This window comes from Microcaecilia unicolor, chromosome 4, assembly GCF_901765095.1.
Source record: "Microcaecilia unicolor chromosome 4, aMicUni1.1, whole genome shotgun sequence".
NCBI lineage: Eukaryota > Metazoa > Chordata > Amphibia > Gymnophiona > Siphonopidae > Microcaecilia > Microcaecilia unicolor.
This window is the reverse complement of record NC_044034.1, coordinates 276,440,329-276,501,276: the sequence shown is the minus strand read 5'-3', so window position 1 is coordinate 276,501,276 and position 60,948 is coordinate 276,440,329. Positions and strand designations below refer to the sequence as shown.

At 42.4% G+C, this 60,948-nt stretch overlaps 1 protein-coding gene across 1 annotated transcript; it reads left to right on the top strand.

The window, feature by feature from the left end:
* The first annotated feature begins 8,606 nt into the window (after positions 1-8,606).
* On the top strand, positions 8,607-35,837 carry TLR7 (toll like receptor 7). Its single transcript, XM_030201593.1, has 2 exons — positions 8,607-8,683; positions 31,549-35,837. The coding sequence occupies exon 2, from the start codon at positions 31,611-31,613 to the stop codon at positions 34,695-34,697; it is 3,087 nt and encodes a 1,028-aa protein (XP_030057453.1). The 5' UTR covers positions 8,607-8,683; positions 31,549-31,610; the 3' UTR covers positions 34,698-35,837.
* The last annotated feature ends 25,111 nt before the right edge of the window (positions 35,838-60,948 follow it).

The window sequence follows — 60,948 nt, the reverse complement described above, 5'->3', positions numbered from 1 at the left end:
TTAAAAATCAGTTTCAGGAGTTTGTTGCTTCTAAAACCATGCTTAAATGGATGCTACTTTTTGACATCAGACCCAAACAATTACAGTATACAAACTTTTTAAAGTCAAACTTGAAATGTGGTTTTTAGCTTGATTTTAATTTGAAATTTTTGCTTCTCCCTGAGATATGCAACAAATATATTGTTTTTCCACCTTAAATCTTGGCAGTATCCCTGATGTACCTGTAAAAATTCAAATACATCCTTGAAAATCTGCATAAGTTCTTCTGAGCAGCCCCTGATTTTATGTGACAGGAGCTCATTTTCAAAGCACTTAAACTTACAAAGTTCCATAGGTTACTATGAGGCATATTTTCAAAGCACTTTGCCTTCCAAAGTTCCATAGAAGCCTATGGCTTGCCAGATGTTCACTTAAACTCAATTTGAAAAGGTTTGCTTATCCTTGATCACATTATTTTTATTTATTAGAATTTGTTTACCACCTTTTTTGAAGGAATTCACTCAAAGTGGTGTACAGTAAGAATAGAATCTACTATAGAATGCACAGTCTAGCTTACAGGAATTGCTAAATGAATTTCTGTAATCAGGTACCTATAGTAATTGCTTTGGTTTATATTGATAGGATCACTTCAAAACTCAAAGAACACTCCACTACCTTATGTGAAAATCATTTCATATTAACAAATATTGTGGGTTAAATGAACACTATATGTTACAAACATGAAAAAATGGAGGCTAAAGGCCTTATAAACTGCCAGTGGTGCTTCAGTGCTTTTACACATAAACTTAGTCACAACCAAGACTTGCAATCATCAATAGCCAAAAATCCTCCTTTTATACACAGTCACTTTATTATATTTAACACCTGCCTTGTTAGTAAATTTTCTTATGAATAAAAAGCACTTTTATAGTGCATGCAGCATAGTTTATATGATCACAACTTCAAGCACACATGTAAGATGTGAAACCTCTACAATGACAATAATCCTGAAAATAAATTTAGTCTTTGTTGTTGGAGCATAAGGAGCCTGCTTGTCTTCTGTGAACAATGTGATCTTGTGGCTTTGAATGTCAAGGGCTCAAATCCTCACTGTGTCAGGTCCATGTTTTCTCTTAGAATGGCTCGCTCTTCAGGTCCAAAGCTTCAGGAGAGTGGACCTGTATTTTGTAGCTTGGGCTCAGACCCAAATGTGTCTCTCTAAGTTCAGACACCTTTCAAGGTGACCTCTATTAGCCCAGTGTCACAATGCTACTTTCTCTTAAGGGCAAGTGACTTTTCAGTTTTCTGTGGCTGGGAATCTCCTTCATGGTTATTTTAGAACTTATACAGAACCTGATAGTCTTGGAGAGGAGTTGTGGTCTGGGGCATCTGAAGCAGTGACAATGGTTATGGGAAGTCTAGGCTGAGGGCCAGAGTCAGCTATGTAGCACTCCAGCAATCCTGGCCTCTGCCTTGGGAGAAGAAAGTCTAGATGGCAGGCAAGACAACACTATTTGCTGATGGAAGCAAGCTGAGGTGAGCTAGTGTTTGATCTGAGATGGAGTTGCAGGACCTGGCTGCAGTATACATTACCAACACCATTATTCAGTAGGGATGGGTACCCAAAAAATTTTTGTTTTATTCATTTTGACCATGTCAGGTTGACTATAGTATGCTTGCTTTGGAAAATGGGCACACTATTTCTCCAAAGTTTGCACATGCACTTGCACAATGGATCACGCATGCATGGGTGGTTCCACTATCACAGGGGTTGGGAAGCCACGGTGCACAACCCAGTCAGGTTCTCAGGATTTACCTAGTCACTATGCATGAGATCTATTTACATACAGTACAATAGAGACTATATGCAAATAGAACTCATGTATTCATTGGGGAAATCTTGAAAACCCTACTGGATTGTGGCCCTTGAGGACTAAGGTTGCCCACCCCTGCACTATCAGGAAATAGAACACATTTTCACATAATGTGCACTATTATCAGTGAACAAAACAACACAAAATGAGGGGAGGGGGGTGCATGCTTCTTTTTGGTTGTTAATCACATAAAACAGAATAGGGCTATGCTACCACCATTTCCTGTTTTATTGCAAATGACAGCTCCTCCCTGTTATTTAGATGAATTTTCTGAACAAATTCCTTTTGGGGCCCTGAAGTACAAGGACTGGAAGAAGTGGTTGTGACTCTGCAAGGGATTAGGTTGGGCATATCCATAAGTGGACCTCACATCAGTTTCGTGAAACTCCAAGCACGTCCTTCAGCCAAAGGCAGAAAAGCAGGATCTAGGGAGCTGGATACTGTTGTTGAATCAGGACAGATCCAGTTTCCTGCATGTTCTCATTTGTTGTTGTTTGTTACATTTGTACCCCGTGCTTTCCCACTCATGGCAGGCTCAATGTGGCTTACATGGGGCAATGGAGGGTTAAGTGACTTGCCCAGAGTCACAAGGAGCTGCCTGTGCCTGAAGTGGGAATCGAACTCAGTTCCTCAGTATCAGAGTCCACCATCCTAACCACTAGGCCACTCCTCCACTGTTATTGGGAGTCTAGACATTCTCTTGTCCAGTCTATGAAGGGATCAATGAGTGATATTTCATTTTTTACCCCAGTAAGATGATTCCTTCCTGGCAGATCCTTCATTCTTTTTACAGACTTGGCTGTTGAAAGAATAAGGCAAATAGCAATGATACTTAGGGCCAGATTCAGTAAATGATGCCCAGAGTTAAGTGCCATTTAAGATCTATTATAAGCACCAATTCTCTAAAGAAGTCTTATTGCTAAACAACTTTCTATAAGTTTTGCACTTTACCTTGGGCATGAGGACTTTCACGTGCTGGAAAAAATGCTGGCGCGCAACTAAGGGCAGTTGGCTGTATAAATGACCCTATTCTATAACACTGCATCTAAACTTTGGGAATGCCCCCGACCCACCCATGCTTCTCCCCTGGCCATGTCCCTTTGAGTTGCATGCGAGACAATTTAGCCACACAGTGTTATAGAATAGTGCGTAGGCAAATCTGCATGTAAGTCCTAATTAGTGCTAATTAATAATTGATGGCTCATTAATTTGCAGATCTAGGATCTGTGCCCAAATTTGGACAACCTTTATAGAATCTGAAGGACAGTGTCAAGTGATACCTTTAATTCTAGCATGTAAAGTCATAAGAGGCATCAAGCTAGAGTATTTCTTGGGCCAAGTTGATTGGTATCTCCTAGCATGGCCAATAATGTTTTAATGTGAAGAAACTAAGACTGGTAAGATTTAGAGATCTTTGACAAGTCAGATCTACTGCACTGGAATTCAATGATTTTGCAGTTACTAGACTTTTTTTTCATAGAAGTTTAGAGACCTACTGTTATTGCCCAGATTCCAAGAATGAATTCAAAGGGTAGAATTGCTGACTTTAAGGTTTAGTATTGATCCTATTAGGGCCTTATATTCAATACAGAGCAAGATTCTCAACCATGAACATAAGTATTGCCATACTGGGACAGACCCATCTAGCCCAGTATCCTGTTTCTAACAGTGGCCAATCCATGTCACAAGTGCCTGGCAAGTTCCCAAAAGCGTAAAACAGATTTTATGCTGCTTAGCCTAGGAATAAGCAGTGGATTTTCCCAAGTTCATCTTAGTAATGGCTTATAGGTTTCTTTTAGGAACTTGTCCAAACCTTTTTTTTTTAACTCTGCTAAGCTAACTGCTTTTGCCACATTCTCTGGCAAAATTCCAGAGTTTAATTACATATTGAGTGAAGAAATATTTTCTCCAATTTGTTTTAAATTTACTGCTTTGTACCTTCATTATGTGCCCCCTGTCCCTGGAATTTGGAATGTGGTCAGACCAACAGGAAGTAAATTGGAGGACCATCTAGGTTCCTGTGGCACATGGTTCTCGTCCACTTACCTGCTCCCCTGAAGGAGTGTCTCTTTTTGTGAAGCGGCTGTTTAAGGCAGCGTATGTATAAGACTAAAGTACTGACAGAATCAGGAATCAAAGTCCCAATATCTATGTTTAATATGAACTGTAATGATAGCATATCTGTCAATAACTTGTCAGGCTAACAGAGTGATGACTTGAAGTCCCAATTTTTATGCTTTACATAAATGCTTATGATATCCTAAGTTAACAGTGAATAAGACAAAGAGCAGACTATTTAAACCATTCCCTTCTAATTTAGCATGTACTGTATTTATACTGTCCTTTCTATTTAATTCTGATTCTGGTATGGCCTGCCCTCATTCCTTATCCACCATGCAAGACAAACACTCGCACCATGCACAAAACAAACCATAGGCCTATCTATCACATTCAAAACACACACATACACACACACACCACACACCCACCCCCACCTAAATACTTATACCTACACACATATACACACCCAAAGGAAATAAAACCAGGGTGCTAGGAACACGTAACCTCCCCCATACCCCAAAGAGGAAAAAAATGTTCTTCATAAGAATATAGGGCTATCAGCCCTAATGACAATAACATCCAGGAAGCCCTAACTCAAAGTGAGAATAACAACATACCAGTACTCTGCAACCAGCACCATCCAGCACGAAAAGCCACCCACATCCCAGGGAGAGCCCGAACAGCTGGACGAGGCACTCCAAAAGACTGTAATCACTCACTGAGTTCGATTCCCACTTCAGGCACAGGCAGCTCCTTGTGACTCTGGGCAAGTCACTTAACCCTCCATTGCCCCATGTAAGCCACATTGAGCCTGCCGTGAGTGGGAAAGCGTGGGGTACAAATGTAACAAAAATAAAAAAAATGTCCAACCAAAACAGAAGGCAAGAAAGGAGAACAAGAAACCCAAACAAACATCAACTAATGAAAATTAACTCAGTTGCGATAACAGAAGACAAACATTTACCAATACCAGTAGGATATATCAGAGTGGTAAATAAAACAGAAACAATAAAGGACTGGATAACTGACAAAGACCTAGGTATGCTCTTTCTTAACGAGACATGGATCCATGATTTTTTTTTTTTTTAAAGGCCTATTCTGGATCTATGCCCACCAGGCTACAAAATCCTTCACTGGACCAGAAAAGGGAAAAGAGGCAGAGGAATCACATTGATCTATAGAGCCTTCCTAGCAGTAGAAGCCATAGTGGACTCTATAACACCACAACTGGAAATTGCCTCCCTTATAATCAAGGACCAGACTCTACATAAGCAATTGTGTTGCATCCTATTCTACAGCCCCCAAGAAACCTGGAAAGTGTTCCAAACAAACTTCATGGATTTTATCTTCACTACATGTGTTGCCAACCCCAATACCTTGCTAATAGGAGATATTAATCTACATCTAGATGACCAGAAGTTAGAAAGCACCAAAACATGCGACTATTTCTTCCAACTATGGGACTTCCAATGACCACCAGTGACCACAACCCATTCAAGAGACCATGCCATAGACCTACTAGCCTACAGCATCACAAATAACAGCAACTTCAACATACAAAACCCTAGTTGGACAGCATCCCACTAGTCTGATTACTTTAAATATGATCCTCTACTGGAAAGAACACAGAACCCACCCAACAAAAACACATTCCATACAAATCACAAGGAAAAATTGATTCAACTAAATTTTGGACGGCCATATACGAAGACCAGTGGAGTGGAGGAGTAGCCTGGTGGTTAGTGCAGCAGACCTTGATCCTAGGGAACTGGGTTTGATTCCCACTGCAGCTCCTTGTGACTCTGGGCAAGTCACTTAATCCTCCATTGCCTCAGGTACAAATCAGTACCTGTATATACTATGTAAACTGCTTTGAATGTAGTTGCAAAAAACACAGCAAGGCGGTATATCAAGTCCCCCCCCCCCTCCAAAAAAACTATGACCAACACAGACGGATTCCTGTCAGAATGGGACGAAAGTGGCACCGACATACTAGACATAATAGCTCCTCCGAAAGCAAAGACCAGACAGAGATGCAAACCAAGTCCCATGGTTCGATGAGGAACTAAAAGCAGCCAAAACCCTCTGCAGAAGACTAGAACGAGCATGGGGGAAAAACAAAACAAAATCACATGGAGAGAAGCATGGAACAGGTACAAGATCAAAATCAGACAGGCTACAACAAAAAGTAGGCCCAGACTACAAAGCCACTCAGAAATGTATACAAAATCATTAACAACCTAATAAACACCAAACCCCTGATGACGGCCAATGAAAATGCCCCATCAGCTAATGATCTCGCCAGATTAGTTAAAGATAAGATCCTCAACCTAAGAAGGAACCTTAAACAAAACAATGCAAACCTCGAATCCCTAATAGATGAACTCGATCACCCATTAGAAGAAGCCCCAGTAGACAGAACATGGACCACCTTTACACAACCCACAAAGGAGATAGTAGCACAAACGTTAAGGAAATTGTCGCTTACTGTATGTTCAATACATGTCCCAATTACATACTAAAAGCTGCACCGTACTGATTTATAGACTAACTCACCTCCCACCTGAACTTTGTTTCAGGAAGGCCATTTCCCAAAGAAAAAAAGGCAATATACTGCTCACACCAATCCCAATAGACACCAAGAAAAGCATCAATGACACCTTGAACTACAGTCCATACCTTTAACGACTAAAATAATGGAAAGAATACTGGCCAACCAATTAACCGACTATATTAACAAATTCTCCATACTACTTGACTCCCAATCAGGCATCAGATCCCATCACAGCACCAAAACAGTGTTGATCACACTACTGGCCAACTTCAAAAAGGAAATCTCAAAGGAAAAAACGTACTCCTACTACAATTTGACATGTCAAACACATTTGACATGGTCGACTATCAAATCCTCAAAAGAATCCTTGATAAAATTGGCATTAGAGGGAAGGTGCTCATTTGGCTCCTAGGCTTCCTGACTACATGATCTTATCAGGTCAAGACAACCTCCTCTCCCCCTCTTGGAAAGCGGAATGTGGGGTCCCCCAGAAATCTCCATTCTCACCAGATGCTATTCAACCTACTGATGACCCCCCCCCCCCCCACAGCCCGAACACTATTCAAACAAGACTTTAACCCCCTGATGTACGCCGACAACATGTCCATCCACAAGAATCTGCACAAAATTGCATCTAGAATTGAGGATTAAACATTATGGAATCCTGGGCTTCATCGTTCAAGCTCAAACTGAACAAAGAAAAAATACACTGCCTGATTATCACATCACCACACAACAACAAACACTACCCAAATATTGACACCATGGGCACATCCCTCCCAAAATCTGACATTTAAAAATCCTAGGCGTTTCCATCGACCTCAATTTATCCTTTGACAAGCAAATCTCAAACACAACAAAGAAAATGTTCCATACCATACTACTTCCCGAGAGATGAATTCCACGCACTAGTCCAATCCATGGTCTTTACCCATGCAGACTATTGCAATGGAATTTATGCCAGATGCAAGGAACAATTATAAGGACACTGCAAACAGCACAAAATACAGCTGCTAGACTAATATTTGAAACAGATTTGAAAGCACAAGACCATTGCTCCTCAAACTTCACTTGCTACCCATCAAAGCACACATATCCTTCAAGATTTGCTCTGTGGCCCATAGGATAATTGTTGGCCTTGTACCTGAATACATGACACGACACACCTAATAGAATAACCCACACGAAACACAATCGAAGGTGTAAGAACCTACCTCACACTACACTTCTCCAGCTGTCAAGGCCTGAAATACAAATCTGCATACTCAAACAGTTTCATATACATATGTCCCAAAATCTTGAACCCAATACTGAAAATCCTAAAATGCACAACCAATTACATAACTTTCCGAAAACACCGGAAAGCCCACTTCTTCAGACAATCTTTCTTCAAACATCCCGCACAGACTAAATAATCAACAATGTAACACATCATGGAACCTGACCACAAACAGAAAAACAAATAATGATATGCGCCATCCTACTAACAATAATACTACATGTCTAACTGTACTAAACTATAGGCCATATTGAACCAACAACCTGATTGGAAAACTAGGGGGTACAAATGCAGAAATAAAATATCAAGACTTCTATAGTCTTCTTTGTAAGGTACAGTGGATATTTGGATTTGCTCTTGTATATGTCATTTTTAATGGTCATGATTAGTTACTTAGGGCTAAGGTGCGCTAGCATTTTTAGCACGCGCTACTCATGTAGACGCCCATAGGAATATTATGGGCATCTACATGGTTAGCATGTGCTAATGCTTAGCACGCACTAAAAATGCTAGCGCACCTCTAGTGCAGCTTAGTAAATGGGGCCCTTAATCTTAGACTTTTGAACCCTTTCAATATATTATGTTTTCTTTATTCTAATCTTATTATATAGGTTTTCAATCCTCAGGTGGACAAAATTTCAAAGTCACTCATTTGAAAGCTTTTTGTTTGTTGTACAGAGACAAAAAGCGGTAGACTGCTGAAACTTTCTATTTTTATCTGAGGTTAGTAATTGGACGTATCAAGGCTGAGTACAAAAGCAAAACACATTGTCTTTGAGGAAGTAAGTAGAAGAGGGAACTATTTCAGTTCTTTGCATACTATTTCATTTTAGCTGTGAATTTTGCTGCCTGGAAGGTGAAAGACTTCTTCCTATCTATATTTCTCCTTCCTGCATAACAGCTCTCTGTAACCAGAAGTTTTCAACCAGTCTCATGGTATGTTTTAACATTTACTTTCACTAAATGGGAAGACTTGAACAGAAATGTTAGGTCATGCCTTTTCAGTCATAGAGCTGAATAGAGCTTAATTGGTAACAAACAGCCATAGAATTTAGTATTTTATAGCTTAGTGCATTTCTGTTCCCTTAATTTCGCTGCACATTGATTCTGGTACTCTATTGCTTTTAATATAATTGTTGTAGCTTTCAAATCAATTTTTATTTATTTTATTTATTTATTTATTGCATTTGTATCCCACATTTTCCCACCTATTTGCGGGCTCAGTGTGGCTTACAATACATTGTGAATGATGGAAATACAGTTTGTTACAGTGCGATTATAGGTTACATTGTGAAGAGTTATGGAAGACAAAGTTACATTGTGAAGAGTTATGGAAGACAAAGTCAAGTCAAAACATCTTTGGGGCATAGAAACTATGGAATGTGACATTGGGGAAATGATAGGATGATCGAATAATAGTAAGAGAGCGTTAGGGTATGACAACTTTATCTGTGGGTAGATTTTAGGTGTGGAGAGAATACAGGGGAAGAGAATTCAGAAGAGAGTGAATTGCGTGCTCATATAAGAGAAGGTTGATGCATGTAGTACTTTGTACTTTATGCCTTTGCACTTAGGGAAGTGGAGATTGAGGAAAGTTCGAGATGATCTTTTGGCATTTCTGGGTGGCAGGTCTATTAAGTCTGACATGTATGCAGGGGCTTCACCGTGAATGATTTTGTGAACTAACGTGCATACTTTAAAGGTGATACGTTCCTTGAGTGGGAGCCAGTGTAGTTTCTCACGTAAGAGTGTTGCACTTTCGTATTTTGGTTTTCCGAAGAGGAGTCTGGCTGCTGTATTCTGGGCTGTTTGAAGTTTTCTCAGTATTTGTTCTTTGCAGCCTGCGTATAGTGAGTTGCAGTAGTCCAGATGACTGAGTACGAGTGATTGCACTAGGTTGCGGAAGACAGATCTTGGAAAGAATGGTTTTATTCTTTTCAGTTTCCACATGGAGTAGAACATCTTTAGATATGTGCAAGTGAGTTGGTAAATCCTAAGAGTGTTTGTGGCATGTGCAATACCTATATGTGAACTAAATTCCATAGATACAGATATATAGGCGTATAGATCTTGATAAAATGGGATATGGTTTTTCATTGCTCAGAAATTAGGAAAGCAGTTGTCAAGTAAGCAAGAAGATCCTTTATTAATGCTGGTACTTTTGCACTGTACTAGGGCGACTATTTGGCTCACTAGCCATTTGGCTTTACATTTTACAGAGCATTTGGAATACATTGAAAATATAGAAAGGCGAAGAAAGATCTAGGAACTGTTTTACTGAAAATAAAAGGTGTAGAGAAAAATAGTAACACTGAGCTGTATTTTATTGCTATTTGTTACATTTATAACTTGCTTCATTATAAAAGTACCGTAATGAGGAAGAAGGTTCTGATCCTTGAAAGCTAGTCAAAAAAATGTTTTTAAGTAGTCCAATAAAGGTATCTTCCTTTTCCTTGTGTTTCATTTCTAATCAGCACAGTCTGAGCCTTTATTAAAATAGAACATAGAATCTTGATCTAAAATATCTGCTCCTTGTCACTTGATCACATTCTACCAGATTCAGACTCCATATGGCTCAGTGCTGGCTAGTATAACAAATTACAATGTCACATACAGAATTGCACCTAATAGATGGGAACATTTCCATTGCATCAACTGTGCTATGTGGTTAGTTTAACTTGATGTATGTGCACGATTGTGAATCTTTCAAAGCTGTCTACTGCCTCAAGACCAGTGTAGCACCGGAGTGGAAAGTGCAAAAATAGAAAAAGATGCTTCAAGACAGGTAATCTGTGTAATTCACTTATGAAGCCTGTTCTGAATCTTATGACATTCTGAAAGTCTTCTATAAAGAGGAAGCAGGTGTTGAAACAGTCTTATGTAACAGAATTTGCGGCATCGGATCCTTTGTTAGAAAAAACCCTTTTTTCTTGTCCCCAGGCTCATTTCCTTTCTTTGAACCTCCTACAGTTTATTTTCACATTATTCTACTTTTAAATACCATTTCTTGCTCTGCTCTGGTAAAATGTAAGAATTACTACTACGACTATTTAGCATTTCTATAGCGCTACAAGGCGTACGCAGCGCTGCACAAACATAGAAGAAAGACAGTCTCTGCTCAAAGAGCTTACAATCTAATAGACAAAAAATAAATAAAGTAAGCAAATCAAATCAATTAATGTGAACGGGAAGGAAGAGAGGAGGGTAGGTGGAGGCGAGTGGTTACAAGTGGTTACGAGTCAAAAGCAATGTTAAAGAGGTGGGCTTTCAGTCTAGATTTAAAGGTGGCCAAGGATGGGGGCAAGACGTAGGGGCTCAGGAAGTTTATTCCAGGCATAGGGTGCAGCGAGACAGAAGGCGCGAAGTCTGGAGTTGGCAGTAGTGGAGAAGGGAACAGATAAGAAGGATTTATCCATGGAGCAGAGTGCACGGGAAGGGGTGTAGGGAAGGACGAGTGTGGAGAGATACTGGGGAGCAGCAGAGTGAGTACATTTATAGGTTAGTAGAAGAAGTTTGAACAGGATGCGAAAACGGATAGGGAGCCAGTGAAGGGTCTTGAGGAGAGGGGTAGTATGAGTAAAGCGACCCTGGCGGAAGATGAGACGGGCAGCAGAGTTTTGAACCGACTGGAGAGGGAGAGGTGACTAAGTGGGAGGCCAGCAAGAAGCAGATTGCAGTAGTCTAAACGAAAGGTGACAAGGGTGTGGATGAGGGTTTTGGTAGAGTGCTCGGAAAGAAAGGGGCGGATTTTACGGATGTTGTAAAGAAAGAAACGACAGGTCTTGGCAATCTGCTGGATATGAGCAGAGAAGGAGAGAGAAGAGTCAAAGATGACCCCAAGGTTTCGAGCTGAGGAGACAGGGAGAATGAGAGAGCCATCAACAGAAATAGAAAATGGGGGGGAGCGGGGAGGTGGGTTTGGGGGGGGGGGGGAATGAGAAGCTCGGTTTTGGTCATATTTAATTTCAGGTGGCATTGAGACATCCAGACAGCAATGTCAGACAAGCACTTTGGTTTGGATGCAAGGTGAGGTATCAGGGGTAGAAAGGTAGATTTGGGAGTCATCAGCATAGAGATGGTAGGAAAAGGCATGGGATGAGATTAATGAACCAAGGGAAGAAGTGTAGATAGAAAAGAGGAGGGGACCAAGAACAGAACCCTGAGGTACGCTGACAGGCAGAGGGATAGAAGTAGAAGAGGATCCGCCAGAGTGAACACTAAAGGTGCGGAGGGAGAGGTAGGAAGAGAACAAGGAAAGGACAGAACCCTGGAATCCAAGTGAGGACAGGGTATCGAGAAGTATGCTGTGATCGACAGTGTCAAAAGCAGCAGAAAGATCAAGAAGAATGAGGATGGAATATTGACCTCTGGATTTAGCCAGTAATAGGTCATTGGAGACTTTAGTAAGCGCAGTTTCGGTTGAGTGGAGAGGGCGAAAACCAGATTGTAGTGGGTCAAGAATAGCATGTGAGGAGAGAAAATCAAGGCAGCGGCGGTGAACAGCACGCTCAAGTAATTTGGAGAGAAAAGGAAGGAGGGAGATGGGTCGGTAATTAGAGGGACAAGTAGGGTCGAGTGAAGGCTTCTTAAGGAGAGGTGTGACCACAGCATGTTTAAAGGCAGCAGGGACAGTCGCAGTGGAAAGTGAGAGGTTGAGAATGTGACAGATAAAAGGAATAAGAACAGGAGAGATGGCATTAAGAAGGTGGGTGGGAATGGGATCAGAGGGACAGGTGGTACATTTTGAGGAAGAAAGGAGAAGTGTAGTTTCTTCAATAGTAACTTCAGGAAAGGAGGAAAGGGAATGAGGGGAAGGAGAGAGAGGGGAACGGACTAGTGGAGGGAGAGGTGATGAAGTAGAGAAAGCAAGGTTTATCTTTTGAACCTTGTTGTGAAAGAATTCAGCAAGGGTCTGAGGAGATAATGAAGGGGGAGTTGGGGGAGGGGGCACCTTGAGGAGAGAGTTCAATGTGGTGAAGAGAAGTCGAGGGTTAGAGCCAAGAGAGTTGGTCAGTTGGATATAATAATCCTGTTTGGCACGTAAAAGAGCAGATTGGAAGGAGGTCAGCATGAACTTAAAGTGTAAGAAATCAGCAAGGGCCCGAGATTTCCGCCAGAGGCGTTCGGCGGAGCGGGTACAGGAACGTAGGTAGCGGATATTAGAAGTCAGCCAAGGTTGGGGTTTTGTACGCCTTACAGGGCGGGTCATCAAAGGTGCAAGAGTGTCTAAGGCAGAGGATAGAGTATTGTTGTAAGATGAAACAGCCTCGTTGACAGACGTGGATGGTGCCACAGTAGAGAGGAGGTTTGAAACATGGGAGGATAGAGATGAAGGGTCAATATCGTGAAGATTCCTAGATAAATTAGATAAGATAGGACGGGACTGGGAGGGAGGAGATTTAAGTGTGAAAGTTATAAGATGGTGATCAGAGGAGGGAAGATCAGAGGCAAGGAAACTAGAGGGTGAACAGTTGGAGGAGAAGATGAGATCAAGACAGTGACCATTTTGATGAGTGGGGGAGGTGGAGCATAGTTGGAGATTAAAGGAGGACGTTAAAGCGAGTAACTTGGAAATATAAGAGTTGGAAGGATCATTAGCAGGAATATTAAAGTCACCAAGGATGAGAGAGAGGGAGGAAGGATCATGGAAGAAGGCAAGCCAGGCGTCAAACTCACTGAGAAAGGATGAAAGGGACTTATCAGGGGGACAATAAATGACCGCTATTCGAAGAGGCAGAGGAGAGAAAAGGCGGATAGAGTGGACATCAAAGGAGGAAAAACAGTGAGATTGAGGTGGAAGAAGGGGTTGAAATCTGGAGGAGGGAGAGAGAAGTAGTCCAACACCGCCCCCACGACCAGCAGGGCGAGGAGTATGTGAAAATAGATAACCGCCATGGCACAGGGCTGCGACTGAAGCAGAGTCATCAGGGCAGAGCCAGGTTTCTGTTATGGCGAGCAGATGGAGGTGACGCGAGATAAAGAGGTCCTGGATATAGGCGAGTTTGTTACAGATAGAGCGGGCATTCCATAGGGCGCAAGAGAAGGGCAGAGAAGAGGAGGGGAGTAGAGAAATAGAGATGAGGTTAGAGAGGTCGCGGTGAGATCCCAAGTCAGGCTTAAGGGTTCATGTAATGTGCATCCTGACAGTTTAGCATCTTTATTTATTTATTTATTAGGATTTATTTACCGCCTTTTTGAAGGAATTCACTCAAGGTGGTGTACAGTAAGGGATATAGATGAGGTGTAGGGCCTACGTAGATTTGCCCTGCCTGTGGTAAATTCTTCCAGTTTATAAGATCTAGCTTTAGGAATGCACTGAACCCAGGTGAAATACTTGTCATATTTCATAGATGATTCATTTATTCCTTGTAAATTTGATCCAGTGCTTCCTAACCCTATCCTGAAGGCACATTTTAACTAGTCTAGGTTTCAGGATATCCATAATGTGCATATGATAAATTTGTATATATTTATTTTATTTATTTATTGCATTTGTATCCCACATTTTCCCACTTTTTTGCGGGTTCAGTGTGGCTTATATATATTAGGAAACCTACTATTTGCAAATCTATTTCATGGGTGGTTAGAGCACTGGCACCCAAGGAACTTAGACTGTAAGCCTTCCAAGGTCAGAGAAACAAGCTACTGTCCTTGAATATAAAAGTCACCTTGTTACTACAAAAAAAAAAAGGTATGGGAAATCCAAATTCATTTTAGGAATCCTGAAATGTATCACCCAGGACCTACTTCGTCTTTGTCTGCACATTATCCTATGGCAATTAGTTCTATAGGTTAACTGTGTATTATGTCGCAAAGTGCTGGTTTGCTTTTGATTTAAACCTGCCACCTGTTTATGTACTAAAATTAGGGCTTCTGATTTTAGGGGTTATCTGATGAACACCATTGAAACAACTTTGATGCTAAATAAAATAGGTGTGTGTTGGACAAATACTGGGAAACCTCTACTTCCCCATAGAACTGTCTCACCCCTTGTTTTTCCTATCTTAAATCCTTCACTTCACAACTCCTCAGCTGCAGGAATGCATATATTTGATTCTGTTGGAAAAGGTCCCGCTAGCAATAGCATCTGTGATGCAAAAACACTGATAAACACAAAAAACATTTTGTACTCTAAAAGAAAATCTAATGAGCTGGGAAATGAATACCTAGATTTACAATTTATAAACACCTAAGAATAGAAACCCCATGTATGATATATTGTGAATAATTGTTGCCTATGTACTTCTCAGCTGTAGCCATGTTTATCCCAGGCTGATTTGAGACCTAACTTTCAAAATTATATTGCTTTTCTCTGAGCCTGTAACAAATAGGGCCACTGTGTACAAGGCAGTACCAACAAGAGCTGGGGTTCTCAACCCCGGCTTTGGGACACACCTAGCGAGTCAGGTTTTCAGGATATCCACAGTGAACATGTACGAGAGAGACCTGCATCCATTGCCTCCACTGAATGCAAATCTCCCTCATGCATATTTATTGTGCGTATCCTGAAAATCTGACTGACTAGGTGTGTCCTGAGGACTCTGTTGAGAACCCCTGAACTAGAGTACACAATAGCTGATTATTTCCCAGTGCTTTATTTTTGAGGTAATTTACATACAAAAAGGCAATGAAAACAGTTCAATTTCTGTATCATAATCAGTTTGAAGGAACAGATTTTCCTTTTACAAATTCAGTGTAGCAACGACTACAGCTGCAACAGATTTGAATCAAGCTGATATGCAAAGAAACGTACAGGAGTGAATAGACTATTAACAAATCAACCAATCAAATCTCCCCAATTATGTGGAGATGTGGTTGATTTCTTTTCAATCTATTTCTCAGGACACAGCCAGTCAGGTTACCAGAATATTCACAATATGCATGAGATAAATTTGCATGTATTACCTCTTTTGTATGCAGATCCATCTCATGTACACTGGGCATATCCTGAAAACATGACTAGGTTCAACATTGTCCTCGGCACTGACGGAGCATAATGCTGAGAATCGGGGGAAACCCAAGAAGCATAAGTAGTCTTTTTCGACGCATAATGCTGGGAGCTCTGGGGCATTGGCATCACCAGGACCCAAGAAGCACTGGCACCAGGAGGAGCGCTCCCCCTCTTTGGAAGAGGTGCTGGTGTGCAATTCTCAGATCAGCCAGGGTCCCACTTCTGTTCAGCACTGACATCATCTCAGGCTGCCTCTGTCCCGGATCCTCCACCTTTGCCGATGCCTTCTTTTGATAAGCGGTACTGAGCTGTGCTCATGATGTTGCTGGCACACATACTGCAGTTGCAATCCACTCAGGCATCAAGGGCACTTGCACCAACTGCAGATCAGCTCCAGATTCTTCCTGAGACTCCATACCTGTGGAGAAATTCTCAGCATTAGCGCCTCAAAGGGTGTTGATGTTGACATTGACCCAAGCTTCCGAGGGCCAGAAAAAAAGCACTTGATTGAGCTCCTTCGTGAGATATGCTCTTGACCAGCTAAACAATCCAGGTGCAGGAGCCATTAGGGTTCATCAAAAATTATCTCAAATCCTAGGTACATGACTCAAGCAAAAGCCTCTCTACCAGAGGAAAAGATTACCATGCTGCTATTTGTATTGTGAGATGTACACATGAGGCAGCAGACTTAAGCATAAGGCATGTTGATGTTGGGCCACATGACATCAACCGTACAGGTAACTCCCTTGATGTATCTCAAAATGAACAAAGGGGGGGAGGGGGAAAGCATCACCAACGTGAATCAAAAGAGCAAAGGGCCAGGATGCCACTGAATGTACCAAAAGTGTACAAAGAAAAAAAATACTTTTTCAAAAGCTTTAATACTACATCTTATAAATTTCATAAAAGACCCAATATGGCCATATTTTGACACCTGTCACACCTCAGGGATCATATCAATTTAAATAATAAAATCACACAATTAGGCTGTGAAGGTGTAGCATGGCTGAATAAGCCACTAAAAGCCCTCACTTCATTCAGTGGTGGGTTTTAAAAAGGTTTGGCCAAATTCCTGGACGAAAAGTCCATAAATAGTGATTAAGATGGACCTGAGAAAGCCACTGCTTATCCCTGGTGGTAAGTAGCACATAATCTTGCTACTTTGGTGAAGGGTTAGAAGGGAAAGTTTGCCTTTTGTGAGTGACAAAAATTAGCAACAGAGTGGACACACAGGAGCAAGTAAACAATATGAGAAGTGATCTACAAAAATTAGAAATGCGGGCTAAAGCTTGGCAGTTAAACGTTTAGTGCAAATAAATGTACTGTGATGCATTTTCAGTGCAGAAATCCAAAGGAGCTATATGCTAGGGGGAGAGGGGCTGATGTGCACCGATCAGGGAGAGATCTTGGAATGATAATATCTGAGGATATTAAGGTGGTGAAACAATGTGACAAGGTGGTGGCCACAGCCTGAAGAATACTAGGCTGCTTAGAGAGAGATTTAACCAGCAGAAGGGAGGAGGTGATAATGCACCTGTACCAGTTGTTGGCAAAACCCTATTTGGAGTACTGTATTCAATTTTGGAGGCTGTATTTTGCAAAGGATCTAAAAAGAATTCAAGCAGAGGAAGGAAACCGAGCCAGAAAGCATATATGAAAAGATTTGAGTTTCTTATCAATCTAAACCAATCTAAGTTTAAAAGATTGGCAGGAGGTAACAGAGCTTGTGCATATGTTGGACGAAAAGTGAGTGTCAACACATATCAGTGCCTGTCCTACATACGCATATTAGCCTCAAAAAAAATTTGTAGAAAAAATGTGGGTGCTTTACTACCAAAACACAACAGCAAAGAGAGAGAGAGCAATAAACAGACAGATAAATGCATTTAATAAGTAATCAGTTAAAGAGCTAGGAGGTAAAATAACGGCATCCAATTTTATTTAATAAATAATGAAGGTAAAGATTAACAACAAAACAATCTGAAGATCAATAACCATAAAACCAAGTATTATTCAGAATAATATCAAAATCAGTTTCGGTGTTGCCTGACATATTTTAGCAATTCATCTGCATCAGGGGCTTCCCTTCCAGAAGAAAGGTAAGAGCACCCAAAATAGGTAGGGATCTGCATTTGAAACATTTCCTATGTTTTGTGTTGAGAGGAAGAAAAACCCTGAAATTCAGAGGGGGAAGGCAGTTTCCTCGTATAGTGCACACTTTCTGAAAGAGTGCACACTATGAAAAATATTGGTTCTATAACAAAAACAACATTTTTCAAAAATGAAGAAAATGAAAATTCCCATAAATATTAACATGTTTATCCACTCCTTCCCTAGCTGAGATAATATTTAAACATCTCTCTGACTTCATGTGCAACTTTCTTTAAATCAGTCACCTTACTTTCTAACTCTTCCTACTTTCTTGCCTATTCATATGTTACATCTTTGCTTTGCCCTTCACTATCAATTATAATGTTCTATTAAGTATTGTGTTGACATTGTAAGTAGTATACTATTGGGCTCATTTTCGAAAGAGATGGAAGTCCAAAAAGTGACATTAATCGGCATTTGGATGTCCATCTCACAGAAACGTCTAAATCAGTATAATTGAAACCTCATTTTGGATGTCTTTGTCCGAAGTCTGTCAAGAAGGACATCCAAATCTCAAGGGGGCGTATCAGTCGCATGTTCGAGGCGGGACTTGGGCGTCTTTCAGCCATAATGGAACAAAGTAAAAACGTTTGTCCCCGACCCTGTGGGTTCTGTCTCCATCCCCACCGATTCTGTCCCCATCCCATCCCTGCAGGTTCTGTTCCTGCCCCATCCCCGTGGGCTCTGTCCTCATCTGCAGAAGCCTTGAACACTTATGATTTTATATTTAAATCATTTTATTAAAGTATTAAAAGGAACAATATGCTATGTAACTGTTGTTTATAAATCACAGATAGAAAACAATAATAATGATCAACTACCGTATTTTTCGGACTATAAGACGCACCGGACCATAAGACGCACCTAGGTTTTAGAGGAGGGAAATAGGAAAAAAAAAATTTTCCTCTTTCCCTCCTCTAAAACCTAGGTGCTCCGGTGCGTCTTGTCCGGGTTTTGGACCTCCGTTGTGTACTTACAGGATTCCATGTTCCCTGGTGGTCTAGTGACGTCGGGGCAGGAAAGAGCCCCCTCTTTCCTGCCCATCGCGCTGCTCTCCGTGCTTCTCAATGCTTTCTGATGGTCTCGGCGATATTCAAAATGGCCGCCGAGAATCTCGGCGGCCATTTTGAATCTCGCCGAGACCGTCAGAAAGCATTGAGAAGCACGGAGAGCAGCGCGATGGGCAGGAAAGAGGGGGCTCTTTCCTGCCCCGACGTCACTAGACCACCAGGGAACATGGAATCCTGTAAGTACACAACGGAGGTCCAAAAACGCTACCTTCGGACTATAAGACGCACCCCCCATTTTTCTCCCAAATTTTGGGGGAAAAAGTGCGTCTTATAGTCCGAAAAATACGGTATATTAACACCACCCTCTATCATTCCAACCCCAATAATAGCTGACTTCTATTACCCCAAGGAATCCTAATCCATCCTGTTAAAATGTCCAAGGGTACAAAATACAACCCGCTCTGTATGCTTTAGCAGGGGAGAAATATGCCCCATGAAACACTATTATGATTTTTTTTAATTTGTGGATGAGTAAGTCATCAACAATCTCAGGATTCAGTCTAGCTCTCCTGTCTTTCACAGTCCTTCCTCCAATAGAAGATGTCTTCTTAGACAATGTGCTGCTAGCAGGAATATACAGGATACCCTATGCAAATTTTGCTAAATGTGGCCAGCATGTTTGCTTGTTTTTTCAAAAAATCAAAATATCATTGTCTGAATCAAACATAAATAACAGTCCAGTTCATTAACAGGTTCAAAGTAGAAAATGACACAGGGACAAAGTTTGTCCCTGTCTCCACAGGCTCTGACCCCATCCCCGTCCCCGTATCATTCTCTAATACAAAATCCATGCTAGGAAAGGCCAACAAAATTACCTTGTTGAGGGGCCACCCCCCCCCCCCCCCCCGATTCTCACCAGGGTCCATTGGGATGAAAAAATGTAAATGATTTGCTGACCTCCCAAGGTTTTTATACAACAGCTGACTTAGAACCCAATTGAAACTGTTTTTTCCAGTTTTGGCCAAAACCAAAACTGCCACATAAACTGTCCAAAGAATGCTTTAGATTTCTCAAGAAAACTAAGGGAGCCTTTTACAAAGCCGAGCTAGTATTACATGGAAGGGCATAATTGAACAGCGCCGGCCAAATAGATGGGCGGCCATCTTCGGGGCCGGCTCCGTAAAGGGGCAGAGCAACCCGTATTTTCGAAAAAGATGGCCAGCCATCTTTTCTGTCGATATTACGGTTGGGGCTGGCTAAATCTCAACATTTAGGTCAAATGTTGAGATCGCCGGGTTTAGAGATGGCTGGCTTCGGTTTTCGGCCATAATGGAAACCAGGCCCGGCCATCTCAAACCCGGCGAAATGCAAGGTATTTGGTCGTGGGAGGAGCCAGCATTTGTAGTGCACTGGTCCACCTCACATGCCAGGACACCAACCGGGCACCCTAGGTTCCAGGTGCATAGCTCCCTTACCTTGGGTGCTGAGCCCCCCAAAACCCACTCTCCACAACTCTAGACCACTACCATAGCCCTAAGGGATGAAGGGGGGCACCTACATGTGGGTACAGTGGGTTTGGGGGGGGGTGGAGGGCTCCCATTTACCACCAGAAGTGTAACAGGTAGGGGGGGATGGGCCTGGGTCCACCTGCCTGAAGTGCACTGCACCCACTAAAAACTGATCCAGGTACCTGCATACTGCTGTCAGGGAGCTGGGTATGACATTTGAGGCTGGCAAAAAAATGTTTAAAAATTGATTTTTTTGGGTGGGAGAGGGTTGGTGACCACTGGGGGAGTAAGGGGAGGTCATCCCCGATTCCCTCTGGTGGTCATCTGGTCAATTGGGGCACTTTTTTGAGGCTTGGTTGTAAAAATAAATGGACCAAGTGAAGCCGGCGAAATGCTCATCAGAGCCGGCCATCTTTTTTCCATTATCGGGCGAAGCCGGCCATCTCGTAACCACACCCCCATCCCGCCTCCGTCCTGCCTTCTGTACCCTGCCAAAACGCCCCCTTGAAGTTTGGCCGGCTCCGCAATGGAAAGCAGTTGGCGCCGGACAAAATCGGCTTTCAATTATACCGATTTGGCTGGGTTAAGGAGATGGTCAGCCATCTCCCGATTTGTGTCGGACGATGGCCGGCGATATCTTTTGAAAATAAGCTGGATAGTAATACTGCCAACAAAGGGGCCTTATACAAAGCTACACTAGTGTTATTAGCTCATGGTAAAAATCGGCTGGCGGTTAATGCTGAGATGCCCTTTGTAAAAGACCCCCTAAAATTCAGGTTTAAGTGACTAGGCATTATTAAATAACCACTTAGCATAAGAGTTGTGTCTGCTGGCTTAAAATAAAGATGCATTGTCAAGATGAACAGGGCTGCTGGGGGGGGGGGGGGGGCAAAATTCCCCGGGTCCAGCCTCCAAAGGGGTAGTTGACAGACTAAAGATAGTTGTCACTGAGTATGTGTATGGGAGGGGGGGGGGAGTTGGAGAGTACAAAGGGATAGGAATTATATCTTCCCTATCCCCCATGGTGAGGTTAAGTACTCCCGCGGGGTCAGTGTAAGGAGCTCCACTGGTCCCTTGAGGTTGTGATTTGGTATGAGAGGGAAGGATGGGAGAAAATATGGAAAAATGTTTGATAGGAACGTTGATACTGGACAGTGAAAACTAAAATAAATTGTTTTGGTTGTTTTTAGTCAGTTAAGTGAAAATGTCTTTAAGTGTATTTGGAGACAATAAAAATAAAGGTGGTGGTGGGTGAAATCATAGTAAAACAAAATAATAAATATAATGAATAATAAAGTATATTAAAATATCAAAACAATAATATATTTAGCATGTATGAATTTAAATAATACACTGTTACTGAAAAGGAAAGTAAAGTACATATATAAAATATCACTGTGATGAAGTGGTGTCTGTTGGGGCCTGCACTTTGGCCACACTTTTAGCAAAGCTGCTTAATGCCACAAACTGCCCACCAAGAAGCCATGCAAGTGCATCCAAGGGGAGAGGAAGCAGCTGCGGGATACCGAATGTCATGTGACCTGAGGGAGGTGATTAAGATGGATAAAGGGAGTAACCCCCTTTCTAGTGAATCTCACTGGTTCTCAATTAGTCATATACAGTCTTGTACAATTCCTCTTTGATATAAAATGGCCTTTCCTGTCTTTTCCTTTGAATTTCATTATATATTTGCTTGTTTTCAGCATGAGTACGTCACTTTTTCTGAAACTGATTAATCTTAAAGAAATTTCTGTAGAATTTATGGCTCAAATTAATGCATACGTTACTATTATTGTCCTTGCATATAAATTTCATACTTGTTTAAACAGAACATTTTAATCCTTATGGCAAAACAAATAGCAAAATAGCAACTTTGTTTATTTTTATTTTACAAATGTTATCTAATTCAAATTTGGGGCAATATTTAAACTTGGTGGTCATGGTTTCTTTTAAATGCCAATTGCAGCGTTTATACTTGGATATTCAGCATTGGCTGATAACCGGATATTGGTGCTGAATATCCAGATATGGCGCTATCTACCAGCAATAGACGGATAAATGCAATATTTACCACCATTATTTGGATATGAATCTGGATAATTTGGGATATCAATTTTTTCCTGCTATGGTATCTGGATTGTTATCCAGATACAGACACTGAATATTGCTGGTTTCCAGACGCATCCTAGCTCCAACCAGGCTCCTCCCCTGGCACCATCCAGACACAGGGCCAGTCTGTAATGATTTTCTGTGGCATTATCCAGACAATGTTGCTGAAAATCCATGGATTGACCTAGTCACCGCTGCTTATTTGGATAGCAGATGCTGTTACCTGGATATGTAGTTTTGAATATACTGCAGTGGTTCCCAAACCTGGTCCTGGATATCCACCTGATTTCAGGATATCCACAATGAATATTCATGAGAGAGATCTCCATGTACTGCCTCCATTGCATGCAAATCTCTCTCATGACTATTCATTGTGGATATCCTGAATACCTGTCCTGGGGTGCCTCCAGGACCAGGAATCACTGGCCTACTGTGTCTTATTTTGTTTTAATCCATTTCCTGTGCCACCCCAGTTGTTCCTAACATTGTCATTCGCACAGTCCACCACACATCTTCCATTTCATATAAACCAATAATATAACAAACTAACACAACTACAATTTTTTTTTTACTGGAAATATATTGTTTTGCCACTGCTTTATTTCATGACAATATTTATAGCAGTTGTAAGCTCAAATGCATTTAACAATCACACAGAGCTAATCGGTATCAAAACTAGCTCTCTAAGCATAACATGTTCAGATAACACACATTGGCATGACTCACGGTGTAGTAGAGCCAACCCTCAATTCGTGGTGGTTCCTCCCACGAGTGTTCATGATATTTAAAATCATCTTCCCCATATTCAGTCTCTTGACTGCATTTGGGCCTAGATAGCTCACTTCCGCCATCCAAACATAAAAGCTGTGACCACCTAACATACCTATACCCCAACCCCCAGCCTATAAATACACCAAACCCACAGCAACAAACAAAAACAACATGCAATATACATAGACACACTAACTTAAGGGCGGGAAGGTAAACGTCTCTTCACATTGAAGCACAGACCATTACACTAACCCACCCTGCTCCCTCCAACTCCCGAATGCTGTAAACCCACCAAAAATGACATCACAATTCCTCACCGTTCACCCCACCTCTTTTTTTTTTTAACTAGTCCACTGATTCAAACCAACCAATCAAAAACTTTCCCACATGCCATAATTACATCATCCAATCTCACATTTTCCTTTTCCCAAATTAACCCCATCACACCCTTCTTATTTGGCCTGTCTCAGACAATGTTAACACCCTCTCAGCTTAGTCTGAGAGGGTTTCCTAGCATTGTCATTCGCACAGTCCACCTTGCATCTTCCATTTCTTAAACATATAATGTAACAAACTAACACAACTACAATTTTTTTAGTGGAAATATATTGTTTGACCACAGTTTTATTTCATAATATTTAAAACAGTTGTAAGCCAAATTGCATTTAACAATCACATATAGCTAATTGGTTTCAAAACCAGCTCTCTAAGCATAACATGAATAAACATGCGGATAAAGGTGAGCTGGTTGATGTAGTGTATCTAGAGTTTCAGAAAGCGTTTGATAAAGTTCCTCATGAAAGACTCCTGAGAAAATGGGACAGGAGGCAATATTTGCTACGAATTAGGAATTGGTTATTGGACAGAAAACAGAGGGTAGGGTTAAATGGCCATTTCTCTCAATAGAAAAGGGTGAATAGTGGAGTCCCATAGGGATCAGTACTGGGACCGGTGCTATTTAACATATTTATAAATTATCTGGAAATCGGAACGAGTGATTAAATTTGCAGATGACAGAAAACTATTCAAGGTTGTTAAAACACATTCAGACTGTGAAAGATTTCAGGAAGACCTTAGGAAATTGGAAGACTGGGCATCCAAATGGCAGATTAAATGTAATGTAGACAAATGCAAAGTGATGCACATTGGAAAGAATAATCAGAGTCATAGTTACCTGATGCTAGGGTTCACCTTGGGAGTCAGCACCCAAGAAAAAGATCTAGGTGTTGTTGTAAATAATCTGCCTAGTGTGTGGTGGCGGCCAAAAAAACAAACGGGGATGCTAGGAATTGTTAGGAAAGGGATGGTAAATAAGACCGAAAATACTCTAATGCTTCTATCACTTCATGGTGAGTATTGCGTTCAGTTCTGGTCGCTGTATCTCAAAAAAGATATCGTGGAATTAGAAAAGGTTCAAAGAAGAGCAACCAAAATGATAAAGGGGATGTAACTCCTCTCATATGAGGAAAGACTAAAGAGGTTAGGGCTCTTCTACTTGGAAAAGAGATGGATTAGAGGAGATATGATTGAGGTCTACAAAATTCTGAGTGGTGTAGAACGAGTAGAAGTGAATCGATTTTTTACTTGTTCCAAAAGTACAAAGACTAGGGGACATTTGAGGAAATTACATGGAAATACTTTTAAAACGAACAGGAGGATTTCACTCAACAAATAGTTAAGCTGTGGGACTCTTTGCCAGAGGATTTAGTAACAGCAGTTACCATACCTGGGTTTTAAAAAAAGTTTGGACAAGCTCCTGGAGGAAAAGTCCATAGTCTGCTATTGAGACAGACATGGGAAAGCTACTGCTTGCTCTGGAATTGGTAGCATGGGATGTTGCCAGTATTTGGGTTTCTGCCTGGGGCTTGTGACCTGACTTGGCCACTGGTGGAAATAGGATACTGGGCTAGATGGACCATTGGTCTGACCCAATGGCTATTCTTATGTTCTTAGATAACACACATTGGTATGACCCACAGTGTTGTAGAGTCAAGCCTCAACTCATAGTGGTTCCGCTCACGAGTGTTCATGATGTTCAATCTGTTTGCATTTGGGCCTAGATAGCTCACTTCCGCCATAAACAGTGACAGCCTCCAGCACTCCCCCCCCCCCCCCCTCAATTGAGTTGTGGTCAAACCTTCTATCAAACAAGACTCAATCAAATCTTGAAAAGAACTCAGAAGGATATTCAAACCTATATCTGGTAAATGTACCCCATCTAATCTGTAAAGACTTGGGCAATCAGCTGTAATCAAATCACGAGCCAAAATCAACCCACCGGTTAAATAGAAAAAATTAGACACATCACCATTCACCCTACGGCTTAACCGTTCAATGGCTAATGGGTTCCTAGCAACTTTCCAAACCCTGCGTAGAATTTTTTGGGACCAACAAACACAAACATTTGGAAAATCAAACAACACATGCAACAAATCACAATTCATTGTCCCAATCAAATTCACCCCTTTTACATAGCTTAAGTCATTGCCACTCAGATGAATCATAATCAATACAAGTGAAGAGAAACATTTAGCTTGAAAAAGCATAGGTAGAAGTTGTCACAATTCATGCCAAAAAGTCCCAACCGAAGAATTTGAATGCCTGTTCCACAAGTCCTAAATTCTTCCCCAGAGAGACTCCATAACATACTTATGGGCCCAAAAGACATGAGTGTCCACAAATCCAGAAGCCTATATCAGGAGACAAATTGCCTGAAAAAGAAACTGGTAAAAGAAAATAGAGCTTTTGATTATTAAGATTTTTCTCCCCCCTAACATAAACCCTGAATTTATTAGAACGCCAATGACCCAGCCGACAGATCAGCTCCATGAGCTGCTGCATAAGATGCAGCCCCAATTCAGAATGAATGAGTTCCATACTCACAAGGATTGTACCCTAAAGTCACCAAACATTTTTTAAAAACTGCAGCAAGCTGAAATCTAGTTAAAGGAACATCATTAGCGTATACTAGCCAGTATAAATCACCCTCTGGGTGAATTTCTCTATACACTTTAGAAAAACACACTGGACTAGCTATTAAATTTTGACTGTTGTGCAATGTAATCCAAGAACTTTTCCCCTCTTGATCTTAGAAAAACAAAACCTTAAGTGAATACTTCTAAACAAATATCTTGAAATAACAATTCATTACTCCCAGAAGCCTGTTGAGAGGAAGCAACAAGCTCAGTTACCTGACATGCAGCAAAAAATACAACTGTAAATGCTAATTTAAAACAACAAAACTTCAAACTTTGAAGAACAAATATTTGGCAAAATATATAATAATTGCACCAATTTTTCATATAATATGGGCAGCTGCACTAAACGAGGCCGATATTGAAATCCAGAATGAGCATACCCACACATTTGCTTTTGCACCAAATATGAAGAGGATGGATCCACCATACCTCTCACTTTTGACAAAAATGCAATGCAAGCAACAGACTTAGAAACCATCCCATAGACTTTGCAAAATCTAAAAATTCAAGAAAATGCAAGAAGTGTGCCCATCCCGAACTATAGCTCTTTCAAGTGTCGGGCACTAATACCCGCTGCAATTCTTTACCACTTTGCGGAGGGAGATCCATAATGTTTCTGGCATTTTCAGACGTGATGCATCTGCTGCAGGAGCCAGCGCCCGAAAATGAACCCACTGCAAATGAGAGAACATCTGCTAATTGGTTGCAAACACCTGGTACATGCTGTTTAGACAAAAATAGGTTAAGCTATACATATCTCAACACAATCAGATGCAGCAAAGCTAATCAAGAACTGGCACCTAGAAGATTGCTTATTGATGGCACAAACCACAGAGGAATTATCAGAACACAAAATTAACCACCTATTCTGCAATCTATCTTCCTAAATCCATAAAGCCGCCCAAATAGGGAATAACTCTAACAAAGAAATGTTAAGGGCCCAACTACTTTCTTTCCACTAGACTGGCCATGGCTCAGCAAGCCAAGGTCCTTCAAAATAAGCTCCAAACCCCTGAAACATCCGTAAAAAGTTGCAGATCCATAGTTGTGACAGCCTCCCTCTGCCAAAAATATATACCATAAAAAGAGTCCAAAAATGAATTTTAAGTCAATCCAGTTTTTCTAATATGCCCTTTATGGTGCAATCGCTTAAGCCCACTACCCAACAAAGGCAGACAGCGGGAAAAACACACCCCAAAGGGATCATGCGGGCTGCAAAATTGAAGTGTCCAACCAAAGACTAAATTTGTACTTTTTTGGGATCTTGCCAGGTACTAGTGACCTGGATTGGCCACTGTTAGATACAGGATGCTGAGCTTAATGGACCTTCAGTCTGTCCCAGTATGAAAGTACTTATGTACTTATGTAACTTCCTCTTGTCACAAGTCACTCTAATAGAATCTTTTAAGGCATTGAGCTTTGACAAGGAAGCCGAGACTGCATAAGCACCAAATTTAGTTCAATGCCCAAGAAAACCAAAGCAGTAGTTGGCCCTTCAGACTTCTCAACAGGCTAATGGAGCTCCAAGCTCTGCAGCTACTCAATGAAACGCAGACTTCAAACTAGCACACTGATGCGAATTTGCCACTCCCCCAAAAAGGAAATCATCTTAATAATGTACAATCCTACTCATTCCACTCACTTGCTGGACCACCCGGTGAAAAAAAGTAGCAAAATCCTCAAAGTATGCAATAGAGATGGAACACCCCATTGGCATATATTTGTCATAATAATACTGTTCTTGAAAATAAAAACCAAGTAAGTGAAATGAGCTGGAGTGAACTGGTAATAAACGAAAAGCTGCTTCAATATCTGCTTTTCCCATTAAAGCACCAGGACCCAAGTGTCACAACAGAGCTACAGCTTCATCAAAAGATGCATATTGGACTGTACACAACTGGGAAACGATAAATGAATTAATGCTGTGACCCTCTGGATATGATAAGTTGTGTATAAATCTAAAAGTTCCTGGCTCCTTTTTTTTTTTAATTACCCCCAAAGGAGATACTATAAAATCATCCAAAGGAGGCTCCATAAAGGGGCCAGAAATCCGTCCAAGCTGTAACTCCTTCTCTGACTTCTTAGCCAGTACCTCTGGATGCTCAGCAATTGAAGATGCATTCTTACATCTACGCAGTAACGGAGGTCCATCAAAAGGAATAGGAAAACCTTCTGAAAACCCAACCCAAAGCAAAGCAAATAAGCATCCCTGCATTAGGATAATTGGATAACCAAGCACTCAAATCAATTAAACACAAAATACATGATTCAAATACAATTATACATAAGAAACTTCCAATGATATATAAGAAACTTCCATAAAATTACATCCAATGGTACAGTATCTTTAGACTCCTGAGGCAGGCCTGTGGCCGAAACACAATACTGTGTCGAGTCTACAATAAAGTTTGCTTTTTTAAAACTACATCATCATAGTCTCAGCATCTTGGAGTCATTGGTCCACTTCCCCCTCTGCTCAAGGATGCCAAGGCTGAACACTGGAAGACTGGATGTGCACCTGAGTATTGACTGCAGTTACCATGCCTGCATCACTCCCCACATTATATTAGAAACAGACATTGACACTGGACCTACCTCACTGAACTCCAGGATTCCCAGCCATCCCGACACCCCACTAAAGGAAGGCATGAAACCCCACCCTCCAAACCCATTTGTGAGGAAGGAAGTCCACTAGCCGCTGAGACATTTGCAGTAGAGGCCACTCCATGAAAGGAACAAATTCTGGATGGAGTCATTTCAGGCAAACATAAGTCAACATTATGTAAACCCCAGGCTTCAGACTTATCCAGTGCCATGATTTTCCTAAAAATTCATCATAGTTGAGCCATTGCCATGCACCATTTTTTTTTATAGGCATGAAGTATAAAATCAGAGTACCTTAACAAACCTGGGTATAAGGAAGATTTATGCCCTCCTAAAACACTCGCAAAAACATGGAAACCCAATAACCAGATGATGATGGTTTTGGGTACCCTACCCTTTTTCTTTTTCCCCTCTCCTTTACCTCCCTTCCTTTTTCTTCTCCCCATTATCCTCTTCCCAAACAATTAAAGCAAATAAACCCAAAAAGTTTTGTTTCAATATTTTTTGTCTCCATTTCTGAGAAATACTATCTAGCGGAGCTATTGCAAGCAATGTATGATATGACCTTCACGACAAACGCTAGCCGACTGCTCAGATGGAGCCATAGCAGATTGCATTGGGCGAACCCAACATCTCTCACATGGATATCAGAATCAGAAGACAAAGCAGAGGTTGAACCCGACGAATCCCACAAATCTGAGAACTCCCATACACCCATAACATCACTAGAAACCCCCCGCTGCTGCATTTTTTTCAACTGCATACATTTAACTACATGTCTGAGCCGCTTCAAAAACTTTCTATCACATAAACTCTTTCGTAATGAACTGGAATGCCTCTTTTCATTTACTTGTGAATGTTCTACCACCTCATGCGAACCCCTTTCATTTTTTTTTTTACATTTGTACCCCGCGCTTTCCCACTCATGGCAGGCTCAATGCGGCTTACATGGGGCAATGGAGGGTTTTCACCCACCTCACCTATAACACGCTGAATAGACTGTAATAACTCACTGTATGAATCCACTCTAGTCCCATGATCTCTTCTGGAAGTGGAAGGTCCCTCTCCTGCTCCACTAGATGTAGCAATTGCAGAAGGACCAGGGTCAGCAACGGCCTGCCTGGAAATAGCTTTCCTCTTCCTGGATCCTGCAGATTGGGCAGCTGCAGTGTTCTTCCCAGCCGCATGACTACCACACATTGACAAGGCAGCCACCTGGGTCCCATCACAGGGGCCAAGTAAGTGAACAGCCACAGAATTGCCACACCCAATACTACAACTTCTGCTCACCACATTATGACATTTATCTCTCCTAGGAGCCATTTAAAATCAATAATTCCTCATCTTATAAATGCACCAAGCACACCCCCACATAAATCATTTACTACACCCACAGCAAAACACCAGCCCCCTCCTTTTTCTAAACAAAGTCAAAGTTACTTTATCCCCATCAAAACCAGCCCCTTGGATAGTATTAAATATATTGATACTCAATATTACAACAATAATCCCAACAAACATTTTTTGTTTTACTCACACACACTGTCCCACTCTCGTACATCAAAAATACACAGCACGGGAACTCCCCAGCTTCCAAAACAACAACTAAAAACTTACTTAAAATCTTTTAAATATCACCACACTATATACCCCCAGAATTTCCAACGCAAATTACAGGAAATAGCCTTGACTCTCTCCAGAGAACGACAAACATCTGAATAGGGAATTTAATAATTAACTCACCACAGCAACCACTAACCAATGCCACAGAAAGAACCATGGTCCCACACAAAATCAGTCCGTGCTTCAATGCTACACTGCTGAACTGAATGGCACCAAAATTATGCAGCAGGCAGGAAAACATCACCACATAAATATCACGGTCCTTGAATGCCTGCTAAGAATTGTTGACGAAAACCACAGCACTCTGAGCTGCACTAACCAGCCTTAAAACCAGCACTACAGCTGAGCAACCCCAAAAACCACTGCTGCCAGAGTGATGGACCCAAATGTCAACAATTACCACACCGTCATACTGCTGCCAGGAGCAACACGGATACCGCAGTCGACTGCATCAAGTGTCACAGCAAACAACAACCAGGCAAAACAAACTCCTATTCTTCACAAAATATAAAAGTTCCTTCACATTATCACAAACCATTACACCAACCCACCCTGCTCCCTCCCAACTCCAGAATGCTGCAAACCCACCAAAAATGGCATCACAATTCCTCACCATTCACCTCACCTCACCTCTTTTTTTTTTCAAACTACTCCACTACTTCAAACCAACCAATCAAAATCTTTCCTACAGACCATATTTATGCCATCCAACCTCACATTTTCCTTGTCTAAAATTAACCCCATCATACCCTTCTCATTTGGCCTGTCTCAGACAATGCTAACATTCTCTTAGGTTAGTGTGAGAGGGTTTCCATACTCTTTATTACTTTCTGTCCCCCAAAGCCTAAAATCTCTTCAAAAACAGTAGATTGCAAATGTAGATGTCCCTTATAATCCAGGCTCCCTTTTGTATTGGTTTCCTGTAAATCTGTGAGATATACATAAATTCTCCACCCTTTGTTCTGTGACTAAGCGCATCATCTGTGGTCTTGCAGGGATGCAGTGGTATTTAATAGCTTATTATGTGTATTTTATTTTAAAATGCAAGATGTGATATAGGATGGTAAATCACTTTTTCTTTCTTTCTCCCTTGTAGGCATTATATATATTTCATCACAATTGTTCCTCTTCTTCTTTCTGCACATCCTGTTTTCAAAGATGCTCCTGGCCAGCTGGTATCCTAAAAGTTTCCCTTGTGATGTGAAAGAATATGCAGAATCGTCCGGTGTAGCAGTAGACTGCAGCAATCGGCGCCTGATAGAAATCCCAGATGGCATTCCATCCAATACTACAAACCTGACTCTAACCATTAATCATATACCAACAATTACACCCACTTCTTTCCTCCAGCTTGGGAAGCTACTGGAGATTGACTTTAGATGCAATTGCGTGCCTGTTATGCTGGGGCCAAAAGATCACGTGTGCACCAGGCGCCCAGTCATCCAGGACAACAGCTTTGCTTCACTTGCCAATTTGAAGTCATTGTATTTAGATGGTAATCAGCTCTTAGAAATACCCCGTGGCCTTCCCCCTAATTTACTTCTTCTTAGTCTTGAAGCAAACAGCATCTTTTCCATTACTAAGCAGAATCTATCAGAGCTTGCAAACATTGAGTTTTTGTATCTTGGACAGAACTGCTACTATCGAAATCCTTGCAATGTTTCATTTTATATTCATCCAGCAGCCTTCCAGGACCTAAATAATTTAACCGTCTTGTCACTGAAATCCAATAACCTGACCAGAGTCCCTAATGGTTTATCATCCAGCTTAAGGGAGTTTTACCTTTACAATAACATGATCCAGATAATTAAAGACAATGATTTTCAGAACCTTTCCAACCTGGAAATTCTTGACCTAAGTGGCAACTGTCCCCGCTGCTACAATGCCCCTTATCCTTGTACCCCATGTCCAAACGATACAGAGATTCAAATTGATCACAAGGCCTTTGATTCTTTAACAAAATTAAAAACTCTACGACTCCATAGCAATTCACTTACAAGTGTCCCAGATGCCTGGTTTAAAAACACAAAAAACCTACGAGTGTTAGACCTGTCCCAAAATTTTCTGGCTAAAGTGATTGAGGAGGCCAGTTTTTTGAACTACCTCACCAATCTTGTAGAACTGGATTTGTCCTTTAATTATGCACTGCAGAGATACCCAAAATGCCTGAAACTTGGAAAAACATTTTCAAAATTGTCTTCCTTGGAAACGTTTAGGATCAAGGGGTATGTTTTCAAAGAACTGAAAGAAGATAATCTTAAGCCTTTGTTCAGTCTCAAGAAACTTAGAATTTTAGATCTTGGTACCAACTTTATCAAGATTGCTGACCTCAGGATGTTCAAGAACTTCCATTCTCTGAAACTAATAGATCTTTCTGTTAACAAAATATCACCTTCATCCAGTGAATCCTCCTGTGGTTCCTTTTCTGTAACCAGAGCTTCAGCAGACATGTACAATTACAGAATACTTGAAGAGATGCATTATTTCAGCTATGATGAGAATGCTCGCAGGTGTAAGTCTAAAGACAGAGAGGATGCTACCTCCCATTCGTTTATCGATAAAGACTGTCTTGATTATGGGCAAACCTTGGACCTGAGCAGAAATAACATATTTTTTGTAAACTTTATGGACTTCCAGGACCTCAATTTTCTGAAATGCCTTAACTTATCAGGAAATGCCATTAGCCAATCTTTAAATGGTAGTGAATTTCGTCTATTGTCCAATTTGACATACTTAGATTTTTCCAACAACCGAATTGATTTGCTATATTCAACTGCATTCCAAGAACTGAAGCATCTGGAGGTACTGGACCTTAGTAGTAACAAGTACTATTTTTTAGCTGAAGGTGTTACTCACATGCTCAATTTCACCAAGAATTTACCAGCTCTGAAGAAACTAATGATGAACTCAAATGAAATTTCTACCTGCACCAACACAGCAATGGAAAGCCAGTCACTTCGTACGTTAGAATTCAAAGGCAACCGCCTAGATGTTTTATGGAGAGATGGTGATACAAGATTTTTGGAGTTTTTCAAGAAGCTTAGTAATCTGAGCACCCTAGACATTTCTGACAATTCCCTGAGCTTTATACCTCCAGGTGTTTTTGAAGGTATGCCTCCCAATTTGGAGGAACTTAACCTGTCCAACAATAAGTTAAAGAGCTTCAACTGGGGAAAGCTTCACCTTTTGAGAAATCTGAAAATTCTAGATCTCAGTGACAACACTCTGTATACAGTTCCTCGTGAACTGTCCAACTGCACTACAACTTTGCAGCACTTAATACTGAGAAACAACCAGATCCAAAAGTTGACAAAGCATTTTCTCAGGAATGCTTTCCAGCTAAGATATTTGGATCTTCGCTCAAACAGGATCAAAATAATTAAGAAATCTAGTTTCCCTGAGAATGTGCTGGATCACCTAAGTGAACTGTTTTTGGAGGGCAACCCATTCTTGTGTAATTGTGAAGCTGTGTGGTTTGTCTGGTGGATCAACCACACAACAGTCACTATTCCTAATTTGGCCACTGATGTGACCTGTGCAGGCCCAGGAGTACATAAAGGTCAAAGCGTGGTTCTCTTAGATATGTATACTTGTGAGCTAGATTCCTTGCATATGATTTTATACTCTGTGACGTCATCAATTATCCTTTGTCTGATGGTGATCATGGTTGCAAGCCATCTTTTTTTTTGGGATGTGTGGTACATTTACCACTTCTGCACTGCTAAATTCAAAGGATATAGACGTTTGCTTTCCTCATCAATCTGTTATGATGCTTTTATTGCCTATGATTCTAAAGATCAAGATACCAGTGAATGGGTTTTGAATGAACTGGTTGTAGAATTGGAAGATAAAGGCGATAAAAAGTTTAACTTGTGTCTAGAGGACAGGGACTGGATACCAGGCCAGCCAGTTTTGGAGAACCTGTCAGAAAGCATACAACTAAGCAATAAAACAGTATTCATATTAACAAGAAGATACATAATGAGTGGAAAATTCAAGACAGCCTTCTACCTGGCACATCAGCGCCTTCTGGATGAAAAGATTGATGTGATTATTCTCATATTTCTTGAAAATATTTTACAAAAGTCCAGGTATCTCAGATTGAGAAAGAGGCTGTGCAGCAGTTCTGTTCTAGACTGGCCCAGTAATCCAAAATCCCAACCTTATTTTTGGCACTGTCTGAAAAGTGCCTTGGCAACAGAAAATCATACGGCATACAATAAATTGTTTAAAGAAAGTGTCTAGTTCTCCACTTTTTTCTCCATGCTTCCATGAGCTATTTTACCTTTTGGCCACATGGAGTAATTAAGAGATAAAGAGAAAAGATGACTCAGCAGGTCAAAAGTACTATAATATTTGAAACAGCTCTACAGATTCTTAAGGAATGCATGCCTCATGAAGTGCAATTAATAACTCACTGCCATCAATCGCTATCTGATAACCAAAGACTAAATTGTATAATCTACAATGCTGTATTTTATGTCTTGCAGGCTACTGTTCATTGCAACATGAGAAATTAATTGCATTGCCTGTTACTAAGAGAGCCAGGCTTCTAGATTACTGAATAGTGAGGAGAGAAAGTTGATTGAAATCTGGGGAATAATTGATTTGCTTTACTGTTCAAGGAAAATGGAAGACTATTTGTCATCAGAGAGGTGCACTGGGCACATGGTTTAAAATGCTATTACTGTTTTGTTCATTATAAAAATAAATTGTAACTACCTACTTCCTGTGCTGCTACAAGTAGGAGGAAAACCAATATGTTCAAAGGAAGAACCATACAGAATGGTTTGAAGTAATACCAAACTTGTGACTTGGGCCTTAACAAAATGTTCAGGTGGAGGAGATGGGACAAATAAAGGCTCTTGGTCATTTTCTCAGCACCCAAAACCACCGAACTCGTGGATTAAAACTTCTGAACAACTGTTGGATTAATAAATAAATCTGTAAACATCTTAACATAAAATGCTAGCATTAAAATGGTCACGTAAATATTTAATAAATGTATTTGAAAGTAAGTCGTGGAAACTTAAAGCACCAGTTTTCCGGAAGGCTATAGAAGAAAAAGCAGTCTTTTTTTTCTGGCTGCCACCAAAGGTTTTGGTTCTTACTTAATTCTTATCTTCTGCTGTTCCTTTTTCTCACATTCATACTTGACTCATTTTCAAATCTCTGAAATCTGACATCTCTTCTACCACAGATTGAGCCCTTAATCCTCTTCCTACCTGCCTTCTTGACCTGATCCTCTTATTGGTCCCTCCCTCATACATCTCTTCATGGTATTGGTTTCCTGTCAATATTTTCTCTTGCATACCACCATATTCAAATACCTTTTGCTTAATATCTCTTCATCTTCCACTTATGGCACCATTTCTCTTCTCCTATTCCCACTCATCCTTTTTTTTTGGGGGGGGGGGGGGGGGAGAAAAGTGTACTGTTACCATCTTAGTAATAGTGATCAATTGAGTATCTCAGGTAAAATTCAAAACAAAAGGTAAACTTACTCAAAATGTTAATTTTAATGTTTAATCCATTGTTTGTGTCTAAAGGATATAATTGCTGATCCTGCCCAAACTTCTGTATATGCATTTTCTCTTGAAAACCACCTTTAGAATAAGAATGTCATCATTAATCTCAAAGAAAATTAGGTAAAATATAACTGGAGGTACAGTGCATGTTATATCATATTTCCTGTTTTATAACTTATATTATCCAGTAAAAAGTAAAAAATGTTTTTCTGTGAAATAACTTATTTATAACTGACTTGCTAAGGGTTCTGCACAGCCATTCAGCATCAGTGGGGTGTTGTTGGTCATCCAGCTTGCAGCTGTGCTGGAGCTCAAACCAGTGCTAAAATGCTTGTCAACCCAAACTTGATCAGAATTATACAACAGCATGTGTTTCCTCCATCTGATCTTGTCTGTTATAAATTAAAGGTCTGGGCCAGCATGGAGTGGTGTCTTACTAAACCCACACCAGCAGGTTTTCTGGTGTTGCAAGAGCACATTGAATAAATGAAGGGTAATGTTCCAGTTCCATGGCCTTCCTCAGAAATTAATAGTGAGACCCCTTTTGCCCCTCCCATATCTTGCTGTTATTAAGCATGGTGCTCTCTGCTAGTGATTGACACAAACCAAAATAAGGACACTATGATAAATTAGCTGTCACCAGGCTCCTAGAGGCACTGCCATCCAAATCATTGGTTGCTTCCTAATCTGGCCTGACTTAATCAATGTGCATCAGAATATGACCCAAAGTTCTGAAGGGTAATGGGGTGTTGAACCAAGAAGTACCAGAGAAGACTGCATATGGTTTCACTTATGCCTCTGATCCAAAGTCAACACCCTGTGCAGTTAGGATGCTACAAGGCTGTATCTGTAATTAGTAGGGATGGGCTGTCATTTGCAACAAAATGTCATTTGTTGATGGTACTGCACACGTCTTAATGAGTGGGCACTATGTGCAAAGAGGGCACACACTTCTTGTACTGTTCTAGGCAAAGTATAATGTAGCCAGCTTAAACCATCCCCAAGTAGAAGCTTTACCAGTAGACTCTCAGTTCTTAAGCAAATTTTCTTTATTGTAGTACTCATAATAAACAAAATCCAACTTAAGTTCAGTTGCTTAGAAAAGAACTGTTGCCTTCTGCACATAGAGTCTAGATCTAGCCACCCCAGAAGCAGGGAGATGGCCAGAACCTCAACCCAGTTGCAAGGAAAAGCTGTAACATTCAAGGAAAATAAGGGGGAGAACTCAGAGAAAATAAATGGGAAATGACTTGGGGGAAATGACTTGTTGGGAAGATGGTAAAAAATCTTGATGGAATTACAGTAGACTAAGGAGGGATCAGCCTCTAGAACAACTGCTGATCACAAAAGCATGCAAGGATGACTGGACAATCAAATACAGCTCACAGGGGCAGAGAGGGAGGGCTTGCCCTAGCTCAGAGCTAACAGCCAATAGGGAAAGCTCAGAAGGAGTCAATCACAGGATACTGCAAACTATAGGCAAAGTAGTCTTAATACCCAGTGCTACCTATACACAGACAATGCAATTGAATACAAATAATACTCATATTAAATATACATCACAATATACCCTGCCACCATGAATATGGGGGCAGAACACTTTTGAGCATACTTTTGATAGTCCTTGCGAACACAATGGTTTGCGCATGTACACACTTTTGGGGAAAATAATAGTGCAAATTCTTTCAAGTTTATTTTATTCTTGATATACTGCCCTAGCAGTTCTTTTTTTGAAGAAAAAAAGGTACTGGTACTCAATATGGGCAACCTTAGGGGCGGGGTCACTATCCATGGCTCTACCCCTATAGTAGCCCCATCCCTTTTACCAGCCATAGAGCATATAAAAAGGCAACATTGAAAATATTACACTAGATAGGAGAAGAAAAATAACTTGTGATTTTTTTTTCATTATAAATAATTTCTGTAAGCTGTTGCAGTTCCAGTACACCCAAAATGACACAAACCAAATTAGCATACAGACCAGGATTTAGGAGAACAGTCTCGCCAAATCTGAAACACAATATGCTATCAATATCTCAGATCCTAACAAATAGATCCCTATTCAGACACTTGGCCTTGCAGTCACATATGCAGAACAGAGATAGCCCTCTTCAAATACAGGCAAAATTTAACCTGAAATCCCAAGAAACCAGACTCTGCATGCAGCACAATACCAAGAAAGCAGAAATAAATACAGTTCCTCCTGTTCTGTGTAAAATAAATGACTTATTCCAAACACTAAAATGAAAATAAAATTTTTTTTTTCTACCTTTGTTGTCTGGTGACTTTTTTTCCGATCATGTTGGTCCCAGTCTCTGATTCTGTTGCTTTCTATCTGTTCTCTTAACTCCAGGGCCTCCTGTCCATTTATTTCTTTAATCTCCTCCTTTCTTCTTCACTTCTTGCCCTACATCCATAAGTAAAAGCTGGGTCCTCCACAGATTTGACTGGAGTAGGTATAGAGTGGATCCAGCATTTGCCTATTTTCTCCATCCATGTGCAGTTTTTCTCCTCTCATCCCTTTCAGTCCTGTACATCCATGTGCATCTTCTTCCTCTCTCTTCCCTCCCCTCCTTCCATGTCCAGCATTTCTTCTTTTCGCCCCTTCCTTTTTTCCATATCCAGCATTTGTCCTCTCTCCCTTCCCCTCCATCCATGTTGAGCAATTCTCCTCTCCTATCCCTCTCCTCTCCATCCATATGCATCTCCTTCCTCTCTCCTCCCCTCCTCTCTATTTATGTCCAACATTTCTCCTCTCTCTCCTCTTTTCCATTCCCCTCCTCTCCATCCATGTGCATCTCCTTCCTCTCTCTTCCCTTCCCTCCATCCATGTCCAGCATCTCTCCTCTATCCATGTCCAGCATCTCTCCTCTATCCCCCACCCTCTATCCATATCCAGCATTTCTCCTCTCTCCACTCCCCTCCATCCATGTACATCTCCTTCCTCTCTCTCCCCTCCATCCACGTATGTCCATCATTTCTCCTCTCTCCTCTCCCCTCCATGTCTAGCATTTCTCCTCCCTCCCCTCCTCTCTATCCATGTCCAGCATTTCTCCTCTCTCCCCTCCTCTTCATCCATGTCCAACATTTCTCCTCCATCCCCTCCCCTTCTCTCCTCCCTCCCTCGCATCCACCCAGCCTCACCCATTCTATTTCCTCACCTCCCTAGGTGCAAGCAACATCGTCCCTTATCTCTCTCCTCCCCCCCACAAAATTCAGTATTTATCTTCAAACTTCCATCTTCTCCCACTGCTAGCAGCTGAGAGTTCGGCCCCAGCAGTAATCACACAATACAAGGCCCAGCACCAGTGCTAACTCAAGCGCTGAGGAGCCTTCACTCCCATGTGCTCGGGAAGGTCCTGCTGGTTCTGCCCTCTCTGACACATATGGGTCAGAGGGGCAGTATCACAAGCGGAGGAGCTCAAAGGCTTCTCAGTGCTGAAATTAGTGCTAGTGCCAGGCCTTGTACTGTCTAATTACTACTGGGGGCCAGACTCTCAGATGCAGGCAGTGGGAGGGAAACAGGATTAGCTCCATAGCGACATCAGTGGGAAGCAGGTAAAAAAGGTGCCAGTACTCCGTACTGGTACAAAAAAAGCCCTGCGCCCTAGAGCGCACTATCTGAACAGCTCACAATATAATAAAATCAGAGAAAGAAAATGAAAGGAACTACAAAATGTTAATAGGAAAGTGACAGTCAAGAAACAGGAAAAGAAAAAGATATGAGAGGAGGAGCGTTCCATAATAGCAGACTACTGGTGGCTGGTGCCCCCATCCCCAGGAGAGCGGAAGGAGGGAGCCCAATGCAAACAAGGCAAACTATCTTCAATTCATTTCAGGTAGAAAAAGCATCTCAACATAAGAATGTTTTAAATTCTGATTTAAACATGGAGTGAGAAAGCTCTAATCTTAAAGGTAGTGGTAAAGCATTCCATGAGATGGGAGTTGTCACACTAAAAATTTGAGTGCGACTAGTGTCTGGTCTAGTGAAATGAAAAGAGGGAATCGTTAAGCGATGTTGCTGTGACAACTGGAGGGATAGTGAAGGAATATGGGGCATCAGAAACAGTGAGAAATAGATTGATTGTTCAGAACAGTGAATTTTATGAGTAAGGACTAGGATTTTGTAAGTTATCCGGTGAGTGACTAGCAGCCAGTGTTCCTGGTGCAATAGTGGAGTTACATGATCATATTTATGGAAATTGGCGATAACTTTGACTGCAATGTTTTGTATGATTTGTAGGTGTCAAATATCAAATGAGCGAATGCCATATAGAAGTGTGTTACAGTAATCGAGTTTCCTAATAATGAAGACATGTGATAATACCTGAAGAACTCCTTGCGAGAATAAATGTCTAACAGAGTATAGCATATGTCACTGAAAGAAACAGGAACATATGATTGCAGAGATTTGCCCTGAACTTTAACAGTGGACTGAAGTACCACAGTAGATACAGTAATGCTGATAGGGATGATAAGTTTAGCAACTCCTTTCAATGAGAATAAGACACCTTGGGTTTTGTCAGGATTCAGTTTTAACTTATGAGATGATAGCCAATCAGAAATGAGATCTAACAATGTTTAATGCACAAATGTCTTGGGGTGAGTTGTAATCAAGAATGCTAAGGATCTATATGACATCAGCATATAATTAAGAAGTCAAATCTAACAATTGTATGAGTAAGCAATGGTGACATAAATATCAAGTATGGTGCCTTGTGGCATCACACATAGAAAAATATGTTTGAGACTGTGAATCCTGCCATAATACAGTATTGATCCGATTGTTAAGATATGAAGACAACCACTCATTGACCGTATCTGTAATTCCTATTTTATGTGGTCAGCTGAGTAAAAGATCATGGTCAATTAGGTTAAGTGCAGCTGTCAGATCCAGTGACAGAAGTACAACCTTATCCTGAGCTCAGTGGTGATTTATGTACATGATGATACCTATTAGAGCCGTTTTGGTGCTTTGATGTGGTCGGAAGCCTGTTTGATTAGAATATAATGAATTGAGGGTGGGGGGGGGGGGTCCCAGAAAATCAGTTAACTATAGATTCAGTTATTTTTGATACAAAAGAGAGATTAGATATAGGATGGAAGTTAGGTAGGTGGGCAGTTCCAAGGGTCAGAGTTTTTATCTTCGGGTGAATCGATGCTTGCTTCCAAATGGTAGGGAATTGACTAGATTCGAGACTGGTAGTGATCATTAAGAAGAGATATGGAAGCAGTGTGTCTGAAAATTTTTTTTAATGAAATGTGATGGAACAGGATCATGTGGGGCAGTAGTGTTCCTAATCTTAGTAAGAGTGTTTCTGATGGTTGCAGGAGAAGGGAGGTTGAAGGTTAAAAAAATTACTGGCATACGAGACATGTAAGAGTTCAATTCTGTTACTCAATAGGGGTAGAGCTCTTAGTCTGAGTGTTGAGTGAGGAATAAAATGAGAAGTGTGCACACTCTTGATGGCATTCATTCTGGAACAAAAAAAAAACCCTGGAAAAAATACAATGCAAAAATATTTTGGCTGCCCATCCCTAATAATTAGTTAGATTCTCAGTTTTCAGTAGCCTGTTTTCTAAATTCTTTTGCCACTGTAAGTATAAGCATATATGCATTAATTTTTGAGTTACAATATTGATATTACATTTTGTGGTTGCTATAGTTAGGAAACGTGACTGAAAAATTATTCTTGCTTCCAAATATTTGGCTTGGCTCCTAAATCCAATGACAATTTGTCAAGGTCTACATTATACAAGGGATGCTTCAGTGGATAAGGTAGCCAGGGGCTGTCTTGGGTGAAAGGGGAGATGTTCTACTTACCTTTCAGGATTATCTGGGGTAAGAGGAGGGAAGACTTTCTTCATGACCTTATGTCCATGCACATTTTATAAGGAAGCAGTCTTTCTCCCCTCATTCTCCTCAGTCACCCAGATTAGGTCATGTCCAGTCCAATTGATCTTATTATCACACCAGTGTTCTTCACATACAAGATTTCCAAATCACAGAAATGCTTAGATACTTTGAAGTCATCTCCTCTCCTCCACTTGGAGCTCCTTCCTCTAGCTGCTAATCCATGATTCTTCTTGTTGCAAATGCTAGAATCCTCTCTAATGTTATGTTAAGTATTTATAATCTGCTTTATCCATAAGGTTATTTTTGAAAAAAGGAAACCATTTATCTTTTTTTTTCGAAAATACCATTTCAAACAAAGTTTTGTACATTTTGATTTGTACCATTTTTGAAAAAAAAGTCTAAGTGAAAAACGTAGAAAATCAAGCATTGAGATATAGAATGGGCCAGCATTTTTAGTAGACTGGTCCCCTAGCCATTCCAGAAGAGCAATGGAGCACCCTAGTGGGCAAGGCAGTGGACTTCAAATCAATACTCCTAGGTACACATCTCACTGTTGCTCCCTTGTCTGCTGAGCCCCCCAAAACCCATTCAAAACCCACTACACCCAATTGTACACCACTACAAGAGCCCTTATGGGTAAAGGGGGCACCTATATGAGGGAACAGTGGGTTTTGGAGGGCTCACAGTCAGAGGTGTAGCCAGGTTTTGATCTCAGGGGGAGCAGATTTTTTAAAAATAGGCGCTGGTTGGTGTCAATTACACAGCAGTGTCTGTGTTGTTGCTCAGGGGCTGTAGCGGGCACTGATTAATACAGGCTGACTCTGTTGCGTCCTGCCTACAAGGAAACAGTAAGTTACATCAAGAGGCAGGACGCAGAAGAGATCCCTGGACTGGCCAGAGCAGGTAACTTGTCTTCTTAACTACAAAGTAAAAATATTCAAATCGTGACCATCACCTCAGGAATAGTACACACTTTCCTTCCACTGCTAGACACCTTGTTTAAATCAGGCGGGCGTTTGTGTGTTGATTCTACAGGATGTGAAGAACACTAGTCCTGAACATTTTTATTTTAGGTGACAAGGGCCCTTGCCCCAGAGCCTACTTTCAAATAGGGCTAGACATTTTGTGAAATAACACAAACCCCTGCAAAAAGACACCCAAAACCTATACTGAAAACTTACACCATAACAGCCCTAATCCACCTACAAAAACACAGTGCTATAAATATTACAGTGGGACCTAGAGAAGTGTTTCCCTATTGGTCCTGGAGTACCCCCTTGCCATTCAGGTTATCCACAATGAATCTGCATGAAAAAGATTTGCATGTAATGGAGGCAATATATACAAATCAATGTCATGCATATTTACTGTGGATATCCTGAAATCCTGACTGGCAAGGGAGTATTCCAGGACCAACTTGGGAAACACTGCTCTAGAACACTTGCCACACCATAACAGTCCTAACCCACCTTTGAACAGACAGTGCTATATATATTACACTGGGCTCTAGAGCACCAATTAACCTACTATTGGGAAACTGGAACAAACTGCACTGTTACACATTCCTACACAGATGCTACGTGCTAGCAGAATCCTTCACCTCAGGCACCATGCAGAACATGGACAGATCCTCATCTATCAAACATATAAATGGCGAGTGACCGTACTCACTCGGAAATGCGCAGTAGAGACTTTCCTCTCTGCCCCGCCCCCGCTTCAATACGGGGGCGGGACAGAGAGGGAAGTCTCTACTGGCATGCTGCAGACGTCGGAACCGCTCCCCCTCCCCCGGAGTTGCCGCCGCCCCTCCACCCGGCCCGAGCAGCACTGTAAACTTACATCAGCATGCAGCAGCAGGCACATCAGCAAAACTGCCGTCGGGCTTCCTTCTCTGCCTTTGTCCCGCCCTCGCCGACGTTACGTCACACGAGGGCGGGACACAGGCAGAGAAGGAAGCCCGCCCCGATGGCAGCTTTGCTGATGTGCCTGCTGCTGCGTGCTGATGTAAGTTTACAGTGCTGCTCGGGCCGGGTGGAGGGGCGGCGGCGGCGGTGACTCGGGGGGGGGGGGGGCTCGGAACCCCCCCCCCTTCCAAAAGTAGCCCATTTTCACGGGCTCAACGGCTATTATAACATAAGAGTAGTCATGCTGGGTCAAACCAATGGTCCTTCTAGCCGAGTATCCTGTTTTCAACAGTGGCCAACCCAGGTCACAAGCAGGTATCATCTTATTTTCTTTTCCATGTTTTATTTTGTTTGATTTCTATTGATAACCTTAAGAGTGGACTAACATGGCTACCACACTCCTCTACTTAAGCACCTGGCAGAAACCCAAATTGTGACAATATTCCAATCTAATACAGAATAGGGAGCCACAAAAACAAAAACAAAACAAAAGAAACCACCACCAGCAACAAAAATTGAAATAGAGAAGGAAGCCAGACTCTATAAATAGTAGAATACTGACTTAAGAAAATGCACTCGGACCCCTGCAGGGTTGCTAATTTGAAGGTATCAGAGATGTACATTTTCAAATACTGTCATATTCCTAATATCAAATTGAAAATAAAATACCTTTTTCTACTGTTTTCTACTCTGTGACCCTACCTCCTCCCCCTTTCCAGTAGTGCCTTCTCTGTGTCCCTATCACCTCCCCTTTTCCAGTAGTGCCCCTGTGTCCCTATCCCCCTCCTTTTCAGTAGAGCACCTATCTCCCCCATTTTCAGAAGTGCCCCTGTGTCCCCATTTCTTCTTTCTCCAGCACTGCCTCTTTGTGTTTCAATGCCCCTACCCCTCTCCCTGTCCAGTATTGACTCTGTGTCCTTCTCCATCCCTGTCCAGCATTTACTATATCCTTCTCTCTCCCCATGTTAACCTTTTTCCCTGTCTCTTTCAGCGCTCCCCAGTGTTTCATTTGGAGGGGCTGGTTATAGGGACACTCTAGCACGTGTTATATTTGTGCAGAGATTTTTTTTCTCCTGGTCAAGGCCACTAAAACAGACGTCATGTTATGAGAATCAGGTGCTCAACGTTCAGAGTTTCGCTCTATTTATTTATTACATTAATACCCTACATTAAACATGAATTAGATTGAAACAAAACAGAATAATCCATTTGTGTACCTAAAAGGTAAACTACAAAATAGATGAAAATGTGCTCCAATGAAAGGAGAGTTTAATTCTACCTCCATTTAATTTCAATATATTCTATCTTCCCATGGCAGATTACAACAACAGTTAAGAGAATGAACCCATCAGAAAACAGGATATCCTCACTGAAATCTGGATATCTGTATTGCATAGAAGCACAATGAAGAAAAATCAAACTATACAGTTTATAATTGCAGTTTCTACCAGCTACTATAATTTTTGAAGCTGTTTTAGTGATATTCAATTGTTACTACATCTACATTTCTCCTCCAGCTTTTAAAGCACTGCCTATCCAACTAAAACAACTTTAGACTTGTTACAGACATGGACCAACAATAAAGAACGACAACATGGATACACAGCTGCTCATACCTTTGTGAACGGCAGTGAAGGCTAAGCGGGGGAGTGTAAACAAACCAAACTGGGTTCCATGCTTACAGTGGACTAGATGGCTCACTTCTACTGCTATTAAGCTTTTTCTAACTTCTCCACCCCCATCTCCCTCTCTTCAGCCAGCTCTCTCCCGTCTGCATAGTTATTTTCATTTCCCTGAAGCCTTTTCCCTCCTGCTGCACCAACGATTCTCAGTCAGCTGTTTGCCAGCGTTGGGGCTTCTCCTCAGATGTGTTCCCGCCTACTCTAAGCAACGTCCTATTTTCCACAGAGGTGGGACGGGTCTGAGGAGAAGCCCCGACGCTGGCAAACAGCTGACTGAGAATCGCCGGTGCAGCGGGAGGGAAAAGGCTTCAGGGAAGTAAAAATGACTACAGATGGGAGAGAGCGGGCAGGAGAAGAGACAAGAGAACAGATGACTCGCACGGGACAGGGGAGAGAAAGATTTTCCATGTGGCGCATAGGCGCCATTTTTTCAAAATATCTGTTCAGGGGAGTGACCGCTCCCCCTGCGCCCCACCTAGCTACGCCACTGCTCACAGTTTCCACCATGAGTGTAACAAATAGGAGAGGTATGGGCCTGGGTTCACCTGTCTACAGTGCACTGCACCCACCACTAGACTACTCCAGGGACCTGTATGCTGCGCTAATGGACCTGAGTATATTATCTGAGGCTAGCAAGTAATATTTGTAATCATTTTTGGGGGGGTGGGAGGGGCAATGACCACTAGGGGAGTAAGGCGAGGTCATCCCTGATTCCCTCCAGTGGTCATTTAGGACAGGTCTAGCTCAAAAGATCTTAATTTTAGTCCTGGATGGTTTGGCTTTGTTCCATTGTGGCTGAAAAATGTCCAAGGAACACCTAAATCCCACCCTTAACATGCCCCCAACATGCCCCCTTGAGATTTGGATGCACTGCAGATGAACAGCATAGAAACACATGTCAAAAATATGTTTCAAAAATACCAATTTGGACGTTTATGTGAGAAAAACATCCAAATGCTGCTTTGTGCCACTTTTTACACATTTTTGAAAATGAGCTCCATAGTGTGCCACAAGTTAGTCGCCTAATTTTAGGCACATCAATGGGGGTAAATGGCAGTTAGGTGCCTAAATGCACTTAGGTGCTATTCTATAAATTAGCACCTTAAGTCCTTTAGCACTTAACTGCAAAGGGTATGTGCAAGAGGGTGTTGCATGGGTGGTTCACACACTTAGGTGCCAAACTTACAGAATACTGTAAGCTGTGCACCTAGGTGCCAACATTTAGGTACCCACACTTGGTGTGGTCACCTAAAAGGCATCTAAATGTTGATGCCCAAATATCAACTTATAACAGAATCTGGGTGCACAAATGCCATAGTAGTTGAAGATATAAAGCTAAACTGTCTTTAGCAGAAACTGTAACAACACATTTCCAATCAGAAACCTGCATGTTGAGGCAACAAAGGGTAAAGTGATCTGTCCAAAATCACAGGAATCGCCAATAGGAGAAGATCTGAACCCTCCATTCCTGGCACTGTAACTCTAGAATCAGAGCATAGATCTGGGAAACTCTTGTATTCCCCAGCTACTAGCATTGTATCAGGACTAGTAATGAGGTTGACTACCCAAAGCACTGTGCTGACAAGGAATCTATGCCAACTGACTTTATAGCCTATCCTGCCTAGCAACATATAATTTATGCTTCCATTAGAATAATTGTTATAAGTTTGTTTGTTTGGGTTTTTTTTTTTTTTTTGGGGGGGGGGGGGGGTTCAGTCTGCTCTTTCAGGAAAGTGGTAATGTCCTGGTGTGCTGGATCCCACTCCCACAGGGAAATCTTACAGCCTTCTTTTACACATATATGTTCCTAGTGGCATTAAATAGGCGGAGCGGGTGTTGGAGTGGCAGACTGGTGCATACGTGTGTATTTTATAAAATGAATACCTATTTTTACCATACAGCAAATGGAACCAGTGTTCACAGCCAAGCAATTTATAAGCATAGAAAATTTTTTGTGTTTATGAAAGGAACCCCCAGATATAAACTTTCACCCAAAGGTTGACCCTTTATCAAAAGCAGGTCCAATTAGGTTGATCATGAGGGGCATTTTTGATTTGACGTTTAAATCCAGCTTTGGATGTTTTGCTCAAAATGTCTGAAATTCAAGTGGTGAATATAGCAATTTTTGAAACAGAAAAACATCTTTTTGTCTAGCAAATGGCCATTTGCTAGACTTTGTTGTGTTCAGTGCATCTATCTTTTAGGCCATTAAAAAAAAACAAAATATGCAAGTTAAAAATGCACAAAATCAAGCCATTGGGATGTAGGAGGGCCAGCATACTTAGTAGACTGGCAACACAGGCATCCCAGCAGCGCTGTGGGGCACTCTAGAGGGCACCGAAGTGAAGCTCACATAGGAGGTCCTAGGTACACATCTCATGGTTACCCCATTATCTTGTATGTTGAGACCTCCAAAACCCACCAAAAACCTACTGTACACTGCGTGCCTGCAAGTATCACCTATATGTGGGTACAGTAGTTTTTTGGAGAGTGTGGAAGGACTCACACTTTCCACCACAAGTGTAACAGTTAGTGTAGGATATGGGACTGAGTCCCCTTCTCTACAGTGCGCTGGACTGATCACTAGGCTACTCCAGGGACCTGCTTGCTGTTCTAATAGTCACATAGTCACAAAATAGATACAGCAGATAAAGACCTATATGGTCCATCCAGTCTGCCCAACAAGATAAACTCATTGTATGTGCTATTTTATATATATACCTGATTCTGATTTGTCCTTGCCATTTTCAGGGCACAGACTGCAGAAGTCTGCCCAGCACTAGCTTTGCTTCCCAATTACCGATGTTGCCACCCAATCTCCGCTAAGTTTCTGTGGATCCATTCCTTCTGAACATGATTCCTTTGTGTTTATCCCATGCATTTTTGAATTCCGTTACCATTTTCATCTTCACCACCTCCCGCGGGACGGCATTCCAAGTATCCACTACCCTCTCCGTGAAAAAATACTTCCTGACATTTTTCCCGAGTCTGCCCCCCTTTAACTTCAATTTATATCCTCTAGTTCGACTGCCTTCCTGTCTCCGGAAAATGTTTGTTTGAGGATTAATACCTTTCAAATATTTGAATGTCTGTATCATATCACCCGTTTTGCCTTTCCTCCAGGGTATACATGTTCAGGTCAATAAGTCTCTCCTTGTACATCTTGTAACGCAAATCCCATACCATTTTTGTAGCTTTTCTTTGCACCACTTCAAGTCTTTTTACATCCTTAGCAAGATACGGCCTCCAAAACTGAACACAACTCTCCAGGTGGGGCCTCATCAATGACTTGTACAGGGGCATCGACACCTCCTTTCTTCTGCTGGGTGCACCTCTCTATACAGCTTAGCATTCTCTTGGCTACTGCCACTGCCTAGTCACACTATTTTGTCACCTTCAGATCCTCAGATACTATCACCCCAAAAGATCCCTCTCCCTGTCTGTGCATATCAGGCTCTCACCGCCTAACACATACATCTTCCGTGGATTTCTACTCCCTAATTGCATCACTTTGCACTTCTTTGCATTGAATTTTAATTTCCAAACATTAGACCATTCTTCTAGCTTCTGCAGATCCTTTTTCATGTTTTCCACTCCCTCCGGGGTGTCCACTCTGTTACAAATCTTGGTATCATCCCTAAAAAGGCAAACTTTACCTTCTAACTCTTCGGCAATGTCACTCACAAATATATTGAACAGAATCAGCCCCAGCACCGATGCTTGAGGCACTCTACTACTCACCTTTCCCTCCTCCGAGTGAATTCCATTAACCACTACTCTCTGGCATCTGTCCGTCAACCAGTTCCTAATCCAGTTCATTACTTTGGGTCCTATCTTCAGCCTGTCAAGTTTATTCAAAAGCCTCCTATGAGAAACTGTGTCAAAGGTTTTGATGAAATCAAAGTAGAATACATCTATCGCACATCCTCGATTCAATTCTCTGGTCACCAGGGCTTTTTTTGAGGAGGTACTTCGGGGTACTGAGTACTGGCACCTTTTCCATTGCCTGCTAAAATTGACCTATGGTCCCCAAGTTGTAATAAAAGAGCTCAGGCTCTACACACCAATTCTGCCTTGCCATAGATTCTGTGACTGGTTGCAGGGGACCTGGCTATTGTGGGGTGGGTCCCTCAGTGATTACCCCACCCCTGAAGGGTGGCCTGGCATTTGAGCACCGGCACCTTTTTCACTAGAAAAAGCACAATGCTGGTCATGCAGTGAAAGAATTTAATGAGATTCGTTTGGCACAATATGTCTTTGGTTAAACCATGTTGTCTCAGATCTTGCAACTTATTGGATTCCAGGAAATTCACTATCCTTTCCTTCAGCATCGCTTCCATTGCTTTTCCAATAACCAAAGGGAGGCTTACCAGCCTGTAGTTTCCAGCTTCTTCTCTGTCACCACTTTTATGAAAAGGGACCTCATCCGCTCTTCTCCAGTTCCACAGAACCTCCCCTGTCTCCAAGGATTTATTCAACAAATCTTTAAGAGGACCTGCCAGGTCCTCTCTGAGCTCCCTCAATATCCTGGGATGGATCCCGTCTGGTCCCATGGCTTTGTCCGCCTTTAGATTTTCAAGTTGTTCATACACACTCTCTTCCGTGAATGGTGCTATATCCACTTCATTCTTATATGTACTTTTGCCAGTCAATCGTGGTCCTTCTCCAGGATTTTCTTCTGTGAAAACAGAAGTATTTGTTTATCACATTTGCTTTTTTTCTTCATCATCAGTACTGGCTTTAACAACTGTAGCTGTCGTAGAGGCTGGTATGTACTGGTTATTCACATCTTTTGAGGGTGGGAGGGCATCAGTGACCACTGGGAGAGTAAGGGATGTCATGCCTTAATCCCTCCAGTGGTCATCTGGTCACTGAGGGCACCTTTTCCTGACTTAGTCATGATTAAAACATGTCTACACCAAAACGTCTAAATTGTAGCCCCAGATCTTTTTGTTTTGTTACATTACGGCAGAAAAGCATCCAAGCGTTAGGAACACCCAAATTTCACCCCTGACATGTCCCCTTGTGATTTGGACATACTGCCGATGAACTGCATAGCAAAACATTTAAAAAATAGGTTTCAAAAATAATGATTTTTAACATTTTGACAAACAAAATGCCCAAATGCCCCTTTGTGCAGCTTTTTGAAACTTTTTCTGTTTCGAAAATGAGCCCCTATAAGAGCTAGGGTCCTTTCTCAGCGCTAAATGATATAAAAGTTCTCTCGTGTTCACTTGTGTTTAATGTATAATTGACAAATTCCCACATTCCGATAAAGAATCATGAAAAATTAACAGCAAAAGTAGCCATTTTGTGAATCACCAGTGCTTTCCGTATGGGCAGTGAATTTTGACATTTCATGCCTCTCAAATGTCATAGCCATGACCTTAGCCCCTGAAGAAGTTTCCGCAACAAAGCCCACTGTGTTAGGGGCTGATTCTGATGGAGATGAAAGTTCATGGGCGCAAGAAGAAACTCTAAAGATACCTCTCCCCCTCAAAAATGACCAGCTAAATGACAATTAGGGTAAAGGTAAATGTAAATGGCAATTATAGTCCTGTAGTTCATTTCCAGAGCAATGCTTAAGGATCTCACTGCAGATTCTTTATGTATATTTTATAAAAATGTTTAAAAAGCACCGGTGCAAGAATAATAGAGCACTAAGTACCATAATCCTATAGATCTAACATTCTCCAATAGTAGGGATCACAGGGATTATTCTATGATTTATTTTTGTATTTGTTGCATTTGTATCCCACATGTTCCCACCTATTTGCGGCTCAATGTGGCTTACATAGTACCGTGAGGCGATCGCCTTTCTGGTATGGCAAATGCAGAGTGATATTATGGTATAGTAAAGTGCATGTGTGACAGACACATAAGGGAATAGAAAGGAGAAAGCGTTAAGTTATGTCCAGTTCGAGTAATAGCAGTGGTGTGCTGGAGCCGGCTCGCACTGGCTCGCAAGAGCCAGTTGTTAAATTTATTGGCATCTTGCGAGCCGGTTGTTTACTGAGTGCGAGCCGGCTTGCCCCTCCTCCCCCCACCCCACGAGCTGCAGGCTCCCCTGCTCCGCAGGTCGTCCATTATCTCCTGTCTGCTCTCAGCTCCCCGATAGCCCTCGTTTCCTTCCTGCTGCCGCCCTGCCTTTAAATATTGTATTTTTCCTCGAGTTGCGGTGCCAGCATTGCAAGCAGTAGGCTCGGCTCAGCTCCAGCCTTCCCTCGCATGGTTCCGCTCTCTTCTGATGTATTTCCTGTTTCCGCAAGGGCGGAACCATGCGAGGGAAGGCTGGAGCCGAGCCGAGCATACTGCTTGCAATGCCGGCGCCGCGACTCGAGGAAAAATACAATATTTAAAGGCAGGACAGCAGCAGAAAGGAAACAAGGGCTATCGGGGAGCTGAGGGCAGACAGGAGATGATGGATGACCTGGGGAGCGGGGGAGTGGGAATTGGGGGGGGGGCTGGAAGAAGGCAGGAAATGTCTGGCGTTGAGTAGGGGAGGGGCTAGAAGGGAGATAGTTGACATGGGCTGCTGGGGGTGGAGGCTGGAAGAAGATGGTTAACGTGGGTGGATGGAGGGGAGGGCAGGGGGGAGAAGAGGGTTGCTGGACATGGATGGAGGAGAGGGAAGGAAGAGAGAAGAAATGCTGGATATGGATGGAGGGGAGAGAAGAGTGAGGAAGGAGATGAGGGAAAAGGAAGAGAGGAGAAAAACTGCACATGGATGAAGAAAATAGGCAGAAGCTGGATCCATTGGACAGTCAAGTCTGCGGAGGACCCAGCTTTTACTTATGGATGTAGGGCAAGAAATGAAGAAGAAAGGCAGAAAGTAAAGAAATAAATGGAAAGGAAGCCCTGAAAACGGAGTTAAGAGGACAGATAGCAGCAGAATCAGATACTGGGCCAGCATGATCAGAAAAACAAAGTCACCAGACAACAAAGGTAGAAAAAAATCGTTTTATTTTCATTATAGTGTTTGGAATATGTCCACTTTGAGAATCAGGTGCTCAACATTAAAAGTTTATATTTATTTATTTATTTACTTACTTATTTACTTATTTATGGCATTTTATCCCACTTTAAACATGAATTAGATTGGAACCTGGGATCATTTAGTTTTTTTCCTGGAGTAATGCATTGCCCCCCCCCCCCCCCCCAGGCTCACTCCCTGGCTATAGCCAGCTCTGCAATTTAGGGGGGAGAACGCAGAGGTGGACGGGGGGCGCAGAGGTGGACAAGGGGGGGGGTGCAGAGGTGGACCGGGGAGAGAGCCTGTTGTTAAACATTTACCAGCACACCACTGAGTAATAGTATTGTTGTATGATGACTTATTATAAACCATAAATTTCTTTCTACTATTGTTCCTCATTTAATGTTCCTCCCAGGTTTGATATTTGGAGAAGCTGGATGTTCGAGTGAAATCAATAAGGAAATAAAACTCAACTGTTAAAAGAAATGAGGAAACCAATATTTTCAATAAGCCCCAGGGTGTTCTGAGTACTTTGAATAGGGGTATTGTAGAAAGCATTATCTAATGATCAGAAGACAAAACTGCCAGGTTTTCTTCTGTATTACACTGAAATGAAGACGAGGGGGAGGAGGAGAATAGTGCTCGACCAATGTCACCAGCACAGTGCAAACTCCTAATACTTCACTTTGCAGCTGATTGGGGTTTAGTTAATGTTATACTTCTTGCTATAGATTTGATCCTAACATGATGTTCTTTTGATTCATCATCAATGGGTAAACTGCCAATGGTAGCCATTCACTAAATTCTAGGCAAGGGGAGAGGGCTGTATTTTGGATTTATCTCAATCCTTTTCCACTAGCAACTCAAGGTGAATTACATTTAGATACTTCCTCTCCCTCAAGATTTGTTGGTACAGCTTGCTGATTTGTTACTTGGATGATTTTGTGAAACTGATTATACCTCTGTTTTGTTTCATGTATTCATTAGGGATATCCTGAAACCTGACTGTGTCCCTCCATGATTGCAGTTTGGCACCCCTGAAGCAGAACAAGAGTACACGAATGGAAGCAAGAACGAAAACAGTGAAGTCAACTTCAGATACCTAATCTGGAGGAAATATATATTCACAACAAGGCTGAGCACAATGGAAGAGCACTTTAGAGACATTTCCACTGACACCAGTGCTGTACTCAGGGCTTTGCATCCCCTCCAATTAATGTGTAGGTCCATTGGCACTCCAATTATCAAAATCACCCCAACACCACGCCTCCCAGACTAATCTAGTCTATTTGAAAACTGCCTACCCTTCCTGTTAGTTCCCCGAGTTTGTGTGGTTGTCAGGACATGTTGTTCAGATTTCAGTACAGCTGCATTCTGGCATTCCCCCCCCCCCCCCCCCCCCCCAGAAGATATTGCCCTAGGCAATCACCTAGTCCTGCCTAGTGGTTGAGCTGGCTCCAGCCATACTTTTTCTGTGGATAAACAGAAGGATTTTGGTTTCTCTCCTGGGATAGGCTCTCTAAATGAATTCATTTTGTGCAAAGCATGACAGAAATTAACCTCATTCATAAGAGATAGTATGTTCAGTATGATCTCAGTTTCTTCTTAAAACCTGCATAGCACCAAAGAGAGATTGGGTAATTATATAACAGGGGCATATGTGTATGCAGGCAACTAGCCTGCTTATTTTCGAAGGAGAAGGGCGCCCATCTTCAGACACAAATCGGGAGATGGGCGTCCTTCTCTGAGGTCACCCAAATCGGCATAATTGAAAGCCAATTTTGGGCGTCCTCAACTACTTTCCGTCGCGGGGACAACCAAAGTTCAAGGAGGCATGTCGGCAGTGTACCGAAGGCGGGACGGGGGCATGGTTAACAGATGGGTGTCTTCGGCCGATAATGGAAAAAAGAAGGGCGTCCCTGACTAGCACTTGGCCGACTTTACTTGGTCCATTTTCTCTTGCGACCAAGCCTCAAAAAGGTGCCCGAACTGACCAGATGACCACCGGAGGGAATCGGGGATGACCTCCCATTACTCTCCCAGTGGTCACTAACCCCCTCCCACCATAAAAAACAAGTTTAAAAATACTTTTTTGCCAGCCTCTATGCCAGCTTCAAATGCCATACTCAGGTCCATCGCAGCAGCAGTATACAGGTCATAAGTACATAAGTACATAAGTAGTGCCATACTGGGAAAGACCAAAGGTCCATCTAGCCCAGCATCCTGTCACCGACAGTGGCCAATCCAGGTCAAGGGCACCTGGCACGCTCCCCAAACGTAAAAACATTCCAGACAAGTTATACCTAAAAATGAGGAATTTTTCCAGTCCATTTAATAGCGGTCTATGGACTTGTCCTTTAGGAATCTATCTAACCCCTTTTTAAACTCCGTCAAGCTAACCGCCCGTACCACGTTCTCCGGCAATGAATTCCAGAGTCTAATTACACGTTGGGTGAAGAAAAATTTTCTCCGATTCGTTTTAAATTTACCACACTGTAGCTTCAACTCATGCCCTCTAGTCCTAGTATTTTTGGATAGCGTGAACAGTCGCTTCACATCCACCCGATCCATTCCACTCATTATTTTATACACTTCTATCATATCTCCCCTCAGCCGTCTCTTCTCCAAGCTGAAAAGCCCTAGCCTTCTCAGCCTCTCTTCATAGGAAAGTCGTCCCATCCCCACTATCATTTTCGTCGCCCTTCGCTGTACCTTTTCCAATTCTACTATATCTTTTTTGAGATACGGAGACCAGTACTGAACACAATACTCCAGGTGCGGTCGCACCATGGAGCGATACAACGGCATTATAACATCCGCACACCTGGACTCCATACCCTTCCTAATAACACCCAACATTCTATTCGCTTTCCTAGCCGCAGCAGCACACTGAGCAGAAGGTTTCAGCGTATCATCGACGACGACACCCAGATCCCTTTCTTGATCCGTAACTCCTAACGCGGAACCTTGCAAGACGTAGCTATAATTCGGGTTCCTCTTACCCACATGCATCACTTTGCACTTGTCAACATTGAACTTCATCTGCCACTTGCACGCCCATTCTCCCAGTCTCACAAGGTCCTCCTGTAATCGTTCACATTCCTCCTGCGACTTGACGACCCTGAATAATTTTGTGTCATCGGCGAATTTAATTACCTCACTAGTTATTCCCATCTCTAGGTCATTTATAAATACATTAAAAAGCAACGGACCCAGCACAGACCCCTGCGGGACCCCACTAACTACCCTCCTCCACTGAGAATACTGGCCACGCAATCCTACTCTCTGCTTCCTATCTTTCAACCAGTTCTTAATCCATAATAATACCCTACCTCCGATTCCATGACTCTGCAATTTCTTCAGGAGTCTTTCGTGCGGCACTTTGTCAAACGCCTTCTGAAAATCCAGATATACAATATCAACCGGCTCCCCATTGTCCACATGTTTGCTTACCCCCTCAAAAAAATGCATTAGATTGGTGAGGCAAGACTTCCCTTCACTAAATCCGTGCTGACTTTGTCTCATCAGTCCATGTTTTTGTATATGCTCTGCAATTTTATTCTTAATAATAGCCTCCACCATCTTGCCCGGCACCGACGTCAGACTCACCGGTCTATAATTTCCCGGATCTCCTCTGGAACCTTTCTTAAAAATCGGAGTAACATTGGCTACCCTCCAGTCTTCCGGTATTACACTCGATTTTAGGGACAGATTGCATATTTCTAACAGTAGCTCCGCAAGTTCATTTTTTAGTTCTATTAATACTCTGGGATGAATACCATCAGGTCCCGGTGATTTACTACTCTTCAGCTTGCTGAACTGACCCATTACATCCTCCAAGGTTACAGAGAATTTGTTTAGTTTCTCCGACTCCCCCGCTTCAAATATTCTTTCCGGCACCGGTGTCCCCCCCAAATCCTCCTCGGTGAAGACCGAAGCAAAGAATTCATTTAATTTCTCCGCTACGGCTTTGTCCTCCTTGATCGCCCCTTTAACACCATTTTCGTCCAGCGGCCCAACCGACTCTTTGGCCGGTTTCCTGGAGCAGTTGTAGTGGGTGCAGTGTACTTCAGGCAGGCGGACCTGGGGGGGGGGGGGGAAGCTCAGCACCCAAGGTAAGGGAGCTATGCACCTGGGAGCAATTTGTGAAGTTCACTGCAGTGCCCCCTAGGGTGCCCAGTTGGTGTCCTGGCATGTCAGGGGGACCACTGCACTACGAATGGGCATCCTCGGTTTCCATTATCGCCAACAACCGGGGACGACCATCTCTAAGGTCGACCTAAATTTCATGATTTGGGCGTCCCCGACCAAATTATCGAAACGAAAAATGGACATCCTATCTTGTTTCCATAATACGGGTTGCCCCGTCCCTTTACAAGGCGCACTTAGAGATGGGCGCCCCCGTTCGATTATGCCCCTCATTAGGCATCTCTCTCTCTTTATAGTATAGGGACTCAGAACCAGCCCCAAAAGTACACAGATGCTGAAGGGGAAATGTACACCTGCTCTGAAGAAGACGTAACTTTTGTGTAGGTACTCTGTGTGTAGATGCCTATTTTACAAAATATGTACTCTTACTTCTGGAACTCAGGGTGTGATGTACAGGCATTCGGAAGTTCTTTTTAATCCGCTGGTGGCACCCTGTCAAACTATGCTGCCACACTGATACTGTTCCAGAGCTCTAGAATTGTATTTATTTATTTTCACAAATAAAGAAAAGAGAATCTGTACTAATGGAGGACAGTACTAGCTCTATCATAAAAAAAATGCACAAAGGAAAATCTTGGTGCCTTTGCTATTATGGGGTCATCATCTCCTCAGACCCTTGCTGAATTCTTTCACAACAAGGTTCAAAAGATAAACCTTGCTTTCTCTACCTCACCACCTCTCCCTCCACTAGTCCGTTCCCCTCTCTCTCCTTCCCCTCATTCCCTTTCCTCCTTTCCTGAAGTTACTATTGAGGAAACTACACTTCTCCTTTCTTCCTCAAAATGTACCACCTGTTCCTCTGATCCCATTCCCACCCACCTTCTTAATGCCATCTCTCCTGCTCTTATTCCTTTTATCTGTCACATTCTCAACCTCTCACTTTCCACTGCGACTGTCCCTGCTGCCTTTAAACATGCTGTGGTCACACCTCTCCTTAAGAAGCCTTCACTCGACCCTACTTGTCCCTCTAATTACCGACCCATCTCCCTCCTTCCTTTTCTCTCCAAATTACTTGAGCGTGCTGTTCACCGCCGCTGCCTTGATTTTCTCTCCTCACATGCTATTCTTGACCCACTACAATCTGGTTTTCGCCCTCTCCACTCAACCGAAACTGCGCTTACTAAAGTCTCCAATGACCTATTACTGGCTAAATCCAGAGGTCAATATTCCATCCTCATTCTTCTTGATCTTTCCGCTGCTTTTGACACTGTCGATCACAGCATACTTCTCGATACCCTGTCCTTACTTGGATTCCAGGGCTCTGTCCTTTCCTGGTTCTCTTCCTACCTCTCCCTCCGCACCTTTAGTGTTCACTCTGGTGGATCCTCTTCTACTTCTATCCCTCTGCCTGTCGGCGTACCTCAGGGTTCTGTTCTTGGTCCCCTCCTCTTTTCTATCTACACTTCTTCCCTTGGTTCATTAATCTCATCCCATGGCTTTTCCTACCATCTCTATGCTGATGACTCCCAAATCTACCTTTCTACCCCTGATATCTCACCTTGCATCCAAACCAAAGTTTCAGCGTGCTTGTCTGACATTGCTGTCTGGATGTCTCAACGCCACCTGAAATTAAATATGACCAAAACCAAATTTTCCCCACCAAACCCACCTCCCCGCTCCCCCCGTTTTCTATTTCTGTTGATGGCTCTCTCATTCTCCCTGTCTCTTCAGCTCGAAACCTTGGGGTCATCTTTGACTCTTCTCTCTCCTTCTCTGCTCATATCCAGCAGATTACCAAGACCTGTCGTTTCTTTCCTTACAACATCTGTAAAATCTGCCCCTTTCTTTCCGAGCACTCTACCAAAACCCTCATCCACACCCTTGTCACCTCTCGTTTAGACTACTGCAATCTGCTTCTTGCTGGCCTCCCACTTAGTCACCTCTCCCCCCTCCAGTCGGTTCAAAACTCTGCTGCCCGTCTCGTCTTCCGCCAGGGTCGCTTTACTCATACTACCCCTCTCCTCAAGACCCTTCACTGGCTCCCTATCTGTTTTCGCATCCTGTTCAAACTTCTTCTACTAACCTATAAATGTACTCACTCTGCTGCTCCCCAGTATCTCTCCACACTCGACCTTCCCTACACCCCTTCCCGTGTACTCCGCTCCATGGATAAATCCTTCTTATCTGTTCCCTTCTCCACTACTGCCAACTCCAGACTTCGCGCCTTCTGTCTCGCTGCACCCTACGCCTGGAATAAACTTCCTGAGCCCCTACGTCTTGCCCCATCCTTGGCCACCTTTAAATCTAGACTGAAAGTCCACCTCTTTAACATTGCTTTTGACTCGTAACCACTCGCCTCCACCTACCCTCCTCTCTTCCTTCCCGTTCACATTAATTGATTTGATTACTTTATTTATTTTTTGTCTATTATATTGTAAGCTCTTTGAGCAGGGACTGTCTTTCTTCTATGTTTGTGCAGCGCTGCGTATGCCTTGTAGCGCTATAGAAATGCTAAATAGTAGTAGTAGTAGAAGTGGTAGTCTCAGTTGGAAATTTGTGGAGACGACAGCAAGTGACCCCAACACACATCAGCAGTACCCACCTCACTCTCCTCTCCTGCGATCTGATGTCTCCTCCTTCTCATCCTCCCACCACCCCCAATCTGGCATCTCCTTGCCCTCTCTCTCTCTCAAGCCCCCCTTTTCCAAGCTACCATACATCTCATTTTAACTCTAACAGGTCTCCAGCAGTGGTAGCAACTTACCTATTCTGCCTGTGGCCTGCCATGACACTTTTCATCTGCCGCTGCATCCGCCCTCTCTGACACAACTTCCTGCTTTCTCACAGGCTGGTTGTAGCGGCAGAGGAAAGGCATCAAGGCATGCAGCAGGTAGCACGCAGTGTAGGTGAATGGCTACTACTGCTGATGATTTTTACTCTTTTAAAAAGTACAAAGACTAGGGAACCCTCAATGAAGTTACATGGTAATACTTTTAAAATGAATAGGAGTAGGATTACCATATTTGCCTTGCCAAAAAAAGAGGACACCAATAGCCAAGCCCCCTCCCCACCCGTCATGCTCCTGTCACGCTCCTCCCCACTCCACCACACCTTCTGCCATGCCCCTGCCCCCACCCCCATGCCACACAGTCATCTTGATCTCCCTCCCCCAAAGAAAGTCTCCCTCACCCCTACCCACATTCCTTCCATGATCCACCTCCCCTCCCGTACCTTATCGTGCTCTGGTGGTCAAGTGGCCTCTTTGCGGCAGGAAAGGACTCCCACTCTTTCCTGCCTAGCAATGCCTGTCTGCTCACTGCTGGCGCTGCTTCAAAATGGCTGCCGATACTGCAAGCAGTGTGACCTCGCAAGACTTCTGCGGAAGTTTCGTGAGGCCACCACTTGAAGTCTCGGCAGCCATTTTGAAGCGGCACCAGCAGTGAGCGGGAGCGGCATTGCCGGGCAAGAAAGAGTGAGGTCCTTTGCTGCCCTGAAGAGGCCATTAGACCATCAGGGCATGATAAGGTAAGGGAGGGGCAGACACTCTGAGGCTCGCCAGCGCTAGTGCCAGCCAGCCTGCCTATTTGCCCGCAAACCCAAACAGGCAGGCTGGAAAAACCCGCCCAGACATCCCTCGGTGTCCACAAAAAGAGGACATGTCCGGGTAAAACCAGACATATGGTAACCCTAAATAGGAGAGAATATTTTTTCACTCAATGGAGGATGTGGTTACAGCAGTTTTATCTAGGTTTAAAAAAGGTTTGGAAGGTTCCTGTAGGAAAAGTCCGTAGTCTACTATTAAGATAGTGTCATGCACCGTCCATCTGAAGGTGTGGGCTGAGTGTCCTATTCTCTGTACTGTCCACCCAAAGGCGTGGACCGAGTATCCATTTTTAACCAAATTTTCCTCAGTTTTTCGTAGTCGCCTTTTCGAAAGTTAAATGCTGCTACAGTAGATTTTGTTTGTGACTTCACTCTAGATATTAGCTCAAATTTGATCATGTTATGATCACTATTTCCTAGTGGATCCAACACTGTTATCTCTCGTACCATGCCCTGCATTCCACTGAGGACTACATCTAAAATAGCTCCCCCTCTTGTCGGTTTTTGAACCAGTTGCACTCTGGAATTTGTTGCCGGAGAACGTGGTGAAGGCGGTTAGCTTAGCAGAGTTTAAAAAGGGGCTACACGGTTTCCTAAAGGACAAGTCCATAAACCACTACTAAATGGACTTGGGAAAAATCCACAATTCCAGGAATAACATGTATAGAATTTGTACGTTTGGGAAGCTCGCTAGGTGCCCTTGGCCTGGATTGGCCACTGTCGTGGACAGGATGCTGGGCTCGATGGACCTTTGGTCTTTTCCCAGTGTGGCATTACTTATGTACTTACAAGAAGCAGTC

What these genes read in the sequence shown, in the direction of transcription:
- TLR7 (XM_030201593.1), top strand. Translation starts at nt 31,611, where the DNA reads ATGCTCCTGGCCAGCTGGTATCCTAAAAGTTTCCCTTGTGATGTGAAA.